The sequence below is a fragment of the Protopterus annectens genome, chromosome 2.part0 (assembly GCF_019279795.1).
Source record: "Protopterus annectens isolate FY-2018-M chromosome 2.part0, PAN1.0, whole genome shotgun sequence".
NCBI lineage: Eukaryota > Metazoa > Chordata > Ceratodontiformes > Protopteridae > Protopterus > Protopterus annectens.
The window spans coordinates 1,116,757,423-1,116,829,511 of record NC_056728.1 but is presented as its reverse complement, the minus strand read 5'-3'; positions in this window follow the sequence as shown (position 1 = coordinate 1,116,829,511).

Sequence of the window (72,089 nt, the reverse complement as noted above, 5' to 3'; positions counted from 1 at the left end):
CACTATATTTGGGAATTGTTATGAAATGAGTTATTGTGTTGTCATGTTCCAATTGCACAAATATCAGGCAGTGTATCAGGGGAGTGTACCCTTTATATCAACTGCAGCTATATGGACACAGCAGTACCTGACCTGTATATCCAGCTCCACCAAGGTAGAGTAATCCCCTTTGATGAACAGCAACAATGCACAAACCACATAACAAATTGCTACACTGGCTGTACAGGGACACATAGGTGCAGGAAACAACTTTGAAGCAAGTCCACCTATATCTGAACAAGCATGTAACTTTGCAGGTGACATCCTGTAAGGTTGACTATGACTATGAATTGGATATATCCACACCACCAAGGACAATTGCAACTGTGTCTCCACATATGTTTATGTCTCAGATGAAACAACACAATTCACCCTGTGCTGGGGGTAATGAACACCTCATGCACACATGTAGTGGATATAGGCAACCTGCATCACACATGTTAGGTGGGAACATCACCACCCTGTCTACCCCAGTTGTACATGGAGATATGCACATCAACCACACTCCTCCCCTCAGCAATGGTGAGCATATACATATTGCCTACTGATGGCAAGAACAGCATATCTCCATGGGGCATAATAACATCACTGTCTGCCTCCTACATGAACTCAGGCATGTGCTCAGAGCTCCATCACACACCACAGTCAAACACAGACCTGCCACCATACACACACCATCCGCATGGAAGATGACCACTATCAACCCTCTACACAGAAAATAATGGAGGATAGAGGATTATGCAATCAAGTGTCCAACATTGGGGGGAATAAGATAGCTCAGGGACAGGCATGTAATGCAAGCTGCTATAGCCATTATAACTTGGAGGGTTTCCGTGTAGTCTGGATTATTTGCAAGTAATATCCACTGTTGAAGTGCATTTTGACAACCGTATGAGGTCCTGTGACCTTTTCCTGTTTATGTCTTTCAGGTAACATGCAGAGTGCTTGCCTACCAGCATTCTCTGTTGGGGAAACAGACATTGTCACTAAATATGTGATTGGACATTATGCCCTGTCATGTGGATGGAGAGCAGAATATGTGCGGGAGAGGACTGCCTTGTGGAACAGTGTGGTCCACAGGGTAAATGATGCCGGCCTGCACTGTAGAACTTATGAGCATATGCAGCATCGAGTCAACAACCTCTAATGCCATGCTCATCAACGGGGTGCTGCTGTAGAGAGGCACCGGCTAGCCACAGGTGGGGGCCCAGCCATCCAGCCGCACTGAAACCCACTGAGGAGCTCCTCACCACACTTGGGCCATACGCCGAATGCACAAGCCATGAAACTGAGGGAAGCATTGTGGAGATGGGTTGCATGCACACACTGGATGAGGAGCATGCAGGTAATGGCCCAGTGGGGATTAGTACACTAATGTATCAGACATACATGTGTCTGCATTGTATCTACATGCATGTGTCGGGTCCGATTTCAGTTGTGGATGGGGTTTTCTAATGCACAGAGGTGCACATCTATGGTGAGGACAGGACAGTGTATACTATTGCGGTTAGTACTGTAGATGTGCAGACATGCTGCATCCATCCTATATCAAGGTCACGTGCATCTGCTGACAATAACTCCCTCTCACAACTACCTAGGACCCTCTGGTCTGCATATGGGACAGCAGCCTGAAGCTGGTGAATATTACATTGTTCTGTTGTTGCCTAGCAATACCCCAAGCATGTGAAGCGCATCCAGTTTACCATGCACACAACCATCAGTAATAGCTATATTACTTTATGCAAAAACTATATTGCTTGTTGTGCAAGTTCCCTTGTACTAGGGTTAATTGTATTGCATCACAGTGGTTACCGCTGGGGCCTAGCTGATGTGAATTCAAAATTCCTGTAGCATACCTCACAACTTGTCAGTGCCAAAACATCTGGACAGAGACCAGCAAATTGTGTTGGACAAATGGCCTAAGGTAAGGTCATGAGTGACACATTACTGGTATTCAGTTGATAGAAATTGTGTACACACCCCTCTTAAGATGCAAGGCGTTCCTGTTACATACTAATTAAGAGCACAATATGACAGTCCACACATCTTTCAGCCTTTAATGCAACCCATAACAGGTACAGTTCACTTGTACTGTACTCATGTATTGAACCTACAAAGCAGGTCACCTGTGAGGGCAGCAGAAGTCCTATCAGCATGATATTTCAGTCAGGTATTATGCCTCATGCTGCCATATGTGTCAGTACACTTACTGTGGCCTCTTTGGTTATAATATTACATACATGGGCATTGTTAAGGTACACAGACCACTTTCAACCATGTATAGGTTTCAAACATATGGATATTCCAGACACATCTGTAAAGAGGACTGTACAATGGTTTAACCTGCTGCATGTGAGGCAGATGCTGTTCCCATACTATATATATATATATATATATATATATATATATATATATATATATATAGTCACAAGCATGTATGGTATACACATCAAAATGGTATAAGCCACACATGATATGATCCTCTCACACACACACACACACACACACACACACACACACACACACACACACACACACACACAAACATTTGCCAGCATTAGAACTTCTAGTTATCTAGATATTCCTACTATAATGCTACACAGGTTTGAGACACGCCACAGAGCTTATACGTTACCACTTCTTTCAAAGGTACTTCTAAGGTGGATGACATCAACAGGTCTACTAAACTGGAGTGAAGGGAAGTGTAAAGGGTAGTACACAGGTCAAAACGGTATAAGGCAGACAGTACATGATTCACACACACATGCATACACACTTGCCAGTACTGGGATTAGAACTCCTGCCTATCTATGTATTTCTCCTATATCGCTATGCAGTTATCAGATGGACCATAGAGCTTATACATTTCCACTTTTTCCAAAGGTACTTCTAAGGTGGATGACATCAACAGGTCTACTAAGTTGGAGTGAAAGGAAGTGTAAAGGGTAGTTCACATGTCAAAATGGTATGATCCAGACAGTACATAATTCACACACACACTTCCCAGTGCTGGAGATTAGAACTCCTGACTATTTAGGTATTCCTATTATAGTGTTACGCAGTTACCAGATGTGCCACAGAGCTTATACATTTCCTCCTTTTCCAAGGTATTTCTAAGGTGGATAGCATCAACTGGTCTACTAAATTGGAGTGAAGGGAAGTGTAAAGGGTAGTACACAGGTCAAAATGGTCCAAGCCAGACAGTACAGAAATCACACACACACTTGCCAGTATTGGGATTAGAACTCTTGCCTATCTAGGTATTTTTATTAAAGTGCTACGCAGTTATCAGATGTGCCACAGGGTTTATACATTTCCACCTTTTCCATGGTATTTCTAAGGTGGATGACATCAAAAGTTTTACTAAATTGGAGTGAAGGGAAGTGTAAAGGGTAGTACACAGGTCAAAAATTATATTAGCTAGACAGTACATGATTCACACACACATACACACTTCTCAGTACTGGGATTTGAACACTTGACTATCTAGGTATGTCTACTATAGTGCTATGCAGTTACCACATGTGCTGCAGAGCTTACTGAGCTTTCATATGGCCAAAGTTGCTGATAACTGCACAGCTGTGGTAAAGTATTACAGGTGGCAGACAGTCTGCCTTCTGTTCCACCCATACATCATGCTAGTTCTTTCTGCCTTGCACTTCAACTAGCATTATGGCTTGGCACTTCACCAGGTTATTGCATCAAGAAGTGTGGAACACCTGTGAGCCATTAGCAGTACATCACAGATGTTATCCCAGTACTTACTAGTTATGTCTACCCCTCCTGGCATGTTTGAAAGGTGGTCCATTCTGGATACATGTCTGCTGTAATGGAGAGGTGGTTCACAGCAGCAGACAGCAGACCTGCAGTATCAGGCTATGACATTCCACAGCTGTCAGCTCCCAAACATGGACCACACCACACCTCCACAAGTGGTTTTGTCTCCATATTATTATGGATAGGAACTCCTCCAGACAAGTATCCCATCTTAATGCATCGGAGATGCTTCCAGTATAACTGCCTTGGGGTAATAGTGCAATCCAGGCCATAGCCTGGTATGGGTCCACATCTATGTCCCTAGACTTTCAATGCACATTCTTCAAAACCCTGCCATCTATGATGGTCCTACGCAACACTGTCAACTACCCCCACCATCACCTGGAGAATGTAGCCATGCACCAGTACAGTGGCCCAACACTTCTGTGATTCATCATATCCATTGACCTAGACCAGCTCATACTGACCCCTGGTAGTAGATGCAACAACCTTGACCTGTGTCAACCACTTAAATATGGGATTGTTGCTCACCCAAGACATCAATCCCTGCATGGTGAGATTCACACTTGCTGCAATCAACATGAAACTCAAAATGTCTGCCTCACCCTCCACAAAGATAACCACCTGGCAAAACCTCTCCAAAGTTGACTTTGCAGCCATGAAAACGGGTTGATGTCTTGACTGCACCCATGGCAATGGGACATAGCTGCATGACTGTGGAATCATACACATAGGCATTATACAAACAGGTACATGAATGAATGGTACTAGCCAGAGCCAACAGAGCCCAGACATTGTCCTCTAAACACTGGGAGACAATGTTATCCCCTGACATAACTGAAGTGGACATCAGAAGGAGGACATTGTTGCAGGGGGAAAGGTGGTGTCCCATGACTGTTGAACTCCCTTATTAGCCTCAAACACAACTTTGGATACCTCATGAAATCCCCAACAGACATCTATGGCAGCAGAGATGCAGCAGACACTGATGACAGTCACAAAAGCCTTTGATAGTTACATCAAAAACCTCCACAGCATTAAACGCAAATGCTGCGAGTTACTGCACAAAGCTAATACCTATCCTGAGACAACAGATATTGGCCACATTCTTGGCAACACATTCAGTGCCAGCTTTACCCCTCTCTCCCCCACAAGTGAAGTGCTGAGTGAATGTGTTCTCACATGCTGTATCCCACTTCCATTCTAGGCATCTGTGTGTCACTAGGATGTTGCCATGCAGCAAGGCCACAGGGTATGGCAGTGTGTTGACACATCTACCATGTCATAGGCAGGGTAAAACATGTGCATGGTAATCCACAGTCTGTAACACAGTGATTGCAAATGCCTCACATATTATAGGGCTGGAAGTTATACATAGGTATATGTTGATGTACAACATCTGTTGTAGAATGAAGAATGGTACATTTTCTGGTTTGGACACACCTCTGATTGCAAATAACCACAGCCACAGGGGATATTCATCAAACAAATACACTGGGATTACTATTCACACACACACACACACACACACACACACACACACACACACACACACACACACACACACACACACACACACACACACACACACACACACACACACATACACACACACACTTGCCAGTACTGAGATCTATAGGTTTATTGCTTCATAGATGTGTAGTAGGTGAATGGATTTGAAGGCTCTACAAGGCTAGCCCAAAGGAATACCCTGGCATCAGGCCACTTGACAGTAGTCCCCAGTGTGGATCAGGAGTATAGTCACTGGAGTGGTCCCCAGGGGTGGGTAATATATTCCCCATCCATTAATCCAGATTTCTATTGTGGGTGGCCAGTGATGTGCACTGATTCCCAATTATGTGATCTATATTCCATGACATGGACAGTGTCTGGTATTGCACATGCCCCACATGCATGTTCTTTGACATGTGGAAGTGTGCTTGAGGTCTCTGGGCATGTTGCGTGGGCACACTGGTATCTTCTGATGTAGCATTCCTGACCTCATTTGGTGAGACCTAGCTATGTAACTGAAGTAATGATTGCACCTACATTGACAGTATGATACGGGTATTCAGTGAAGTTAGTGGTGTCTGTCCATACAGGGCATGTGTATAAGGTATGGTATTCCCTTTGTGGGGTACTTTGCAGACTCCACAGTTGTTGCAGGTGTCCACTGGGGAACATGGCAAAAGGGCCACTGTACACATTGATTGGGCTACTGAGGGGATGGAACAGTGTGTCATGTCCTTTTACTTGTTGGATAATGCACACTCAGTCAGGAGAGGTAACACATCAAAGTGCTTTCGGATGTCAATGGCACTGCTGTGGTCAACAGGAATTTAGTCCACTGCAATCACATCATGGGTACTATCTGTGAGGTAATATGCAGGGGAACTACCAATATAGTGGTTGCTGCCTAGCCAAGTGCATTTGCGTATGATACATGGGTGGAGAGTGGTCTCTGAGTGTTAAAAGGGTTGCCTATATTGTTCACTAATCTATACTGTCACATAGTCATTGCACATGGCACTACGCATTTAGGGCTGTGGATTGTTTACACCAACCTCTATGGTGTTTGACAACTGTCGGCCTTGTAATTTGGACATTGTGACATACAATAGGTCCTCAACATAATAATTTAGCAAAACCCACCCCTCAATGGATCTTGTTATTACACAATCACACCAACCCCCAAACAGGATACTGATGACATACACCTCCACTTGCCAGTACTGAGTTTCAAACCCCTGTCTAGTTATATATTGCTACTACAGTGTATCAAATGTATCACATGTGCCATGGAGCTTATAGAGTGGATGTTGTCCCAAGTTACTTCTAAGTGAGGAACATCACCAGCCCTTGTAAATACTGGCATTGCATGATGTAGTGGGTGAGTGATTCCAAAAAATATTTTACCCTACACATGCATTTACTTTTGCTAGGCATGAGGTTCAAACCTCTGTCTAACTATCTTTTTGGACCATTACGTTAAGCATTTACCATATGCACCACTGACCTTACATGGTTTAGGGCTGCCAACAGGTACTTATAAGGTGGTTGATATCTGCAGGACTGCTAAAGTCAGGCACTGAATTGTGTACTAGGTGTAAATGGGGCTAAAATCTTTAAGGTACAGACATACATATGTACACCCACAAACACTTGACAGGGATGAGATTCAAATCCCTACATATGCAGTTATTGCTACTACATTGCTATGCATGTAACACATGTGTCATGGACCTTACATGTTGGAGAGCTATGCAAAGGTATCTTTAAAGGTGAGTGACATCAGCAGCAGTGCTAAAGGAGGTGTAAGGGATGGGTTGTAAGTGTGAATGCCCACAAAATCAAGTCTATGGAGTTATTGCTCCTACATTGCTCTGCATGTATTACACATGCCATGGAGCTTAAATGTTGAAGAGCTGTGTAAATGTATCGTTGAAGGTGAGTGACATTAGCAACATTGCTAAAGGAGGGGTAAGGGAAGTGTTGTAAGCGTGAATGCCCACAAAATCAAGTCTATGTAGTTATTGCTCCTACATTGCTTTGCATGTATCATACATGCCATAGAGCTTACATGTTGGAGACCTGTGCAAATCTATAGTTGAAGGTGAGTAACATTAGCAACAGTGATAAAGGAGGGGTAAGGGAAGTGTTGTAAGTGTGAATGCTCACAGAATCAGTTCCCTACAAGGATACGCACACTGTCTCACACAAACACTCCCATTTACACAGTTGCCAGGACCAGGATTGGAAGTCCTACATAACTAGTTTGTTACGCTATAGTATTATGCAGTTATTGCAAGTGCCATGTAGCTTAAATGCTGGAGAGTTGTCCAAAGGTATCTTTGAAGGTGAGTGACATCAGCAGCAGTGCTAAAGGTGGGGTAAAGGAAGTTTTGTAAGTGTGAATGACCACAAAATCAGGTCTTTACAAGAATACACACACTCTCTCACATAAACACTCACATTTACACAGTTTCCAGGATCAGGGCTGAACTCCTACCTAAGTAGTTTTCTGCACTATAGTATTACACAGTTATCGCAAGCACCATGGTGCTTATATGCTCGAGAGCTGTCCAAAATTATCTTTGAAGGTGAGTGACATCAGCAGCAGTGCTGAAAGAGTGGCAAGGGAAGTTTAGTGAGTGTGAATGGCCTCAACCACATTCATCTAGAAATACACACACACACACACACACACACACACACACACACACACACACACACACACACACACACACACACACACACACACACACACAAAACTTTACATTTGACAGGACTGAGATTACAACTGCTACATTGATACCTATTTGTACTGTAGTGTTACACAGCTATCACAAGCACCACTGACACTATAAGGCTGAGGGCTAACCAAAGGTATTTCTACAGTGAACGACATCAGCACATCATGTGATATAGGGCAATGGGATGTGTAGTGGGTGGGACAGGCCTCCTAATGGGATTCTCTCTGTCGCTGAAGTATCAATGGTGTACAATTTGGTGTGTGTGCACAAAGCGCTGTGAATAACTGATATCTGTAGTCCACTGTGTTGTGAGACATGGGCTTCATTTCTCTAAGTGTAGGAGCATGCCCAGTATGACCTTCTATACTGAGTGTGTGCATCCATTCCAGGGAGGGTTGGACTCCAGTTAAGGGTTTTGTGTGCTACAGCTACACCTAGCAAACTGTTTCTGCAGGATATCTGTAGATGGAGATGTAACTATTGCTGTCTGTGCTGCTTGTGTAACATGTTTGATTGTAGCATAGATATTCTGACATATGTACTGTTTTACACTGTGAAATGTCATGTCATCAACTACTGACAGTTATCATTCTTTGCTCACAGTTATTTACTTTGAAATATAAGATGAATGAAGCTGAGACCAGTATTCTGAGGCATATAGACTACACATTCTGGCATACACCTGCCATTGTGGAGGGGTAGCTATAGACAATAGACTGCTGGTTCTGTGTAAATGGTGCAGCACCTTGTTAGTATGCTGGCTGGGGTTCCCCTCCTTGTGCTTTCCTCAACTTCATGGAATGGCCATATCCAGCTGGGACCATACCTCTCAGCTGTACAGATACACGCAGGTTATCCAGAGGCAGACTCATATATCTGATCAGTTTCCCTTCACATTGTGGTTTACACGCAGTTTTGTGGCTATTCATTCACGGGTTTACAGTTGGGAGTAGTATGGGTGAACATTAGAATTTCAGACTTCACACACTCCATGACATCCATGTTTCTACACCCCCTCTGTTTTTCTCTCTTCCACCTAACATTATGTAAGCAATATCTCAGAGGTATCCCTATAGTTGGGTTTTTATCCCAGTAGTATTTATGGTCTGACCCACAGTCCTTACTTTAGGACATGTGGAGGCATGCTACTGGCATTTGTCAACTTGGCTTTGCATTGCTTTTCTGTTTACTGTATTAGGTTGTTAGTTGGGACCCCCTGACATTCTGTACATTGGGACTATGGGTGAGGTATGGGTCTTTGCCAGAGGACTGTAGGCCATTTGAGAGTGCTGCAGGCCATCTGGTACTGCATTTCTACATGGGATTGTGGGGGGGGGACACACCTGCAGACTTTAACATTTGAAATGACTTTACTGGTATTTCAGTTACTCTGTTGGATTCCATTTCATATTGTATTGTGACCTATCATGCAGACAAGAGGCATATCAGTAGAGTACACATGTTAGATCTCAATGGCACATATTTCAGTTTTAGAATTCTTTACCCTTCAGAACTCAACAGCCAGACCTGTTGTGGTATGTCTGTGTAGGTCTGATGGGGGGCTGTTCACCATTGCTATCATTTGGGGGCCTTAGCCTAGCCTTTCGTCATAGTCATCTACACCTATTCTGCTGGGTGTGGCTGGTGGTGGATATGTGACCCTCATTGACATCCATGTGTGTGATCTATCATCACCCACAGTTCTTTGGGCCATCACATGTACTGCAGTCGGGCTTGTCACCTTGTGTAGTGCCGCTTAGTATGTTGACACCAGTATTTGTTATAAATTTCCTGCTGTCGCATACAGCTGTCTGCTGCTATCCCATTCAGCCAACCAATTCCCTTGCATGCTTGCATCCATATCATACATACAACTATGTGAACATACTACTCCATTCAGTAATTGATAGGAAGACTGACTTACCTTGTTGCTGGGCCAGTATTGAGGACAGTGCTGGAGGGCTGACTATGTTGGATGCACATAGTCCACTCCCTGTACATGGTAAAGCTCAGGTAGTATCATGTTTGGCATCCCTTTTTCTGTACGTGCGAGTCAGAGAGAAGTATTAGTCCTTGGGTCTCTACAGTGTCAGTGTGTGTGCTATGCGTTGCCTCTTTGCCAAGGCCTGTGCATACTGTGTATGCCTCCTTCTGCCTACAGGGGCAGGCTCAGGATGTTCCTCCTCTGAGTCCCTCTGTGCTGGCCTTGGCAATAGTGGGGGGCTGTGTGGTCCTGCCCCGTGCTGTTCCTGCTACAGCTGTTTCCCCAGGATCAGATTGTGTAGCATGGCACATACTATGAACATTTGTGTACCTGTAGCTGGAGAGTACTGCTAGGCTCCACTGGATATGTTAAGGCAGTGGAACTGTGACTTGAGCATCCCAAACACTTGCTCTGCAATTATCCTGGTTTGTGAGTGTGCCTCATTATGGTGTTGTCTTTCAGGTGTATGTGCATTTCTGATGGGTGTCATCAGCCACGGCTCCAGTGCCTAGCCAGCATCCCCCACTAGATGGCCATATGGGATGTCCCTCCTGGCAAACACCTGATACAGCTGTGAGCAATGCCAGATGTGAGAGTCATGATAGCTTCCAGGGCTGTCAGCACACACATTCAATATAATGCCCTTAGAATCGTACAGGAACTGGCAGTTGATGGAGGGGAAGCCCTTGCGGTTTATGTAGACCTTGGCCCGCTCACCGAGTGGTGCTTTGATGTGGATGTGCATGCAGTCTATACCCCCAACTACCTTAGGGTATTCTGCTATACAGTGGAAGAGATGTATACATGTGGTCAGTGCCTCACGGGCGGTGGGGAAATATATGTGCTCATTGGCATGTTGTGTCATGGCATCCAGGAACTGATGGAATCCCCTGGATGCTGATGCCTGTGAGACCCCTATGATATCCCAGTTGGTCTTTGGAATGTACCTGTGGCTAGTATTCTTAAACCTAGACATACCTTGGTATCCACTGAGATGGGTTCCCCTCTATTAGTTCTGTGTGTAAGGTGTGGCCGGCACAGCTCAATGATTTGCTGTAGAATGTCCCTGTCCACCCGATAGCACTCTAATATCTCCAGCTCATGTAGGCCCTGGTAGGTTACCCTGGGTCTGTGCACTCTTCTTCTCCTCCTCACTGTGGGTCAGTTGTCAGCATTCTCCTCCTCACCACCCTCAGTCTCTAGCACTTATTGATGGAGTAAAGCAGCAGCAGCCTCTAACATTTTTAGCTAGTTTTGCCAGTTAATAATCTCCCATCTGTGTACACCATTGGTGTAGAGTTAGTGGGGAAAAACAGTTTGTAGGGTGTTTGCATAGTTTATATTAGTGTGCTGGGCTGCTGCATGTGTAATTGGCTGATTCTGATACATTCCACCTGCCAGCTATGCTAGTTCTCCTTGAGTGCCTTCCTAGTGCTGTTTCCCCTTCCTAGTTCCTCCCTATATAAGCCCCGAGGCATGCTGCGCATACCCAGTGCTCAAATGTAAACAGTGCTGCCATTTCCTCTTTTTTTTCTTTTTTTTTTTAAATCAATTTATTTATTTATTTGTGTTTAAATCCCTGTGTACAGCTCAGACACCCATTTAGTCTATATACACAGTGCTCAGGCACATCTGACACACACCCTTCCTTAGCTGTGCTTAGCTAAGGGCAAACATGGGCCACAGAGCTCCAATGCGCTTACAGCAAGCATGGTACATACCCTTATGAAGTCATTAAGCTCTTACACTTGCACTTGCACTTTTGTATTGCTGCACCTACACGGTTAGGTACAAGCTGATACTTTGAGGGCATCTGTGATATGAGTTCTTCTGTGTCATCATCACTTGTACAGGTGTAAAGAGTGTGACTTCCACAGTCAGATGCTCACATTTATTTTATTATTTATTTTATTTTACAATTTGTTTACCAGGATAATCCATTGGGCTGAGAAGAGCTCATTTTCAATGGAGTCCTGGGGAGAAAAGCTCCATAAAAGACACTATACAATGTAAACAAATCATAGGCAATTGAGCGATACATACAGCTGAAGAACATAGTAGTACAATTTCAATATAAAATAGGAATTTTAAAAGAAAAGAAAAAAAAATTAAGAAAAACCTTGGTCAGTATTTACAAATATTTATAAATAAATTTGTTCATGCAAAGGAGATTTAACAGTAAAAGCTTTGGCAATTCATATAGGTATCATATGAGAGTAATATAAGGATATGTGGGGCAGGAGGAGTTTAATGCAGAAGTAGGAAAAGAGGACATAATAGAAGAAGTAGAATAAAGAGTTGGGGGCTGGAGAGAAAGGTTATTTAGTTGTCTTATTAGGTTACAGTGAGGTATGAGAGGAGGCAGAGTGTAATGCTGAGGGAGTTATATGGGGTGAGAGCAGGAAAATTCCCAGAGGGAATAAGTTGAGAGTGAAGCAAGGTCTAAAAAGGTAGCGTGATTATGGGTGGTAGGGAGTTCTGGAGGCACGCTAGAAAAAAGATAATAGATGTTTGCTTGACAGAAGTGAGTTATATGGGGTGAGAGCAGGAACATTCCCAGAGGGAATAAGATGAGAGTGAAGCAAGGTCTTAAAGGTAGAGTGGTTATAGGTGGTAGGAATAAGAGGTGATAGGGAGTTCTGGAGGCATGCTAGATAATAGATATTTGCCTGACGGATGGGAGTTATGTGGGGTGAGAGCAGGAACATTCCCAGAAGGATATAAGATGAGAGTGAAGCAAGGTCTTAAAAGGTAGAGTGGTTATAGGTGGTAGGAATAAGAGGTGGTAGGGAGTTCTGGAGGCATGCTAGAAAAAAGTTAATAGATGTTTGCCTAACGGATGTGAGTTATGTGGGGTGAGAGCAGGAACATTCCCAGAGGGATATAAGATGAGAGTGAAGCAAGGTCTTAACGGCAGCGTGGTGATGGGTGGTACGAATAAGAGGTGGTAGGGAGTTCCACAGACGTGCTACAGAAAAACATAGTAGATGTTTGCCTGGTGGATGGGCAGGCTTGTGCAGTTCAATCAGATTCTAGGTAATGGATCTAAGAGGTCTATCAGGCACATGCATTTTGAGGGAGGAGGTGAGGGAGGGACAGAGAGAGGGATTGAAGATAAGTTTGTAGGCGTGAGTGAGTTGAATGTAGGAAAGGTTATTGGGCAGTTCTAGCCAATTTAGTTTGTGAAGGGCATGACAGTGATGGGTGGAAGATTTGCAGCCTGTAACAAACTTGGCAATTTTGTTATAACAGGAAGAGAGTTTTGTCTTTAGAGAAGAATTTGGGTTTGTAAGAACTGGGGCGCCATATAGGAGGAAGGGAATGAGGTATGCGGTAGAGAGAGCAAACTTTGTAGGGGGAGTATGGTAGTGATTGTAGCGGTAAAGCATACCATGTTTCTGGTGGGTTTTTGTGATGTTTGTTTGAAGATGGGTATCAAACTAAAGCTGTTCATCAATGAGCACACCTAGAAGTTTGGCATGTGATACTAGCTTGAGAGGGGTATTATTATGGTTAGTAATGGAGAAAGAGTTTTTACCTATGGTGATGTTTTTGGAAGGAGTAAATACCATAAGTTAAGTTTTTGATGCATTGACACGCTGAAGCAGTCTGAGTGTATATAAAATAGATCTTGGTAACATGTTTCAATGGCTTACTCACCGGATGTGATGTAATGTATTTTACAGTTTTTGACAGATGGCAGATTCTGATCGCTTAACTACTGTACTTCCTTGTAGTTTAAGAATAGCCCTTTTATATCATCTATTGCAACACTGCTAGCACAAAGCATCATTGCTGGTCAATGGCAGGCAATAGTAATTCTCATTTCTCATCTTCTGGAAAAACCTGTTAAGAATTTACCTTCAGCTGTATACTTCTGCTAACTCATGAAATGGAGTAACAACTGATGAGTGGAGGACAACAACTCTGACATAGTACAGGGTGCAAATTTATTCTGTCAACATTTGCAGCTTTCTTAGTTTACTGCATGACTGATGTGCTGTTCCAAATATCTGTGAGGTGTGTTGAGTATTGTGATCCAGCAACTACTGTTGTCTGTTATACAATGCTGAAGTCACTCGTCAGTTCACAGTAATCTTCTCATACACCACATTATTTTATTGCAAGCGTACAAACTGTTGTGTGGCAGCATTAGGAAAAACAAATGTCATGCAACTGTGACTTAGGCAGTCAGCCTTTCTAATCCCATTGGATATACATGGATGCACTGTGTGTAAGACTTGTTTCTAGACAATGATGATTTAATGCAAAGATGTCGTGATATATTCTTCATCAACATCACCCTTTCATAGGGTTGTCACTTTTAAACATGGCCATATGCAGTTGCATACATACTTGCTAAGAAACTTCCTCAGTTTGAGTGATTAGTGACAAGGGCTCCATTACACTAAGGTTTATTGATGTCCCACATCTCTCATGCACATATACAGATCCCTACTGAAATGTTGCCACTTGTAATGCTGAGTGCCAACAGAGTGAAAAAAAGACTGAAAATACAGGAGAAGAGTGAATCTTTAACATTGATCTCCTCGTTTAAACTTCTTGTTTGAAGGGATCAAACTCTTCTGCACACACAATGTGGGGGACAAGCATTTCTACCCCCTGAATTGATGTAGACCAACTCTGAGATCACCATACCTCAAACAAAAATGCAATACTCCAGGAAATGGCTATCTTGAACTTAGTGCATGTGGAGTTACTCAGTAGAGGGGTGATTGGGAAACACAGACTATCAGGTATTAATAAAAACATATCAATTAGTTGTTTATTAATAGGGAAAAGGCCAGATTTTTGATGATGGTGGTGAGATGAATTAGGTTTAAATATTATGCAGTATGTATGTACATGTTAGCAATATTATTCTAAATAATTTCTATTTTTTAGTTGCTCAAGTAAGTAATATATTTATTAATTAGAGTTTAACAGTTATTAAAGGAAAACAATGCTCTTATATTAGAATTAGTTCAACCTTCTCTAGACCTTTGACCCTATGTATTGATTGTATGGGTAAAAATTAACAATGTAGCAAACACTTGAAGTAATTCCCACTGTTTTCATCTCCTGATAACTGTTTCTAGCAGGGTCTATATTAGAACATTGAAATTTCAAAACTTCGATTGTTCTAATATCGACCCCTATTCAGCGAAAGCTGAAAACATTGAATATACAGAACAGTGAAATTTTTCCTAGGGAAAAAATTTGCTGTTCCAAAACACATACACACAACACAAGCACACCAAACAAACAGGAATCCACACACATACACCTAAAATCTTAAACCTAACCCTGCACTAAACTATACACACACCACTAACTATCCACTTACCTTAACCCAAACCCTAACCCTAAGGACCATCACTATCGCACACTCACCTCACCCGTGCCCTAACCATAACTCACCTACCCCACTCTAACCCTCATGTCCACACAATCACACACTTACCTGACCCACGCCCTAACCCTAACTCACCTACCCCACTCTAACCCTCACATCCACACAATCGCACACTTACCTGACCCGCGCCCTAACCCAAACTCACCTAACCTGACCTAACCCTCACATCCACACAATCGCACACATACCTAACCCACACCCTAACCCTAACTAACTTAACCCCCACTCAATTGCACACTTACCTGAACCCGACCTATAAGTTTCCACCACAGAGCTGAAAATACAGAAGCAACAGAAACTGACAACCAAATTCTTTCCCTAGGAAAAAATTCAATTTTCTGTTGCTTCGATATTTTCAGCTTTCGCTGAATAGGGGTCGATATTAGAACATTCGAAGTTTTGAAACTTTGATGTTCTAATATAGACCCTTCTAGCATATGGCAAAGGCTTCCCCTCAGCTGAAGCATTCTCGTAGTCATTAAAAAGTAACATTTGTCCTCAAAAAGTTCACATCACAACAGCTACTAAGACAGAGTAGTTCTGAACACTGTACCCACCCACAAAGTGACATCAGTGAGCCTATGCTTTCCAAAACAAGCAGGGAGCATCCCATTAGTTGATGTTAGCAGTTCACTGTTAGCCCCTTAGTAAAACACATCCAGTTCTTGCATTAACTCTCTCAAAGTGCAGATGCCTCTCCTGTTCGGATCCTGTTTTTCTTCCTTCTGGAAAATTGCTTAGTGATATGTTTTGTCCCCCTGAGAACCTTCTGTTGTCATTGAATTTGTTTGTGGGATTATAGCTCTTTGTCATTACCCTCCATGGTATGTATGTGTATGTATCTTTGTAATGCCTGTTTTATGTCCTTTGGGGGATGGGTAGTGTGATTTATGTCTAACCTTCTGTTAGGTGAAGTATCTCTGTAAATACCCTTAAATAGTAATCTGTGAAGCTGCAGAAAAAGTGTGCATATCATTTGTAGGTAAATGCTCACAAATTTTCCTTCTATATGCAATCTGAAGTTCTTCAAAAAGGGCGTGAATGTATGCGGACCCTCAAATTTATTTTCCCTCATTTCTTCTTCTTACTAATGGGTGAGGAGCTCCACTAAAGTTCTGCTTCTTTAAATGTTCTGTTTTCTGTCTTCTCAGTGGTCCAGAATTTTATAGAAGGTCTGCGAAGCATGTGAGCTGAAAGGTATGCAGACATATATAGATACATAGTGTCACACCCTAACTGCTTTTTAGATGTCCATGCTTGTTGGCCTAAATGTAATGTAAGCTATAAAGGAAGAAATAAAGATCGGCAAATGCATTAACTAGGTCATTTACCTAAAATGCATGGAAATATTGACACACTGAACATTTTTAAATAGGTTTAGCTCAGTTAATGCTAATGACAAATTTTCCTGTTCTGTTGAGTTGCCAATTGTTTTGCTTCCAGCAAACACTGGCAAAGGAACATACAATGTGTGCTTTTGGAGGAGAGGGTGGGGTTTGCTCTCCAGGAATGCTTTTAGTTCTAGCTGCAAATATATTATGACAGTTTTATGCTGTGCAGATATTTTTATTTTCAGCAAATCATACAAATGTACTGTAAAATTTTACCCATTACCATGCATCTCAATTGTCAATAAATTTGCAAAATGTAGTGAATTTTGCCTCATATTTTCACTTCTTTACAGACTGGGGTAGGGGGCCTTGTCCAGTAAAGCTCTTTGTCCCAGTCACAGATGTATTATTACAGTCTTATGCTATACTGTCTTTTTTAACTGAAAGTGCATATGTTCTTTAATGTAGCACCTGCTACCAAGTCCCTCAACTGTCCTTATATTTGCAGAATGTACTGATTTTTGCCTCATAACTGCGCTGGTGGTGCTGCAGTAGCGTTGTCGCCTCACAGCAAGACGTTGTGCCGTTCGATTCTCAGCTAAAGCGTCTTCTGTATGGAGACATACGTGAATGTGTGTACCTTCGTTGAAGGTTGTGCGTCAGGGCTGGCAAACTCAGCACGTAAAAAATCTACTGCCAATCATTAGAGGACCGGAGTTCCGCTGTGGTGACCCCTAACCGGGAAAAGCCGAAAGACAAGAGATACTGATTTTTGCCTCATATTTTGGTCTGCTCCTTATAACATTTGTTGTTTGCCAGTGCATCTTTGCAGACCAAAGTCATTACATAATGACAGACATTTGAGTTTCAGACTTCATACACCTCCGGAAATATCGGTTAATGTGAAACCTATTCTAGTTACTTTCTTAGTTTAGCCCAAGAATTTAAAATACGTCCATGAGGTTTGCTGATTTGTTCTCTAATTACTTTTGGCTTTGTCCAGAATTCTTAAGCTTATGAGATTGAGAGATGTGCCATTTACAGTTCTATACTCTTTATAGCTATCTTTGAGATGCTCATTGTTCCAATCGGGACCAAACTGTCCTACAAGTGATAGTGTCAACCATGTAGTGCTGCTTTTACCGACAAACATACTTCTTAGTTCCCTCCTGTTTTCACAGATGTCCCTGAGTTTGGCTCAGAATATTTCTCTGACTCTCATAACTGGGAATTTTGGGGAGAAAGGTAATGGATTATGCTGTAGATATAATGACAGTATTTAGAGGGTCCCTATCAGCATTTTGAATGTTGAAACTGCCAAATTTAATTTCATCGAACTGAAATGTTCGAAATCTCAGAAGAGCGAACTGACGGAACATCGATTTCTTTCCCAGGGAAAGAAATTGGTGGGCCATCATCAGAGTTTGCTATTTCCTCCACTGTGGTGCGGTCTCAGAGTTGGTATATTTAACTAGGGAGTGTGGGGGGCACAGACCCCCATGTTGTGGGGTGTGGGGGCAAAGCCCCCCCATTTCTGTCAGTGTTTAAAGTATTCAAATGTTTTTTTTTTTTTGCACGGAACACCGATTTCTTTCCCTGGGAAAGAAATCGATGTTCAGTCAGTTTGCTGTTTTGAGATTTCGAACATTTCAGTTCAATGAAATTGCATTCACCATTTTCCACATTCGATATGCTGATATAGACCCTATTTAGAGTTTGTAGAAGGGTTATGCACTGCTTAAAGGAATGACTATATATTTTATTGTGTGTGTTTTGTTAGGAAAAAAAAATAAAAAAAAACTTAGGTATATTTACTGCCAGACGAACATGACACAAATGTAATTGGGATGCTCCTTTCAATTATTTTGGATTTGAAACTAACACCAGTGCAGCCAGGGATATTGTGTACTAAGGTGATGCAAGATGGTGTATATATGTTTCAGTCTTTGTTATTTTTTGTTTTATTACATTTAAGACTGGTAATAAGCAAAACAGTGTGAGAGGAATCGATGACATTAGGTTAACAAAAGTTTATTTTGTACTGTTTTATGAATAATGGAAAAAAAAGAAAGTAAATAGATGACCAAAGTACTTTTTGAGCATAGTACAAACTTCATATTGTGAAAGGAATTTGTTTAACAAGATACACGAGAAAGGAACATTATGTGAGGGTAACTTACAATGGTTAAATTATATAATACCTTGTTGTGAAAAATCAGATTCAAGTATATCTCAGAGTACTTATAATCAGTGGGATAGATAGAATCCTGAGTCAAAGAAGTGGTATGGCATGCAGAGATCATGTGTACTTTACCTGGGATTCTTTTGTGAAATAAAGTATTAATGGAAGAAAAGGGAGTCCTTTTACAGTGCTAAAGTCAAAGTCAAAGTAAACTTTATTGTCATACAGATTAACACAGAGGAAAAAGTGTATATCACTGCACAAAATTCTGATACTCAGGCCCATACCATATGAATGACAGTTTACAGAAAGATGTTAGATTAAATTAATAAAACATTTTAATTAAATTAAATTAAAATAATAAGATACAAAAAAGTAAATTAAAGCAAAACAAATTTGAAAGCTCTATTTACATCAGAAACACAATAAATACAACAGCAGGAATAGACTCAGTAGAAATATAAGGATATGCAAAAAGCAGTACTATAATAAATAAGAGACGCACATATGTAAACTTATTTATGGGCAGGACCTGTTATCCACTTCAAGAGATTACCGGGTTTTTGAGTTTAAGTTCACGTAGAAGTGAGGTACAGGATTTGGAAATATTAAATAATGGTACTCTGATTTGTGGTTGCTATTGACAGTCTGTAAAATGGTAAAATAAAGAGAGCCTGGCTTGTCCATGTAATACTAGTGAGTGTAGCTGGCTTGTCCATGTAATACTAGTGAGTGTAGCATTGTATCAGCTCAAAGACAGTAAGATGATACTGAACATTAGTTATCATGTGGACAGTTTTATCAGTCCCTAAGCTGTGAGATGTTACTGTAAAAGTACATGGCTATGATTTCACTGACCTACCTGGCACTACTTTCTGTACTGTTTGTGGGGTAGATGTTCCACACCTTGCTCCAACAGGATGTACATTGGAATGTTTTTGGTTTGAACTGTTTGAGCCACTGTGCCTTTGACAATGCAATTGTTTTCACTTAATTTAAAATGACTGTATCGGTTTAGCTGATGAATTCTTCCTAAACCTTGCTCATCATAGCATATACAATGTCAGACTTTCCCTGGTAAACAAAATAATTAAATAAATAAATATACTTGTTGTTTATTCAAATTCAACTCTTTGTAACTTCTTGGATTTTAGCATGCCATGCCTATGGTTTAGGAGCTCCTTCTTTACATTATTGACAGTTCATATTCATTACTTCAGTCATGCCTGCTTTGCCTCCCTCCTCTTTGTTTGCTTTTGATATTTCCTAGCACCAACTGTTGCCACTTTGCACAATTCACTGCCACTCTTCCACCTTTTTTAACAGTCATGCTTAACTATCACAGGTCTTTTCTTATGCAGTTCACACATCTCTAGAAAGGATTTTCTCATTTCCCTCTACCTGTCTCTCCAAAATCATCTTCATCACATTGTTTTCTGCTTTCTTGTACATGTTGGCTGAACCACTGGAATCTCTTCACCTTAACCTTCTGTGCAGCTGGGTATACTCTGGCTTCTACTTAGATGTCCTCATTTGTTTGTGTGCATCCTACCACCTATTGCAAACACTTTATGTCCATCACCTACTTTTCTCTGGGCTGCAGAAGCACCATTCACACCACTGTCTTGTACATCTTAATATTCAGCTTATTTGGCATTCTTCTGTCACACAGTATCACTGACAGTCAGAAAACACCTGCTCCCCCGATACTTGAAGATGCCAAACTGTTCTACTGTTTTGCATTCCATCTCATATTACAACTTCTTCTGATTTCCTCTTTGTTGCCATGGCAATTGTCTGTAATCTCCCTCATCCCAACGTACCATCAGTTTTGCATTCTAGTTCCCTATCATTTGCTGAACTTACTGTTTAGAATTTACTTGCAGTGCTACTTTATCTACATACAGCAACTTTCTTGATCTGTCTTCTCCTTTTGTTCAGTAATCTATCACCAACATGAGCAGCAGTGGGCTCAGAGATGCACCCTGATATGCACCCACTCCCGCAGTAAGCCCCTCTGTGATTCTGAACACTGTTTGTACATGTTTCGCTGGGTTCTTTTACAAAGCTTCTGTCAATTCCATTAATACTTCCTTGACTTTGATCCATTGCAGATTTGCGTATAGCAAATTTCTTGCTACCTAGTCATATGTTTTTTCCAAGTCTAGGAATGTCCAGTTGTACTCTTTCCTCATCTCCAGGTTTCTCTCCACTATTTGTTTCATTCCATAATTGAGTCATATGTGCTGCATCATATCTGAATCCAAAATGGTCATCATGTCATACCTCATTTTCTGCCATTCTGTGCATTTTTTATCAGTTGCATTCTACAGAACCTTCATGTAGTGTAACAGGATTTGTAGACCTTTGTACACGTCCCCGATGTTTTTCTACTTTGAGGCCCAATGGTTATGCTGCAAACATCTGTGATATGCCTTTTTATCCATACCATGATGAGTACCAGAATGAGCCATTTTTCTCCTGCCTCACTAAACTTCTTGGTCACATCTGCTTATGGCTTCCATTTGCCTTTTTTGCATTGACTTTTGTCCCATAAGAAGTTTAGATATCTTTTTAGTTTGTGACTGTGATATTTGAGATATATAAAGACTGACGATTTGTACTTACTGGGACTGTGTGTGGTGAGTTTCATTACAGGTTTTCTGGAGGGTTGGCATTAGGAAACATCAATACATTTCCTTCTCTAATCCTTCAACAGACAAAAAAAAATCAAATAAAAATGATGAATGTTGTATGCGTTTGGTGTTGTTACGCAGGCAGTATGGCATCTTCTCAGGGCCCATACAAGATTCATTTTTTTCATGTTTTGAGTCTTTTAACAAGTGTTCTTGTCATGATGGGGTTATGACAGCCTGAGGTAAATGTGAGTTTTGTATTTATTCTCTGGAATGAAATTTGCTCTGTATTAGTTTACTAATATACTTGCAATAATATTCTCTGGATCAGACAAAGTAGGGTCATTATGAAGAAGTTTGGAATGATGCGGTGTTATTTCCTAATTTCCTGACATAAGTAATGATGGTTTTGTACTTATCCTTTCTTTCTTTCTTTCTGATGTCAGCCTAATAGCTCATAGGAAACCTTTGTTTTGATTTGTGGGTTTTCAATCCTGCTATATATTAAAATAAGGGTTTCCCTTCAATAGTATTGTCTTTCGATGTATATGGGCTATCATGTTGGTTTGTTCGTAACATTTCAGTAAGGACTGACACATTTAAACAGTTTTCTAGATAATTATATCACATATTTGCATAATCATTAGCCATGTCAATATTGTAGAGTTAACATTTATACTTGAACTTTGAGACTTCATCATAGTAAAGTATGAAGTTTTTGTATGTTTGAAGTTTTTTAAATGCTGTGGTATTTACATATGCTGGTTTAGGGGTTTGAACTGAACTGTAAACTAATTTCCTCTGTCAGTAATGAACAGTATCTACCTGAAATTTCAGTATCTGTTTCTAAATGAAAATTCAATACTGTGCTATATCTACAGTTACGTTACTGCCAATGTCTATGTACATTTCTATGAAAATAGTTATATATTATTTTGTGTGTTTATTTGTATTATCTTGCCTCATTGACCTGTGTGATAAGTAAAAAGGGTCTTTGGACCAGTTCACCTACCTGGTAAAGAAAAGTTATCAGTTGCTAGTCAATTTTACCAGGGAAGAGTATACCATTGTGACAGTATATTATATGCAAGGACCAAGTCAATATGACTTTGTCCTGTAGTTGGCTCTTTAACTGTTTGATCTGAGAAATTTCTGTTTTGGGCACAGCCTTCATTTGAGGTATTGGTTTCCTATTTTATTAGTGGGTATTTAAAGTATCCCACAGTGATGGAGTTTTTCTGTATTTGAGTTTATGCAGAGTATTTAACAAATTGACATAGATGGTTTTACTTGGAGTGAGTTGAACTTCAGTAGGTATTTTTAGGTCTGTGTGAATCTGCCATAAGGTAATGAGTTCTTTAGCAAATATGGATACTCCAGTACAGGTCCCAATTGGGTCTAAAGTTGTGGTAGATGCAAAACCCTGCTAAATAGGGGGTCCTTTCACATTTTTGAACCAGGTGATTTTGCTATAAAGGCAGCAATCTAAATGCCTTCTGCTTAGGATTATACCACTTCCTGTGTGTTCAAAATCCAGAGCCAGCTATGTAGTGATTAATTAGAACCATGTTCAGTAAGCCAGGTATCTAGGTGCACTCTGTGATGAACCAATACTAGACCAGTAATCAAGGAGCCTCAATACTTACCACTGGCACCTGTGGGAAAGCTCACTGGGAGGATAGCAGATATATGCACAGTATTTCCAGATGCAGCTGTCTGAATCAAGTGCAATTTCCCTTAAGAACACACAGAGACCACAGTCAGCCTAGGACTGGCTTCTCCCTCTTTCTCCAGATGCCGAATAAGACAACCTACTGGCACAGATATAGAGTTTAGTCCTTAGTCAGGGTTCCAAGCCAAGTCCTCCAACACTCTATCTGTCCAACCAGTGCTTTGTGTCCCTGCTCAAGTAGCTGACACACACACTCTTGGAGATTTGTTTTACACACACACACACACACACGCACACACACATACACATACACACACACACACACATGGGAAAGGCTGGCACAAGTTTACTAGGTATGCCCCGTTCTGCCCAGACTATAAGGTAGTTATCACTGTCACCAGAACCCCTCACCAGCTACTTTAAAGCCCTTACAAGGGTACCCAATATACTGAATGAAATTAATATTAATACAAATGGTAGTCTGACCAAGAGCAAGGCTGTTAGGAGTGGCCCACACAGTGCCACTAAATAAATATGCAAGTACTCTCAAAACTTAAATAGCTCTACAAAGATTGGCCACAATGAACGGTTTAAATATATTTAATAATAATAAAAAAACAAGACAATACTAAATATCTATTCACAGTGACATCAAAGTCCAAAATCACAGGAAATATTTAAAATAACATTGAAGGGCAGGCACAGACAAATAAAGAAAAACAATATCTAAACTAAGCTTTACTATATTCCTGACTGTATCTAAGAGAGTTACTATACCCTAATAACTTATGTAATATAGAAAGGCAGACGATGTGGTGAGTGGTCCTTCTTGTTGTTGTTAGGACCAAGACAGAATGTTCAGTCTCACTAAGAGACTTCTCAAAATAATATCTAAAATATTACTTCTAGGATAGATTGCAGAATTACATCACTTCTTGTCATCTGACTTGTAGTTCCATACAAAACCCCTATTGCTGGAAGCTGGTAGGACTTAGCACCTACCTGTAAAAATACACACATAAGGGCTTTAGCTCAGATCTTTGGCAGGTGCTGGAAGTCATAAAACAATTGCATTCCTCCACACTTCAAAACTAGCAATTAGTTCACCCCAAAGACAGTGCAGAGAGTTCCTAGTACAGATTTTGTGTCTCTGGATGATTTGAAACCTGCAATATAGCATATTTATGGCCTAGCCTATAAAGTGATTTAATTGCAGATATTTTTCTAAAGTTTGCTGGATTGAGGTTAACGATCCAGTTTCCTCTATCAAACCATATACATTCAAAAAGTTACAATAGTGCAAGTCCATTTCTGTTCTGTCCAGTAAGGCACATGCATACATTTCAAATGCAAGCACTTTACAAATACCTTTACAGTTTGATATACACATGACATACAGTTCTAATTCATCTGTAACACCAGCATCTTGTATGAATCATTTTGATTTTCACAAATGACATACAATTATTCACACTCCCCATTTGAAGACTCAAGCTAGTTTTTCAAGTACCCCTTGAGAAATGTTGCTTTAGAGGGATGAGCCTATCTCCGAATACATTACCTCATACCCTGTCTTGAGACCCCATCTGCATTAGCACTGCTAACCCCACTGTGATGCTGCACTGTCATATCATATATCTGCAACCCTAGGTTTCACTTTAGTAGCTTGGCATGGCATTTTGCTGGCTGGCTCAATGTAGCCATATTAAGGGATTGTGGTCTGTAACTTCAGTGAATCTCTGCAGTGCCCATACTATAGCTAGACATTCCTTTTCTACAGCTGCATAGTATTCCTCCCTGAGTTGGAGCCTATGGCTGAGATATACCACTGGCTTCTCTTCTCTCTCTCTGAGGAAACCTGTCTGAGTACAGACACCACCACATGGTTTGAAGCATCCACCTGCACAACAAATTATTTGCTGTAATCTGGACTGGCTAGCACAGAGGGTCCTCCCAAAGCTCCTTTAAGGTTAAGGAATGCTGGCTCACATGCTGGGGTCCACACTACCATATCTGGCCTGTTTTTACTTGTCAGGTCTATGAGGGGAGCAGCTAGGGTACTATAATTGGGGACAAATTTGTGTAGTATCCCACTGTCCCTAAGAATGCCCTTGTCTGCTGTTTGGTAACATGGGTAGGCCATGCCTAAATGGCTTCCACTTTGGCAGGTTCTGGTTCAGTCCTACCACCCCCCAATCTATGTCCCAGGTAGGAGACATTTGCCATACCCACCTTATACTTACTGTGCTTAATGGTCAACCCTGCCCTCTGTAGTCTGCCCAGCATCTCCCTGACATGCTGAAGGTGCTTTTGTCAGGTATGGCTGTAGATGGCAATATCATCTAGGTAAGCAAGGGAAAAATTTCCTGGTCCTGTTAGGATATTATCTACCAGCCTCTGAAAAGTCACTGGGGCATTTTTCATCCCAAAGGTTATCTTTGTGAACTCATACAAGCCAAAAGATGTCACAAAGACTGACCTCTCTCTAGCACTGGGAGTCAAGGGCTCCTGCCAGTAACCCTTGGTAAGATCAATAGTGGTCTGATACTTAGCTCCACCCAGCTGCTCTAGGGCTTCATCTGTCCTAGACATGGGGTAAGCATCTGACTCTGTGTGACTATTTAGTTTCCTGTAGTCCATACAGAACCTGGTGCTGCCATTATTCTTTGGTATCAGCACCACTGGGGAGGCCTAGGCACTGCTAGACTCCTGTATTACCCCCATTCCAACATTTCCTGTATCTCCTCCCTTAGAGTTGGTTTGACTCTCTTAGGCACCCTATAAGGGGTCTGCTTAATATGCCTTTGGGGTCCTGTATCCACATGATGCTGCACCAGGTGGGACAGTGAACATGCCCCCAAACTCCTGTAACAATGCTTAGATTTCTTCAACCTGGGTAGAGGATATCTGCTGGGACATTGCTACTCCTTCCACTGAGGTGCCACTCCAAGCCTTACTGAAGAGATCAGTCACCAGATCCTCCTCAGACTCCTCCTGCCTTCTACTGCAAATACTCAGTACAAAAGCCTCCCTGTCATAGTATGGTTTCATCATGTTAACATGGTACAGTTCGTGCCCCTGCCTCCTGTGTAGCAGTTCTACCAGGTAGTTACCATTACTGACCTTCCTTACCACTTTGAAAGGTCCCTCCAAGCTGCCGACAGTGTACTTTGTCTGACAGGGATGAGAACCATAACCTGCTGCCCCACAGCATACTTTCTGGATTGAGCATTTCTGTCATACCAGACCTTTTTCTGCTGTTGTGCTTCTGCTAGATTCTCCTGGGCTAAGCCTATGAGTTCCCTGGGCCTTTTCTTGAGGTTTAGGACATACGTCATAACAGACTCCTTGTGGGATTCACACTTACCCTCCCACTCTTTGCAAATCATATCTAGAGGTCTCCTCACCCTATGCCCATACAGTAACTCAAAAGGTGAGAAACCTGTGGATTCCTGGGAACTTCTCTGTAAGCAAACAGCAAATGGGGAAAACACCTGTCCCACTCCCTCTTAAAATGGTTGGCAAATGCCCGTACCCTGGTCTTTAGTGTAGAGTTTTACCTCTCTACCAGACCATTAGTCTGGTGGTGGTAGAGGGTGGTCTTTAGGTGCTTCACTCCACAGTGTTTCCACAGACAAGTCAGCAGGTCTAGCATGAAATTGGCACCTCTGTCAGTCAGAATTTCTTTTGGGAAACCTACCCTGCTGAAAATCTCTAACAAAGCATGTGCCACCTTTTCTGCCTCAGTGGAGGCCAGGGCCACTGCTTCAGGGTATCTAGTAGCATAATCTACTACCACTAGGATATACTTCTTCCCTTTCGACCTTGGGGTACACAGAGGCCCCACAATATCCATAGCTACCCCCTGAAATGGCTCCTCAATCACAGACAAAGGCATCAAAGGAGCTTTGACCTTGTTTCCTGTCTTGCCTACTGTTTGGCATTGCTCACAGGTCCTGTAGCACCCTGTTACATCCTTTGCAGTCCCAGGCCAATAAAAGTTTTGCATAGTACATCTCTTGGTATGCTTTATGCCCATATGACCTGCAAAAAGAATGTCATGGGCTATGGCTAAAAGTGCCAGATGGTAGGATCTGGGCGCTACCAACTATTGTATTCTCTCCCGTTCTAGCACTCCCTCATGGATCCATTCTCTATACAGTAACCCTTTGTTCCAGTATACAGAAACCCTTTTTCGTTGAGAATCAGGCACCTCTATAGCTACCTCCCTCAGGCCTTGTAATGTAGAGTCTGAGAGCTGAGCCTGTTGCAAGTGTCTCTTTGTAACCCTTTCCAGCTCCCCTTCCACAGGAAATCTTGTGTCCTCTGACAGTGGTACCTCACTGTCAGCCTGGGTACTACTACTGACCTCTGCCCTTCAGTCACTTTGTCACAGGGAACATCAGTACCCGCCAACAGCTGTGGCTCAACTTCAGTCTCACTGCTACAGGGTAGCTCCCTCCCTGAAGTAGCCAACTCACCTCTCCTGGCTTCAAGTGTGTGGTCTGTCTGGGTCCCCGCAGGCTACTAGACCCACATGCCTATCTCCAAGCTTGATTGCAGGTAACTGCATGCACACAAGGTACTGCATTATCAAAATCATTCCCTATTAGGACAGCTGAAGGGATATCCTCAAACATGCCTACTTGCTTGCTTTTCTATGCTTCCAGTCAAGGTGAACCCTAGCCAAAGGTATTTAGAATAGGGTCTCCCCTAAAGCTCTGACTGGAGCAGACTGCCCAAGCAAGTAGTGGTCCTCTTTAACTATTACAGGCTTCACAATGGGTTCCCTTATACCCATGTGTAGCACTGCGTATCCCTTTCCTGTGCAATGATACCCTGCTTGCTAGGTATAGGTCTCCTTTTTTCCCAAACTCATCTGCAGAGTTACATTCCCTATCTGTCAACCAGGTTTTCATGTCTGCAGGCAAAGTGCTAAGAGCTTGTTCCTTCACCAAAAGGTCTGGCAGCACTTAAAAAGTGGTGACCTGATACCCACTCACCCACCTATGAAAATGAGTGCTTAACTCAGCAATATAATCATACACACTTTCATCTGCCTTGTGTCTATGCTCACAAAACTTTTTTCTATAAACTTAAGGTGTTAACTTAAAGCATTCCAATAAACAATTTTAACTGTATTATAATGTAGGCAATCAGTATTAGACAATTTAGAAACAGCAGTTGCAGCTTTACCATGGAGTAAGAGGCCCAGGAACCATACCCAGAGCCCTTGGTCAACATTATACTGTTTGCAAACCCTTTCAAACATATGAATAAAACTATCAAAATGATTACTCTCTTAAAATTATGGAAGAAATTGACTCACCCTTATTGCTTCTGGGGTTCAGTTACTCCCTTCCCCATTACCTCCATGACCCTGGTGAAGAGTCAGCATTTCCTCTTTCTGTTGCCTTTTCCTCTCATTTTCTTTGACATCCAGACATCTCAGTTTCTCTGATGATTATAATTCCATCTGTTTCTCATTTTCTTCAGCCTCCAATAACCACAGTCTTTCTGCTGATTCTAGTTCCAAATGTTTGCCCTCCAGTTCAAGTCTTTTTAACTCAAGACAGATTTTTAACTCCTCTGAGGAAAAGTTGAACTGACCATTTTCTAAGAGTTTTACATCTCCAAGGCCAGTCTGGTTGTCCTCCTAGTTGCTGGTCAGTGATGCAGCTGTGACTAAGTCTGCAATAATTTCCCTTTTAGTCAAGTTGGCATGCAACAGTCCTCTGGCTTGGCACATCTCAGCCAACTGGTTCCTTGTCAGCTTACCATAATCATCTGCTGACATTCTTGCTTGCTCTCCCTGACTAACTAAGCTAACAAAAATAAATAAAAGTATTGTGATATGTAACTCTGAATGTTCACTGTGTGGCTGCTTGAGAGTACAAACACCTTCTTTAGTGAGCACTGTTTACAAGCTACAGGAGTTCAATATCCATGCCAGTGTTAGCAATATGTGATGTGGATATCCCAACACTGTTACCAATACGTGATGTGGATACCCCACCATTGTTACCAATATGTGATGTGGATATCCCACCACAGTTACCAATATGTGATGTGGATATCCCACCACTGTTACCAATATGTGATGTGGATATCCCACCACTGTTACCAATATGTGATGTGGATATCCACTACTGCCAACCAATATGTGATGAGGATATTGGTACTGCCAGGACACACTCCATTAGTGTGTTATCATACTCAGCTTTTATTGTTATGTTTATTTTTTATTTTATTTAATCCTTGATCACTTGCTAACTGCACAAGTCTGCGGAAGCTTTTTAGCCTTGTCCTGGATCAAACTGGCAAACATGAGAGACAGTCAAAATTCATACACTACATTCCATTACATTAGGTCAGTAGATTGACATGACTATGAATAAGCAAATTCCTGCAAGTATATATGCATATACATGTAAAGTACAGCAGCATCAGGGATCTGAATCCCCTGTGTAACTAATTGTACTACATTGTAAACTCTATCCCATAATAAATATTCCAAGAGCACATACTGCACCTATACTGAAATTAACCATGATCAATTATTTTGTTTGTGAATGGTCTGGTGTACTGGAATTGATACCATTTGTCTTACTGTGGCTCTTTCTTAAAGGCTACATGTTCCATGCTGTTATGCTTGGTTTTGGTTTTTGGTGAGACTTAATCCTTATAGGCATAGGAGGCTTAGGTAAGGATTTCCTTATAGTGTTATTATATGACATTATGTGTCAGGGTTTGGTGTATACCATGCAGTTTGTTAGTGCATGAAGGCACCATTCTTAGTGAAGGTTGGCTTCTGCTCAAGGCCAGATGCTTGTTTGAAGCTAACACAGGTAGAATGAAACCCAGCACTTGTCAGCATGAGGCTTAGTCTTGAGAGGTACTATTCATGCACACCCACGTGGACAACTAGTAAGTTACATTTACATTTTTCTCACAGGGGGGCCCCTTTTACCTTCTGGATACTGGGCGATACTCATTTCCTGCTCTTGTTTAGGATCACAGTCATTCTGTCTGTGTGCCTGACAATGTAGTTGCCATGCATTAAACAATTATCAGCATTTCTACTCATATTATATCAAATATATATATATATATATATATATATATATATATATATATATATATAGATGTACTAAGTCAATTTATTTAGTATATTTGCTATACTGTATACAACGTCTAATTTCATTTCTGGTTATGTGTCCGCTGAGAGTTTTCCATATGTAACTGGGTTGTCTATATATAATATATACAATGTAAAATTTCAGTTCTGGGTATAAATCAACTTAAAATTTTCCTTACAGAAAAGTTTGTGGATTGGGGAGTGGGTAAACATATTACCCAGTATCACTGTATCACTAGTAGGCTATTTCACTTTTGAGATGATCTGGCAGGAAAAATCTGAATCTTTGGAGAGTGTTTTTTTTATCTCTCTTGGTAGATTATTACATAGGGAAGGGCCCAGTGTGGAGAATGCATATTCTCCTGTAGTTGTTTTGAATGAGGGTCTGTTTAGTGAAATAACATTTTCTTGGCAGTTTCTTAACGCGCATAACTACTCACTGAAAGGGAGTATTCTTCTTAAGTGTGGGCAGTACCCCTCATGCTGGAGTTTGTATATTAATGTATTTAGAAGATATATGGTTCTATCTATTATAGGTAGCCAACTGACTTAACTGAGTAGCTTGCAATATTGGGTAAATATGTCTGCCATCAGATATTGTTTTCAGCCTTCTCAACCCTGTGAGTATTATAGGTGGAATGAGAGACAATTAGTAGAAGTCCATGTTCAAGCTTTTGGAAAATAAATATTTTTTGGAATGAGAAATACAAGCAGCTTGAGACAGGATGCTGTTTATTTATAGCACAGTTTTAGCTGCATTAGTGCTTTAATAACTATATTGTAGATATGAATGCTGCAGGTAAGAGAAGGGTCAAAATTAATGCCTAAGTATTTGTATTGTCAGACAATGGCAATACTAGTATTGTTAGCTGGTATAGTGCAGTGAGTCAGTTCTTGCACTTTACTAATTTTCCTAAGATGTTTAGTTATCCTTGCCATAGCTCTATTTAAAAACGTAGTCCAGATAAAATCACTTCAGAACAAGAAGACTCATACATCTATCTACATAACTGAATTAACTACTTAAATCTTCAATAATGCATCTTTATTCCTCCCACAGGGAGGGTATTAGAGTTAGCGAGAGAGAATCTCCTAGATTTGCTAGCTAAAGTTATTTTATCTGGACTAATCTTTTGTACTCTCTTTCTTGTTAGTCCTGTCACCTACTGGGTAACAGTTGGGAAAAAAGACCTAACTTGAGCTTTTTGGATTTTATATTTAATCGTTTCTCATTTGTAGCAGATTATTTTGTTTGGGCCTCACTTTCAATGTATATTAAAGGTTCCTAATACAAGGTAAGGCATTTAAGTACTGCCTCTTCTCATTAAGAGCAAAGGGTTGGTTCTGACGTAATTTTCTTATTTCCCAATCACTGTGTACAAATGTAGATTTAAGTGACACTGATGTACATGGCAAAATTTCTAATACTGTCTTAGTATTTTTCTATTATAATAAAGTGGTGTCTTAGGGTATAAAAAAAATTATCCAAGATTTATGCTTAGGAACTGCAGCAAACACAGTATATTGTACCCTCCAAATATCTAACAGAATATAAGAAGAAAGCCTATTTATTTAATTAATTAATTTATTTATTTATTCTTTTTTTTTTTTTTTTTTTTGTGCAGTGATTCTTTTCCTAAGGCAAAAAAAAACAATACTGTCAAACGATTCTTTTCTTGCAATCACAGAATGATAAACTGTTAGCTTACTTGCATTTCTGGCTAATGGTGTTAAGTGGGCAATTATCGAATATCAGCTAATCCTTTGCTAATTTGTTAATGTATTCACATGTTTATGCTGTGCTTGTATACCCCCATTATTACTTTCACGTCTCATTGTTTGCTGTTTCATGCTATGGAGTCTGTTGTAACTTAATTTATATAACCATTGAGCTGCTGGTGGAAAAGGGAGGAGGGTTGCTATTAGTGCCAGCACAAAGTAGCATTTGTTAAATATTTTGTTGGGGATTTCTTAATTTATATTTATACTTATGCAGTAATATAAGAACATGTTTATTTGTGCATACAGGTTTATGGTCATGAGTGTGCTATGCCATTCTGCCATGGGTACGTAGTTGGGTATTAATGGTATAGAACTATGGGAGTGTGAGCATGCACCCCGCTGAGGAGTTCTTCAATTAATCTTGGAGGGAGTTGATGGCTGCACAAATCTGAGACCAGTCACAGCAAGGTGTGGTGACTCTGTGGCCATTACTGACAGTGATGTTCTCTCAAGAACAGCCTGTGCCATCTGGAGATGCTTGGCCTGTGACCAGCCATCTCACATCTGGTATCTTCCATCACCATGGAGTGCAGAGACAGACTGGGAAATAGTTTTTATCTCACTCATGGATGCCCTGTTAGTCACTGCTGACCTAAATAGCACTATCCATTCATTGCCTTTACATTCCATGCCACTGTGCAGGCACTTGATGTCATCATGCAGGGCACTCTGCACACACACCTTCTCCACAATGTCATGTGTAGTAGTTGTCTCTAACAGGATCACTGACTCACAAGTGCACTAATTAATGCCAAGCAAAGCACACTGATCAGGTTGGCTAGCCACTGCACAACATACAACTTTATATTCAGATTTATAAGTCTGTCACTAACATCTACATGGAGAATTGTCTCAGAGGTCTTGACTAGATTTAGATATGATGTATGTATTGTGTAACTGATATCGGCTGCACTTATGATATCATCAAATAAATTAATGAGGTTAAAACACATCAGCTCACTTTTACAAAGCTGAACTTATGAATTTCCACAGTAAGTAAATATTATTTCTTCTACAGCTGTTGCACTGCATTTTTTCCACTGCAGTGAATGGAGTGTTGTCTTAGTCAGTTAAGGCAAAGCTAGGAGTAAGTAGGTATAAGCAACTGCCATGAATTTGCACATTCCCTCACAAAGCTGTTTTTTTTTTTTTTTTTTTTTTTTGAGAAAAAGGTGAATTACTCAAGAAATACTGGATCATTACATTTAGTATTATTTTACCTCAGCACTACATGCCAGATAGGTAAATGCCTTTATTCCATGATTTTTCTGTTGCCAAAGAAATTGAATGCCTGTACTACATCTGTTTGCTCTACATGTGTTTGTCAGGGTCCCAAAATTGAAAATATTCTCCAGTACCTGTTGCCTCTACTGCCTTTACAGGAATGCATGTTAAAGGCAGACATAAAACATGCATATCATCATATTCCCTTTGACAAACAGCTCAGACTTTTCAGATTTTCTGTATCTGGTTTACAGTATCATTACTGTCTGAGTCATTGGACTCCCTACAGATTCAAAAGTATTCACAAAGTGTCTGGCTCCAGTAATTGCTTATTATAGACTTCAAAGCATTCACATATTTCCATATTTGAATGATTTCTTATATTTGTTGAGTCTTTATAGCAAGTGTTCAAAACCTTCTACTCATTCTGGGCTTTCAAAAGTACTTACTAAAATCTTCTATCTTCCTTTCTCATTTTTTCCCTGGGATTTCTAATTCTGTCCTGGGAAGATCTTCCCTTCCTTCAAAGTAGAGATGCTGCAAAGATTCTTCCTGAGATTTTTCATTCAAAGGTATGTATATTCAGGGAATTTATCATGATTCTAGATTACATGGTGTGACAACCCTGTCCTGGCCCAGCAATCAAGAAGCCTCAATCCTCACCACTAACAACAGGGAGGTCGTCTCACAGAAGAGAGGAAAGGATAACTACTACACACAGTAAAGTACAATTTTCCTTAAGTGCATGCAGAGACCACAGTCAGTCTGGGGCTGGTTGCTCCCTTGCTCAACAGGTCTGCAATAAGACTCCCTACTGGCCCAGCTATAGGGTCCAAGTCTTAGCCTAGTTGGGCAAGCTATAACCTCCAGTACCCTCCCTGTCCAACCAGTGCTTCTTGTCCCTAGCAAGTAGCTGACACAGCACACACACACTTTGAGATAAGTATTTATTCAACTTCACAGACACTCCTGGGAAAGGCTGACACAGATTTTCCAGCTGTGCCACTGTACCCATACCATATGGTAGTAATCCCTGCCACCACCCAACTAATAATATCAGCTACTAAAAGGCCCTTAAAAGGGTGTCCAATTAATGCTGTGAAATATTATTATCCAATGTTAATGTGACTAACAGTCAAGGCTTACTTTAGAGTGGCCTATTACAATAACCTCTATACATATGCAATGTACTCTAGAGCTTATCTCTACACAAACCAGTCACAGGTAGAAGGTTTTAAAAATGTTTAATAAATAAATAATTAAAGCACAAGACAAAACTACTACACCACAGAGATATCTAAGAGTTCAGAAATCACACAGAAACTTAAAATAATACAGTAGGATAGGTCTGATTTCAAGAAAAAATACCTAATTAATTTGTACTAGCTTTAACTATTCCTACAATAAATCACAGTGCTAGAAACTTACATGTGAGCTTAGGCAGAGTGCTGAGTTAGATATCCAAGATCAAAATGCTCTCTGTCTCTTGTGAGAAATAGTATTTAAACATTACTAACAAACATGTCTCTAAAGCCCTCCCAAATTGCATCATTTTTGACACTTAGTTTTTCCCAGTATTCATATTGCATCATCTTAACACCTGGTCTGAGTTCTCAGGCCACAAACTGCATTATTTAGCAATCTAGCACCTGCTCAGAAATTTACAACAATACAAGGCATTTCACATATGCACTCTAGCAGAAACTAGAGCAATAAAGCACCTTCCATATGTAAATTCTTTTCATAACCTTCAGCCTTAAAACAATGGGCATGAAACCTTCATCCAGATGCACTGGAGCTGAATTCTAATATGAAAGGGTCACAACATGCTTCACTGGGCCAGTAGAGTGCAATGTTGTCACATATTTTGCAGTTCCACATTTCACAAAATTCTTTTACATTCAAGAAAACATGCCTGTATTTTACATTTATTTACAAATGCCAAATTTATATATCAAATTCTCTTTGACTAGGCTGGCAGCCTTCACCCATCTCTCCCCAATTGTCACATCTCTTCCCTCCCGGGGAACTCAAGCAAATTTTTCAAGTGCCCCTTGAGAAACATTGCTTGAGATTGTCAGGTCTATCTGGGTGTACCTCACCCCATTCCCTGTCTTGACAGCCCATCTGCATTGGCATTGCTACTCCCACTGTGGTGCTGTATTGACATCTCATATGCTTGCAACCCCAGGCTCCATCTTAGAAACTTGGCTATTTGCTGACTAGCTCAGTTTAACCATGTTAGAGGGTTGTGATTTGTCATCACAGTGAATTTTCTTCCATACAGATAAGGCTGAAGTTTTTGTAGTGCCCAGACTATGGCTAGACATTCCTTTTATACCGCTGCATAGCATTCCTCCCTGGGTAGAGCCTATGACTTAGATAATCCACTGGGTGCTCCTCTTTCTCTGAAGAAATCTGGCTAAGTACAGCCCCCACCCCATAGTTTGGAGCATCCACCTGCACAACAAAGTCTTTGCTGTAGTCTGGACTGGCTAACTCAGGGGGCCCTCCCAAAGCTTCCTTAAGCTTCTGAAATGCCTGCTCACATGCTAATGTCCAGACTACCATATTTGGCCTGTTCTTCCTTATCAGGTCTGTGAGGGGAGCAGCTATGGTACTATAATTGGGAACAAACTTTCTGTAGTACCCTGCTGTCCCCAAGAATGCCCTCATCTGCTTTTTGGTAACATGTGCAGGCCATGCCTGAATAGCTTCCACTTTGGCAGGTTCTGGCCTTATCTTACCACTCCCCACTCTATGTCCTAGGTAGAAGACCTCTGCTATACCCACCTGACATTTGCTCGGCATAATGGTAAACCCTGCCCTCTGTAGTCTGCCCAGCACCTCCCTAACATGCTGAAGGTGCTCTTGCCAGGAATGGCTGTAGATAGCAATATCATCGGTGTAAGCAAAGGCAAACCCTCCTTCTCCTGCTAAGATATGATCTACCAGCATCTGGAAAGTTGCTGGGGAATTCTTCACCCAAAGGACATCTTTGTGAACTCATACAAGCCAAAAGGAGTCACAAAGGCTGACTTCTGCCTAGCACTGGGAGTCAAGGGCACCTGCCAGTAACCCTTGGTAAGATCAATGATTGTAAGATACTTAGCTCCACCGAGCTGCTCTAGGGCCTCATTTGTCCTAGGCATGGGGTAAGCATCTGCCTCTGTGTGACTATTTAATTTCCTGTAATCCACACAGAACCTGGTGCTGCCATCCTCCTTTGGCACCAGTACCACTGGGGAGGCACAGGGACTGTTGGACCCTTGAATCACACCTTGTTCCAACATCTCCTGTACCTCCTCCCTCAGAGTCTGTTTGACTCTCTCAGCCACCCTATAAGGGGCCTGCCTGATAGGCCTTTGGGGTCCTGTATCCACCTGGTGCTGCACCAGGTGGGTGCTCCCAGGTTTCCTGGTGAACATGCCCCAAACTCCTGCAACACTGCTCGGATTTCTCGAACCTGGGTAGCAGATAGCTGTGGGGATATTGCTATCCCTTCCAACGAGGTGTCAGCCTGAGCCTCAGACTCCTCCTGCAATCCACTGCAAATGCTTAGCACAAGGGCCTCTGTATCATGGTAAGGTTTTATCATCTTAACATGGTACAATTTTTGCCCCTGCCATCTGCTAGCACTTCCACCATGTAATTAACATCACTTACTTTTCTTACCACCTTGTAGTATCCCTCCTAAGCTGCCTGCAACTTGTTGTGTCTGACAGGAATGAGAACCATCACCTGCTGCCCTACAGCATACTCTCTAGCTTGAGCATTCCTGTCATGCCACACCTTTTTCTGTTGTTGGGCTTCTGCCAGGCTCTCTAGGGCCAGGCCCATGAGTTCCCTGAGCCTTGTCCTGAGGTTCAGGACATATGCCACAACAGACTCCTTGTGAGACTCACACTGACCTTCCCACTCATCTCAAATTAAATCTAGAGGTCCCCTCACGCTTTGCCCATACAGCAACTCAAAGGGTGTGAAATGTTTGGATTCCTGGGAAGCGTCTTTGTAAGCAAACAACAGATGGGGAAAATATGTGTCCCACTCCCTCTTAAACTGATCTGCAAATGCTTGTAGCATGGACTTGATTGTAGAGCTTAACCCCTCAACAAGTCCATTAGTCTGGGGATGGTAGGGGATGGTCTTCATGTGCTTCACCCCACAGGACTTTCACAGACATGCCAGCAGATCTGACATAAAACTGACACCTCTGTCAGATAGTATTTCCTTTGGGAAACCTACCCTGCTGAAAATCTCTAGCAAAGCATTTGCCACCTTCTCGGCCTCAATGGAGGACAAAGCCACTGCCTCAGGGTATCATGTATCATAATCTACAATCACTAGAATATACTTTTTCCCTGTGGAACTTGGGGTACTCAGAGGACCCACAATATCCATAGCTAGCCTCTGAAATGGCTCCTCAATCACAGGCAAAGGCATCAAAGGAGCTCTCACCTTGTCTCCTGCCTTGCCTACCTTTTTGGCACTGCTCACAGGTCCAGCAGTACCCTGTTACATCTCTGAAAATTCCAGGCCAATAGAAGTTTTTCATAATATGCCTATTTGTACATTTTATGCCCATATGACCTGCAAAGGGAATATCATGGGCTATGGCTAGAAGCACCAGATGGTAAGCTCTAGGGACTACCAACTGCTGTACTCCCTCACCTTCTAGCCCTCCCTCAGGGGTCCACTCTCAGTACAGTAACCCTTTGTCCCAGTATACAGATTCCCCTTTCCCTTGAAAATCAGGTGCCTCCCTAGCTGCCTGCCTCAGGCCTTGCAATGTAGGGTCTGAGAGCTGAGCCTGTCTCAAGTCTCTCCTTGTAACCCTTCCTAGCTCCCATTCCAAAGGAAGTCTGGCATCATCTGACAACAGTGCCTCACTGTCAGCCTGGGTACTATTACTCACCTTTACCTTTGCATTTACCCTGTCTAAGGGAACATCAGTACCCACAAGCAACTGTGGCTCACATTAAGTCTCATTGCTACAGCATAGCACACTCCCTGAAGTAACCACCTCAGCAGTCCTGGCTGCAAGTATGCAGTCTGTCTGGGTCTCCACCAGGCTACCAGACCCATGTGCTTGTCTCCTAGCCTCACTGCATGTAACTGCATATGTACATAGTACTGCCTCATCCAAATCCTTCCCTCTCAGGACATCTGCAGGATGGTAGTTCCATATTCCTGTAGTCTCAAGACAACCCTCTGTGTATTTTATCTTTCCCACTTACTGGCTCTCTCACCTTTTGTTCCCCACCTTGCCTCCATGCACCTGTATGCCACATGGCCCCACTGGTTGCATTCAAAACATTTCACCATTGGTCCTGGATGTGTACCTGGAGTAGTGGCTTCCCCTGCTACTGGCAATTCTGTTGGGGTAGTCTATGCTGTCCACTATGGGTTCCATTAGGCCCATGAGCAGTACTGGGGATCCCTTTCCTGTGCAGGGCTGCCCTGCTTGCTAGGTATAGGTCTCCCTTCTTCCCCAACTCCTCTGAAGTAGCACACTGTCTGTCAGCTAACTAGATCCTCATGTCCTCAGGCAAAGTGCTAAGGGCTTGTTCCCTTACCAAAAGGTCTGCCAGCCCTTCAAAAGTGGTGACCTGACATCCACTCACCCAGCTATGAAAATACAATCTCAGTTCAGCAACATATGCACATAGATTTACATCTGCCTTACATCTATGCTCACAAAACTTTTTCCTATACATTTCAGGTGTTAGCTTAAAACATTCTAATAAATGTCTTTTTACAGCAGTATAAACAAAACAGTCAGTGTCATGCATTTTTGCTAAAGAATTTACAGCTTTATCATGGAGTAAGGGTGTCAGGAACTGTACCCAGAGCCCTTGGTCAACTTCATACTATTTACATACCCGCTCAATATGAATGAATCTATCAATATTATCCCCCTCTTTAAACAGTGTAAGAAATTTACTGACCTTTTGTGCTTCTTGGGTCCAGTTACTCCCGTCCGCATTACCTCCATGACTCTGGCGAAGAGTCAGCATTTCCCTCTCATGCCTCCTCTGCTGTTCATTTTCCTCAGCTTGTAGACTCCTCATTTCCTTGGCTGCTTCTAGTTCCATACGTCTGGCCTCCAACTCAAGTCTCTTTAGCTCCAGCTGGATTTTTAAGTCCACTGCAGAAAGGTTGAGCTTTCCATTCTCCAAGGATATTGTATCTCCACTCTCAGTCTGATTGTCCTCCAGGCTGCTGTTTTCTGATGCAGCTGTAACCAAGGCTGCAATCAGGTCTGCTTTAGTCAGGTTTCCATGCACTAGTCCCCTAGCCTGGCACATCTCTGCCAGCTGGCTCCTTGTCAGCTTTTCATACTCTTTTGCTGGCATGCTGCCTACTCACCCTGACTAACACTAAGCTAACAAAAGAAATAAAACAATTGTGATCTGAACTCTGAGTATACACTGCATGGCTGCTTTAGAGTACAAAACACTTTTAGAGATTACTGTATATAAGCTACAGGAATTCGCTTTACCACACCACTACAAGCCAATTAGTATGTGAAGTAGATCCCACCACTGCCAAACACTTGTGACGACAGTGCCCTGGTCCAGCAATCAAGGAGCCTCAATACTCAACACTAACACCAGGGAGGTCATCTCATAGAAGAAAGGAAAGGGTAACTAATACACACAGTAAAGTACAATTTCCTTTAAGTGGACACAGAGATCACAGTCAGTCTGGGGCTGGTTGCACCCTTGCTCACCGGGTTTGCAATAAGATTCTCCACTGGCCCAGCTATAGGGTCCAGGTCTCAGCCTAGCTGGGCAAGCTAGAACCTCCAGTGCCCTTTCTGTCCAACCAGTGCTTCGTGTCCCTGCCAAGTAGCTGACACAGCACATACACACTTTGAGATAAGTATTTATACAACTTCACAGACACTCCTGGGAAAGACTGACACAGATTCTCCAGCTGTGCCCCTTTACCAATACCATATGGTAGTAATCCTTGCCACCATCCAGCTAATAATATCAGCTACTAAAAGGCCCTTAAAAGGGTGTACAATTAATACTGTGCAATATTATTATCCAATGGTAATGTGACTAACAGTCAAGGCTTACTTTAGAGTGGCTTATTACAATAACCTCTATAAATATGCAATGTACTCTAGTGCTTATCTCTACACAAACCAGCCACATGTAGAAGGCTTTAAAAATATTTAATAATAAATAATTAAAACACAAGACAAAACAATTACACCACAGAGATATGTAAGAGTTCAGATATCACACAGAAACTTAAAATAATACAGTAGGACAACTCTGATTTCAAGGAAAAATACCTAATTAGTCTTTACTAGCTTTAACTTTTTCTACAAGAAATCACAGAGCTAGAAACTTACACGTGAGCTTAGGCAGAGTGCTGAGTTAGATATCTAAGATCAAAATGCTCTGTCTCTTGTGAGAAATAGTATTTAAACATTACTAACAAACATGTCTCTAAGGCCCTCCCAAATTACATCATTTTTGACATTTAGGTTTTCCCAGTATTCATATTGCATCATCTTAACACCTGGTCTGAGTTCTCAGGCCACAAACTGCATTATTTAGCAATCTAACACCTGCTCAGAAACTTACAACAATACAAGACATTTCACATATACACTCTAGCAAAAACTAGAGCAATAAAGCACCTTCCACATGTAAATCCTGATCATAAACTTTAGCCTTAAAACAATGGGCATGAAACCTTCGTCCAGATGCACTGGAGCCAAATTCTAATATGAAAAGGTCACAACTTGCTTCACTGGGCCAGTGGAGTGCAACTTTGTCACATATTTTGCAGTTCCACATTTCACAATATTCCTTTACATTCAAGAAAAACATGCCTGTATTTTACATTTATTTACAAATGCCAGAATTATAAATCAAAGTCTATTTGACTAGACTGGCAGCCTTCACCCATCTCTCCCCAATCTTCACACATGGCAACTAGGATTCTCATGCAAACCTAAACAGACTGCACATTAAATAAATCCAGTGTGATCTCTGGTCACTCTGAACTCAAAATGTTCACCCTTTTTCTTTTCAGATGCCCCCTTTTGTGGATCTTAAGGAGGGAGGTTATATAGTTTATTTATTTATTAAATTAATTTAAATAACTAAATAAATAAATAGTAGGAGCTCAGCATGTTGAAGTATTAACATTTCCTATAGTACTGAGGGTTGCATATCTGTTAAGTACAAAACATTTCTGGGTGCTTCATGCAGTTGGTAGGCTGTTATCCCATACCCCAGTATGTGCTGTTGTGCTAGCATCAGCAATACAAAGTATAAGAAATTAAAGTACTAGGTGCTTTTATGTAAAAAGGAAAAAAAAACAGTACCTTCTATGAAGTTGCCAGATATACACACACATACACACACACACACACACACATATATATATATATATATATATATATATATATATATATATATATATACATGGCATATACATCCTGAAAGCAGCATTTGTTACAAGCTTTGTATTTACTGATTTAACTCTTACATTAACTTTCCATAATGATATAAGGACATTATATACAATGTCAATATGTGCACACCATATGACAAATGACTGGTGGCAAAACCATGGTCTGGAAATAAATTCTAAAAATGTGTAATCATACCCTTTCATAAATCAGATATCCCTGCACATTATAATATTGTAATATTGATAGCATACCCCTAAAAGTAGACCCAGACCTAGGAACGCAGATAGATAGAAACTTAAACTTTGACCACCAGGTAGCTACAATTGTGAAGAAATCCTTCTGTGTGGCTCATCTTGTAAGTAAAGTCATGGTATCAAGATCAAAGGAAGTCATAGTGCCATTGTACTCAGTCCTCATCATCCCCATAATCAAGTACAATGCTCCCATCTGCATGTACCTAACCAGGCACTTACAGGAACTGTAAAGGCCCCAGAGGTGTCTCACTAAAAAAAAATGCAAAGCATAAGACACATGACTTATGCTGACCGACTAAAGGTCCTATCGCTATACTCCATTCATATCATTTATTGAGCGGGGACATATGCCTGACCTACAAGGCATTCTCTGATCCAGCCCTGATTAAAATGTTACATATTTTCAAGAAAAAATATACTTATTATACAAGTGTTATGCACTCCATGGACCTGAACCTTATTTGTGACTCTAACAGAACTTGCTGGCGAGACAGATTTGTATCCCATGGGCTGCATCATCTATGTAATAAACTTCCCAACTTCACAAAATAAAGCCTGTCACTGTTTTCAAATAGAATTTGAATAAATGGATTGGGAATCATAAATTCACTCCCAGGATATTGGCCCATGTCCTTATGGACAGATGCAGCCTCTAAAATGGCTCGGGGCTCCAACATCCAAAGATCCACTACCTTGATACTATCCAATTCCATATCTGGGGAATTAAGTTATAATATTGTCATATCCTGGGTAATATTGGCTAGGCATGTAAAAGCTCTTGTGCCATTAGCCTAGTAATCTCCTATTAACCTATGAACTAAGCATAGCTGTATGTTTGTGGATAAAGGCATATAGGCATGTTAGAGCTATAATAGAGCCAATGCAGTTAGCAGTAGTGGGCATTTGTGAATTCAGTATCTAACACTGCTATTTAACATAAGTAGGGACTATCTCCATGCTGGAGGCAGTGAAGGGAGATAAGTAATGCATACCGTCCAAGAAAGCCAGTATTTGCTTAGTCAGTCCATGTAATTTCATCTGTTGCCTGATTCAGGGATATGAACATGGATGTCCTTGTAATAAACAGCCTTACATTCATTGTAATAAGTGACATGAGAGCTTTAAGAATGCATACACACATCAGTGCCTTGGAAATGAAAAGGGAAAGGAATAGAACACTCATATTTAGATCACTACAATGAATAGTTATATGCGGGGTGGATTCATAAAGAGGAATGTACATGATGTGCATAACTCTTTGAAAAACTGAAGTAACTGGAATCAAAAACAAAATAGTGAATGGGGTCTTGAATAATGACTTAAAATGTGTAAAGAATAAGTATGAGCGGATGCATTAACAATGATTTACTGATATAAAAAAATACCATGAGCATACAACACCACAGTAAGAGGTAAATGACCCAAGATAATATATCTCATATATACTTCATTCTGCAGGCTGCTCCTGTTTTCTAATCATCCTTTGAACCTGTCCCTAATAACCTTTATTAGGTAAAGTAATGGTGGTCACTGTAAATCAATAATGTGAACATTAGTCTTGAATTACTATTCAGAAAATACATGCTGATACAAAAATGGTTACATTTTGAAGTGTATCACAGTCTGATTTTCAGGAATTTGCCTGATTTTGATTCAAAATTTAGCTCTATCCCTCTTAATTCCTCCAAAAAACAGTGACTTTTGAAGACAAAGTGCTAAATTATGCTTAATCCATCCATCCATCCACCCATCAATCCTTAACCCCTTTTTCCCACTTTTGCACATGGGGTTATGGTGTCATTTCAACAGTGACAATCATCTCAATCAAGGTTTACACCACCGGGTGGTTAGCCCTGCAGTGGTAGTTCATCCATACCACTCACTTGCACACACAAACACTCACACCTAGGGCCACTTTAGAGTATCCAGTTCACCTGCTGCATGTCTTTGGAATGTGGGAGAAAACTGGAGCACCCAGAGGAAACACATGTGACTGCCGGGGGGACATGCAGACTCTGCATAGAAGGCAGCCCAGCCGAGAATCAAATGAGAGAACCTCTTGCTGTGAGGTGACAATACTAACCAGTTATATACATTCTGAAAAAGTTCTATTAATTGTATAGGAACAAAAGTGCTTAATGTTTGTATTAAAGGTTTCTTGTGTCTTTTTTTTTTACTAAATTACCATAACAGTAGATGTCCGAGTGATCACGTCAGCAGTAGCTACTCTTTCTGCCCTTACCTTCCTCTTTCCCCCTTGTTTATTGGTGTTTTGTTTATGCCAGCATGTGAATTCTTATTTTTTGTTGTTTCTATTTTTGCCCTTTCAGGTCTCAGCCTCCCTCCCTCTGTTGGTATGAGAACTCTTGAAGGTACCCAAACGTTTTTAGTTAGCTCAGCTCAGTTCAAGCTAACTGGTAGTTTTGGTATGCGTAAAGTACCCTAAAGCTTTGGACGCTCACTAGCTGTTATGTCCTTGGCAGGATATAACCCATATAGCTAAGGTTACTGCAGAACTGATTATTTGAACATCTACCATTAAGGCAGTGTCACTTATAAAACTGTACATTCAGATAGCAGCAAAGAAGTAACTATAGAATTACTGTAGATAGGTGTTAATATTGTCTTCACAGAGAAAAGAGGCATTTATGAAACACAATCCGTAAAATAAAGTAATGTAAAATATGTCATCTATGAAAAGAGCTAACCATGAGGTTATAGACAAAGTAAGATTTGTCTGGTAGTAAAAGATTAGGCAAGATGAACTGAAAATAGAGACAGTGAGAGAAACAGTATGTTTGGGAGAAAGGGAGAGGAAAGTAACAGATAATAAACACGTAATAAGGAAAGGGAATTGTGACATCTAAAGCCTAGAGCGAGGAAAATACATAAAGAAAAAAATGAAAGCTCTTAGGAATGGAAGCTTGAACTGACAAGCTGTCACGTGATTATATTTTAGAGAAGCCAGCAACCAATGTGGTAGTCTAAAATGTTTCTGTTGTAAACATTCGAACAAAGCTAAGGAGATATTCAGTAAGTTATTTAGAAAATTTCAGTTTATACTGGCATGATTGTCAGCCTTTCTACAAGTTAGGTAATTTGCTGACTTAGTTTATTTTTGATAGTCTTTTTCCAGTACCTAGTTAAAATCTTGGTATGCAGAAAAGATGGTCTGAACATTGCATTAGAGAAAGAGCTAAAATCACTTTAAGGAAACCAAATTCGAGGAAATGTGGGCAGGAGGCTATGGTGAGATTATAGGAGTATGGGGTGAAGAAAATGTTTCTTGGTTCTTTCTTACTGAATGAGAACTTAGAGACAGATAACTAAATAAAAATAGTTTCTAATGAGGGATAGGGCTGCTTCCATTCTCATAATTCATAAGCCAGTACTTAATAACTATTAAACAAAAAAGTGATCAAAAATTAGCTCTAGTGCAATTATCTAGAAATTCTAAAATCAATAAGAAGAAACATTTTCATCCCTTACTACTTTCTTCAATACATCATTGCAAAATGGGTTGCACCTGATGATTGCATAAAGGCAGGTGTGATCTATTTCTCAAAACTGCAGTAAGGGAAAGACAAAAAATGTTTAACGAGTTAGCTTAACTTCTTAATTTCAGTGAGGCACATCTTCCAAGGAAACAGTTTTCCTTTCAATGCAGGATAGCATGTCAGCAGAAGTAAAATGTTTATTTGAATAGATATCCAATTTTTTGATATACAATGGAGATACTAGAGAAATGGTTTACCATTATTTAAAGGAGGCATTTCGCAATACCCAAACATTAAAAAAATGCAAACTTAGCTGATTTGTAGTCTCGCAGAGAGCTAATACAGGGTATCCTGAATTGCCAGATGAGTGGAAGAGACACAAAAAGTAGTGGTACATGCAATTCAAGCTGAAGAAAATAATGTTTCAAGTGAAGTGCTGCAAAATTCAGGTGTGGAATGAATCTTTTGATTATCTTTATAAACAAAATTATGGCTGGAATCATTTTTGCTTAACATATATGACAACTAATATGACACAAAAAGCAACTTTCATAGTACAAAAAAGTGCATCAGAAGGATATAGGAAGAAGATATAGGAAGAATTTAAATGCATGAGCATGTGTCAGGTTTAAATCAGAACAAAGCAGGGCAAGGTATTGCAGCTGTTTAAAACAAAGGAAAATACTAAATGGTAGGTACCAGGTGGGAGGAATATAAAGGGTCTACTACCTTGGTAAAATCATATTGCATGATAAAAAATGTGAACCCAAATGTAGAAACAGTATGTCAGAGCTGTAGATACCATTTTTCCAAAGACATTAATGTATCAGTGAAGTGAAGAGAAAAAGTGTCATAATTATACAGAAAAGCACAAATAAATAAATAGTAAATGAATTTACAAAGTCTGGAAGGGTAGCATCATCAAAGTAGGATTATCAACAACAATTGAGGAGCACATGAGCACTGACAGACTATGTTGGGATTTATCTCATACATCATAATAATGGAGATGCCAAGATTAACTTCTTAGAGGATGCAGCAGAATTAAAACCAGCAATGTTTAGAAATTCATTACATTACAAGACAGTAGTTTTAATTAATCCAAGAATAAATATATCTCTTAACAATCAATTACAGCATAAATGAAAATATATAAAATGCGTAGTCTATAATAGTCAACTGGTTCTTAAATTCCAATTAATTTTATGTAAAAATTCTTGAAAGAAAATGATGATTCAAAATGTTTAGAAATTATTTTGATGAAATAACTCCAGGCAGTCAAGTTGATTTGAATGTCTAATTTCTGTTTAAATGTTACTATGTGCCCAGAAAGTCTTAGATGGGAGTGGTTTAGTTTGGTGATCATTATTATAGTCACACTATCTTTATCTGAAATTGACAGCCAGTTGTCTCCTCATTTCTCTTGTTTTTCATTTATTTGGTATAAAATACATATGTGAGAAACACCAATGAGTCACCCCAACAAAAAGTGCATAGGCAGTTGTGACTGTACATTTGTGACAATCACATTTGGTTGAATTTATATTTTATATAGTGTATGTTTGCAGGAGTAGACAGGAAAGGGAATGGTTGATTGAAAAGGTAGTGGTTTTGAAATATATGAGTAAGGAGAGTAGGAGACAGAAGGCTGATGCATATAACATCAATGTATCTTGAAAAATAGCATTTTTCGGAACAATGAGTAGACCCAGAAAGTAGGATGCCTATAAGATGGATAATATAAACAGCAGCTGTTCAACAGGAGCATTCATATGGTGGCAAGCAATTTAATTTTGAGTTCTTGTTTGTTGAAGTATTTGCATAAATATGATAATTTGCTTCTGTATGTTTAATTAACATTGTAAGTAAAATGCAATATCTCTTTTTAGCTGTACAAATGGTGGTGTAGATGTCGGAGACAGTTTTCTTTAGTGATATCTAAGGTTTCAGCTGTCATCATGTATACATTTATAAGTTACTTTGTTTTGCATTATTCATGAAAGTATGGAAATAATCCATACAGCACAATGACTAGCAACCTTTTAACAATATCTTCAACATACTGCTTTATACATTGGTTATGGTAGTGTATTTTTTTTCTTTGCCATCTATCTCAACATTTTACCTTCATGAGCAGTATGTAGAAACCCAGTTTAATGTCAATATGAAAATAAGCATAATAAATAAAACAATGGCTACTATTGCCACTGCAGTATACCATGACAGATAATCGATAAACTTAGTATTATTTTGTTCCTTATAATCTGCCATTTGACATAATGGTTGACATTAATTGGTAAGTCACTTGATTAATGAAGATATCTCTAGAAAAATGTCAGGAGATCATACTGAGTTGTGGTTAGCAAGTGGAAATAACTACAGAAGGCACTATAGGTGTGAATGACAAATGGGAATCTAGATTGGTTGTTAATGAAAATAGTTGAGAAAATAACTACATTTTCTTCTTATGATATTTAGCATTTTATTTTTAACAAAAAAGGTGCACAGAGTATGCAAAGTATCTGTATGTGTTTCTAATTTTTTATTGATACTTCTGTTTCATAAAATCACTATAAATTCTAACACACACAAAGTTTATGTTATTTTCATATGAGTGCATGTTCATTACCTAGTTTTGTCTTGCATAATAATATGTCCTTTTCTTAACATTGCTATCATTTCATACCACTGTCCAGATGAGTCTCAGTTTTTACTTTACTGGATGATGTTCGTACATCCTTCTATTTTATCTTATAAAAGCTGGATATTCTGTATTTTGCAAGCTTCCTTATATTATCACAGTGCTGTAATTTTCTGTTTAGAGTTCTCTGACCTATGTTAGAAAATATACAAAGGCTTCTCTAATATTAATAATAACATGCCAAGGTACACACAGATTATTTCTCCTCTGTTAGTAGCTTTAGCTCTGATTGCTGGTATTATTCCTTTCTTATTATCATGACTGGTATTGCTATTCTCATGTACCTTGATTTTGGCTAGGAAAGTTCACCTAGATTTTAACACTTCCTTCTGCATTTCATGACTCTAGAGTTACATGTACTGTGTTCATAGCGAATCATGCAATTTGCTCTTCAGTTGTTCCCATGTGGTTACAGACATGAAAATTCTGCAATGTTTCCACTTCTGAGTGTTGCACTAAAATTATTAATCCCTGAATGAAGTCTAACAATAAGTTCCTGAGGCATGCCTCTGAGCAACATCAGGAAGACTATGCTGTGAACAGTTGATGTAGAAAAGGTTCTTCACTTATCATGTATAAATTTAGCTTGTCTTTTAAGGAACCTCTTATAATTTTCTTTTTTTGTTTCTCTAGCAAATAAAGTTCTTTTTCTTTTATACAACACTGATTTCCTTTCATCAAATAACATAGCAAGCAGTACCTCTTCATATTCTCATGTTTCGGACTGTTTTTCTACTATAATGTTAGAAAATATCCATTCTTTCTGTCTTACAGTCATACTTTTACCTAGAGACAGTATACCCTACTCCACACATGGTTTTCTGTACACTCTATCTGTATGGCTGACACTCTGTAGATGCTCTTCTTCCTACAAAACTGCACACAATACACTTAAATTATTCATTATGATAATCTTTGTCTTCTACCATAAATAATCATTAGTTTACAGCATTCCCTGTTGTTATCCTTCATAAGACATATCCTTGTGTAGCTATATATTGCTACTTTTTTTCTTGTGCCTACTTTATTATCTATTTGCAGGCTCTTTTACAGGTAGTCGAGATAAGACAAAAAAGTGAGGCAATTATTCAGAATAGCACATTATTTTTAAAGTACTGAAAGTAATAACAGAACATTGTACTGCACTCTTATTTGTGAGTCCCTAGATGGTAAGTTAGAAATACTAAAGTGGGCACATAATCTAGCAAGGTACAGGTTATATATAATCAAGAAATCCTAGTTGAATGAAATCTGACATGTACTAAGATTATTTTTAGCATAGCAAGTGACATATTTAACAGTATGTACTTCATAGTAAATAAATAAACAGCAAAATGACTGAAAATATATATTTTTTAAATCTTATTGCTTTCTCATCATTCTGCAAGAAGTGTTTATTTTGTGTTTTAATAAACTTCTTTTCTGGTGATTTTTGTCATTTATTATATAAATAATTTTATAAAGTTATTTATTTGTTTAATAAAAATCTTATTTTGTTTCTTTACATGTGATTTCTGAAGCAGATCCTATGACATTTTCTCACCGTGTAAGCACAGCTTCTTTTACCCGTCCTCACTTCATTCTTGTAGAAACAGGTTAGTTCTGTCTTTTCTATGAAAATGTAACTCTCCTCTGCTGCAATTGCATATTAGTGTGTGCATTAATAACCACCTATTTGATTTGTAGTTTTATTTTGCATAGCTTGCTTATTTTTAGGTTACTTTCTGTGACCATCCATAGCATTTAAACCAGCTGGCACAGATATCGCATGCCCATATCTGCATCTATTATTAACTTATTCTTCTCTTGAGCATAGTTCATTTTGGGGACTTTAGCTTGACAAACATTAATTAGCATTATATGAAAGACAATTTCATTTGCCATACTCTATAAACGTATTTTTGGCCTTTCATTAGTCATCCTGTACTTTCTACCTTGCCTAATGTATGAAATCTTTTCTAAATGTTAATATAAACAATATTAGAGAGGATGCACATTTCTGCTAAGATTATTCCTTCTTATAGTTTCAAAACACTGTGTTCTGCTTCAAGGATTCACTGTCTATTTCTTAAGACTTCTCTTAATAAAATTTCCATTTCATTTTCCTCATCAGAAGCATGGTGTTCAACTATGACTTCACAGATAGGTGTCAACTGATCTTTCAATGTACAAAACACATATGTCAGAAAGGTAACTCAAACTGCAAAAAAAAAAAAAAGAATGTATAAAAAAGAAATTAAGAAGTAATTAGGGTAAAATCTCAGAACCACAGGTTATCAGTCATCACATTTTAGAACTTTAGCTGTCGATTGTCCTAGTGATAACAAAATAAGCTTAAAATAAAACAGGAAAATTATTTCTGAAACTAGACAACAGAGAAAAATATATAAGGTAGCATCAAAATTAACATAAGGTGGGATTCAGAAAGGCTTATTATGTGGGATTACTTAATGTGGCCAATTTCACCCTTATGGTAACACTTTCTAGTTCTTAGACCATCATACCATTGAGGTTTCCCACTAGCAGGGACCTTAGTGCACAGGGTGGGCCCACTGGCAGGGTTGCATACCAATGTGGCAATCCTGGAAACTAACTAATGTTAATTATCACCTGGGGCTAGACTTGCACACTCAGACAGACTCACTCAATCCCTCACTCACTTATGTATGTCTACCATCTCTTCCTTTACTACTTATGTCCTTACATTTATTTAATTTAACGATATATATTCAGTGAAAGTCACAATAACTGGCTCATTTACTTTACCCTGTGATCTTCCTCACCTTTTTCCTTTCTATCCTGCTACATCTATTTTATTTTTAATTATTTGTACCTTTTAAAAGAATTTTCCCTAAACAACCTGCTTACTTTTAATACTCCCATGCTAAGATCTGAAGAAGCCAGGTAAGGTGAAAGTATCCTTTCTCGGATCCATTTTTACAATGCCCAACTATGGAGGTTGCATTCATCTTCAAATGTTTGATACTCACCAATGAATTAAACTAAGTAAAAGACTATTAATCTCTTTGCAGTGTCAAATGATCAACAGTTTGTGGCACTTGGTCGCAAAATACAAAGGTAGTGTCGATGAAAAAAAACTTACAGTGTTATGCACACTCCTCTCATACAGCTCCAGAAATCTGAGTGCCTGAACATAACTTCCAGAAATCGAAGTGCATCAACATAAGCTCCAGAAATCTGAGTGCATCATGCACACGTGGATTGTTGTTTAACCCAATGGATCCGCTATGATATTCAGCACACACACACACACACACACACACACACATATATATATATATATATATATATATATAGTTATATATATATATTTTTTTTTTCATTTTGCTAGTATGTGTAACTGTGACTGGAACTGCTACTAAATAACTTCTTTATAAAATGCAAAAAGGCCATGACTGGTAATAACAAACTATGTAGACCTTGTATCTATTAATGACATACCATCCATCTTTCAAAAGTGAATGCTACACGCAACCCAAAATGCTACTCCCTCTTTTCCTGGACCCATTCAGAAGACACTTATTTTTTTTTTTTAAATCCCAGAAGCACTCAGTATGTGACCCAGACTTTCATTTTTCTTCACACACCCTAGCACATGAATGTTACATTTACCAGAGGTCTTTAGCCAATCCTTACTGAATACCCTTTGCTCCAATCAGATCACATATGCAAATAATAAGCTTATATCTACACCAGCTACAAATAAGAAATTAGCATATCGCCTTGGGTGAACAGAATTTAAGTGTAAATTTAGAAAATATCTGTACTGTTTTAGATCTGATCAATCCCTTTGGATATAAGTGCTCATCGAATGTTGCTTTTAAATAAAGAATCATATTGTATGATAACTGGGAATGCATCTGAATGAAATTATTTATTTTTGTTACTTTATTTAATTAACTTTTTAAAGTTTTATGGAAAAAGTGTGGGTACAGAAGTCAAGAATGTACAGAGACTCAAGGAGATCTCTTTTTTCTCAGACTGCAGCCAAATCCTAAAAGACAGATTATTGAGGATAATCCCACTAATATATTCTATAGTTTCACTTTTTATTCCTTAAAATTAGAACATGGTACATAAATAAATATTGAAAGTGCAATGAGTCTTTTTTAACATTGCCTATTTCTTATCCAAATAATCAGATTGAAGGTAATCAGGAAATATTCATACATAAAGAAAAAACTTATTCTGAAAAAAGTATGGCACTTTAAATCATTATCTTCTGGAGACTAATTTCACATAGGGGCTATACATTTTCTTCAGAATCATGAAACAATGAAAACATTAATGGACAATCTTTATTATGTTAAAATTTGAAGTAATACATTCCATCATAGTCTGCCTTTCTTTGTCCCTAACCCCTTCAAATAACTCACACCACATCAAATGGTATTTGATGATCTTTATTAAAACATATTAAATCACAACTTTATTGAACAATGTTCTTAGATTTATTAATCACAGCATGAACATCCATGTAACAATTCACCAGGGCAGCATATCCTGCTCAGCCTGCCCCAAAATAAGTAACTTTCCTCAGCCACTCACTTACTCTCACTTATCAAAGCAGCATACCACCACTCACTTCCATCCCCAACTAACCCCCTTGAATCCAATGCCCAACACCAGAGGAAGAACAGAAGAGGGACAAGCCTACCCCTCTTCTCCACCCAACAGTCTGTAACAGGCTGTTCTCTCTCACTTACTGCAGCACTTTCACCAAACCTTCCAAAAACAAAACCAGATGTACATTAAATAAATCCAATCCAAACTCACTCAGGTGCTCTTGATTTTCTGTAAAGCAAACTGGGTCCCTGTCATCAAAGTCCCAATGCTGTAGAATATGAATACCCAAATTCATTAAATGCCTTGACAACTTAAAACGAACAAACCGACGACCCCACTCTATTCCCATAAAACTGCGCCCAAAACAAATGTGGTACTATTTCAGACCACACAATACTCTTTTCTGGAAATGCCCAATTTAGAGTAGCTAAATCCTCCAATATCCTATACACCAAGTGTCATTTTGGAATTACCCCAAATCATTACCTCCCAAATGAACCACTAAAACTCACAGAATTCCAGTCCATGATCTTATGTCTGCAAACTCCTCCATGAGTTGATGCCATCTAGGGCCTCTGATACCATGCATAGGACTCTCCACCTGAACCAATATAAACCCAGCTTGTTGCCATCCAGCCTAATTGCAGCTAACTTCACCACCCATTGAGTATAAGAATGACCCAGAATTACAATCTCTTTTCCTAACAAAAAAAAAAATATTAAAACCAGATTGATCAATTATCTAACATAAAGCAAAAATGTCATTTGAAGACCAGTAACATACCTTCTTAATAACCTCAACTGACCTACCTTCTCTTGCCACATCAGAAGCCCTTGTAATGCAAAATGAGTGAGCTGAAACCTCTCTCCTGCAAAACCAAGAGACCAAAAAATCCTTCTCATCCAGCACACAAACTGATTTTCCATTATCACCTTAACACTTTTCAACTGAAAAAAAAATCCTATGGACTCCCAGCATGAGACCGCCATAACTTTCTAGCCCACCCCACCAGGCACAACAACTCATTTCTATCCTTCGCCAGAACAATCTGCCCACCTCTCCTCATCTGGTCCATCTTAGATCTATGCAACCATATTTCTGCTGACAGAAATTACAGTCACACCATGCCATAGCAGCAATCCTAACAACTCTGACACCCTAAATGCTCCATGATACATCCATAGTGACAATGCTACCAACAAATTATAATCTCCTGAGTCACCATTCACTAACACTAACTCTAAACCTTGCAACAAAACCTTAAGCACCTGTCTTGTCATGGGCCATCACCTGTCCACCTTACCACCGGCAACTCTACCCCAGCCCTTCAACATATAAGCTGTTGTCCAAGACTTCATCAAATCCTGCAACCCCGCCAACCACACAGATATACTAACAGGAGACAAATCCACCTTAACCAACTGGACAGCCTTAATGTGTGCCCAAGTCCGAGCCAAATATTGCAATAACAATTTCTCTGACCAAAATCCTCTTCCTCAGGCAGCTGCAAAACAAACTTATCAAAATCATGTAAAGGGCCACGAATGAACCAAACCAGGCTCAATAACTACATTTATGTAAAGCCTACTATACCATTCCTTGTAGAAACTGCCCAGGACTGCTTCACCAACCATCTCATTACTTCAGTCCAATCTTCTACACCTCATCCGGTAACCTGACTGGTTCACCCACTGCTTCTAGGGCTAACTGTTGAAACCTGCAAAACTGAAAATAAGACAAATTGTCAGCAATCCCATTCCTAGCACCTGCCAAATGCACACCTGTTAAAGAAAAGTTTAGCAACAAACTCTGCAAAACTAATTTCTATAATACTAACAAAAACAATCTAGATTTTGCTGTCATTGACTGTAAAACCCGCATCACTGCAATATTGCCCAAAGTAAATATTAACATCTTACCACTCAACTGTTTCTGCTACACCACAGATACTGCCCAAATTGGCATCAATTCCAAAAAGCCACATCTTTCTTCCATTCATCCTTCCAATCATCCAGTCAATGAACTGCAAATCATTCACCACTAAAAAACACTCCCATCCCAATTACCCTCTGTCACATCTGTAAAAACTGGAACTCACCTTGACCAAACTAGTCTGACTGCCAAAATGAAACACCATTACACTGATCCAAAAAATACAACCACAACATTAAATCAGCATGAACAAGCCTGCCAATCCTCATCCAATGATGTTTGCTTCTATCCCCTTTCAATAAGAGAGCCACAGAAATACAAAATGTATGCCCCTGATGAATTGCTTGGCAAGCAAAATTCATTGGCCCTAGGAGCTCCATAACATCTGAAATTCAAACCTTATGATTGACCTTCACCAAAGCAATCTTTTCCTTCAAGTGCTCTATCTTCTCGAGCAGAAAATAAAAACAAGCCTCATCCTGCATCCACTAAAAATAAAAAAAAACAGAATGCTTTGGCAGGGCCTTCTAGCTTTTGCATAGCCAATGCATAGCCTTCAGCTACCAATAAGAAATTGTCAAACTAATGCACTGCCTTCTGAGTACCCACCTGTTGCTGCCAGAACAAATGGACTGCTTTGCTAAACTTCTCAAAAGTGGCACAGGCAATAGAACACCCAATTGGCATGGCCTTCTCAAAGTAAAACTTGTTCTCAGCCAGCATTCCCAACCATAGCCACTCTTCCTCCCATACTGGTAGTAACCAAAAAGCAGATTAAATACCCAACTTTACCAACCACTGATCTGTAAACCCCCGAATGACATGCACCATGTCGTCCAACAAAGCATACCTAAGTTTTGCATCTTCTACATAAGTGAAATCATTAAATGAGTTCCCTTCAGGATAGGGAAAATGGTGAATCAACCAAAATTCACCGGACAACATCATAGGGCTAGACCCAATGTTGACACCCTAAAACTATCAAAGGGACGACAATCAAACAGGCGCATTAACCTGCCTGCTTCCCCCTCCTTCTCTACCAAATCCTTGAAAATCTCAACCCTCCCCCACACTGAATGCATATTATTACAGATTTAGCCCTCCGCCTTAACCCCTAACTTAATAGAAAGTCCTATGGAAAATCCTTTAATTAATTCTTTCACCACTGCTAAATCAGGAAATTGCCTAAGCATGTGCTGCAATGCCTGCACCTTAATGGGTGAACGCATCACTTGGTCTTCCCCTCTGTCCCAGAAAAGCCACTTCTCCACTCTGCCCTCAGAAATTACCTTGCTGTCCAAAAGACTTGAAATCCCTGGAGCAAAGGAGATAATGTTCCCACTTCAGTTGGAAATTAGCCCATATTGAAAAAAATCCCTTCCTGATGGTCACATTGAACAGCTGGATGAATCCCACACACTTTAAACAAGTGTTCAAGAACCTGCATGCCACCCATGAGCAATGCCCTGCATTAAAGGCACAGCATACTTCAACCCCCTCCTCTCTTAGTAGCCCCAATGTTATCCATCATGGTGGTTAACCAAATGTCAGGGTGCTTATCTTCCCAAAGCAGTGATCAATCCACCACTTTTTGCCTACAGAACTGCTAATCCTGCCACAATCAGGTGTTCCCCACCTGCAGACATTGTACTTAACAAATTGCGAGAAAATAAGCCAAAAGTGGTAATGCCATGGAGTTATCCTTTTCTAACCTAATATCCAATTGTCCCACATTCTTGCATGCAGTTTACCCACTCTTGTTCACCCCAGTGGCACTAATGCTACTAAAAGATCGTTGCTATTCGCTTCTCCAGTTCGAACAAGTGTTGCACCCCATCAGCATTAATTAACTCAAAGATATCCACATCATAACTTTCAACGTCTTAGAGCAAAAAATTTGGACAAAGCCATAAATAATGAGGAGACAAAAGACCAAAAATAGGGACACTTTTTAAATATTGCTCTTACAAACTTAGAAAGTTGATAGAATAACAGGTTTTGCATTAACATGAATTTTCTGAAGGGTATGAAGTCTGAAACTCAAATGTCTGTCATTATTTTCTCACTTCAACCCTCAATAATTTACCAATGATTTGCCAGAAAACCACAATTTTATGAGAAACAGACCAAAAATGTGAGGCAGAAATCTGGACATTCTGCAAAAATCTGTACAGTTGATAGGCATGATCCATGTACTTGCCTTCCCAGATCTTTTCTTTAACCAAAGTCAATATGTGAGGGATCAAAAAGACCCCTCTTCTGTCTGACCCAAGGCCTGTGTAGTTAACTAATCCCCCAGTTTTATCCCATATCCAAAATCACCTATTGCTGTTGTGACCCAACCCCCCTAAACAAGACCCTAAACACCCTAATGATGACCTTAAGCTACCCTCCCCACTCACTGCATCCCTCTGGACCTGCCCCCCCCCCCCAATCTCCTACTGTGTTAACAATTTCTCCAGGCTGCAGAAAGCTGCAAAGCACTATACAACAATCACCAATGAACTAAGTTATTAGAAAATTGACCTAAATGACCACAACCCTGAATAATAACCTCAGGTAACCATGACTCATTACCACCAATGGTTGAACCAGAAAGGCAAACATCTCAATACCATCACTAGCTAAGTACAAAACTGCCTAAAAGAACAAGGAGAGAAACACTACTATTAAGACTTAAGTAGCAAAACTGTGAGAGCTGTAAACAACAAAATGGACTATCAGTCCACATAAACCCAGTCAACAAGATGACCAGGAACTGTCATCAAATGCAGCAAGAATCCACATCCAACTACTTATAACAAATCCATCCCCACAAAGCCTAAAGCCCCTCAGCCATACCACTTTGCAAGAAAAATAATATTATACAACCATTACCCACTTCCTCTGTGCAATCTACCCTTAACCCAAGCCCTACCTTTCCACTGAAGTGCCTGCTGGTTGTCCCAGACGTAAGCCTGCAATACAGCAAGATCATCCTAAATCTGACCTCCCAACTCAGCTGCACTCACAAAAAACCCACTTAGCCCCTCCTTACACTTATCTTACTTCCTCCACAGCACTCATCCATCCAGACTTAACTTTTCCTTACCAAGTACTCTACTTAAACTCTTTCCACTTCCCACTCAGCCCTAGAATCCCCCCAAAATATCCTATAGACCTCCTTTTCACATCTTTCCTCGAACCACTAACTGCTTAAAGTGTCTTTGGGCAAATTGGTTGTTCCCAAACCTGATATATTTATTCTCCTCTAGGAACCCAAAAGAAATGCTTGACACCATATATTTTCAAGATATCCCTATTAACATTGATAAAATGCAATGTGAAGTTTGAAAGGTGAAAAAAAAAAACAACATGGCTCAAACATCTCCCCCATCAAAATCTGCAGACAAGATAATTCACCCAGGCGTGGCCATACTTGTGTTGTTTTCCTATGCAGATGATATGTTGTTAGGGCTAACACAGACTCCTCACAAAGTAGGTGCCATGTCTTGCTCACCCAAATTCCTTTTAAGATGTCCTTATAATGATCATCAATCCTTTTTTCCTGTGAAATGAGCTTACAATTATATGAGCCTCCTTTGCACTCATATGTACTGTTTTACACTTCTGTAATATTTGCCCCTGACTGTAAATGTAAGGTTTTATGACTAGGTGTCAGGTTTTGGTGCAAGTGATGAGCAGGATACTGGAAGATAGGGGTAGCTGGCAGATTAAATATCATATGACTTGTAGTATAAATAAATTGGAACTTGTTGTTTATGTTCTCTTGACTGGACCTTTGGTTTGGGGATGAGTCACATTGTATAGATAGCAACATTAATTTCTGATCTGATCAAACCTGAACTCATGGTGGTCCTTTAATTTTACTGGGATTGGTATTGAAGTGGGATACCACATTGCAGGTGACTGTATAAGAAGACTGATAGCTATGTACCCTTCCTGTGCCTGATAACCTAGGAAGGTGTAGCTACGTACCCTTCCCATGCCTGGTAACCTAGGAAGGTGCAGCTACGTACCCTTCCCATGCCTGATAACCTGGAAAAAAGCAGCTAAGTACCTTTCCCATGCCTGATATCCCAGGAAGTTGCAGCTACATACCCTTACCATGCCTCATAACCTAGGAAGGTTATGCTACTTACCCTTCCCATACCTGATAACCTAGGAATGTGCAGCTACGTACTCTTCCCATGCATGATAACCTAGGAAAGTTCAGCTACATACCCTTTCCATGTCTGATAACCTACTAAGGTGCAGTTATTTACCCTTACCATACCTGATAACCTAGCAAGGTTCAGCTACATACCCTTCCCATGCCTTATAACCAAGGAAAGTTATGCTACGTTACTTTCCCATGCCTGATAGCCTAGAACGGTTATGTTACATACCCTTCCCATGCCTGATAACCTAGGAAGCTGCAGCTATGTACCCTTCCCATGCCTGATAACCTAGGAAGGTGCAGCTACATACCCTTCCCATGCCTGATAACCTAGGAAGGTGCAGCTAAGTACCCTTCTCATGTCGTAACCTAGGATGGTGCATCTGCATACCCTTCCCATGCCTGATAACCTAGGAAGGTTAGGCTAGGTACCCGTCCCATACTTGATCACCTAGGAAGGTGCAGCTATGTACCCTTCACATGCTTGATAACCTAGGAAGGTGCATCTGCATACCCTTCCCATGTCTGATAACCCAGGAAGGTGCTGCCAGTCTACTGACAGCTACTGCTGTTTTAAGTAAGCACTTAGGCAGAAATGTTGTTCATTGAAACTTGAAATAGTTTATATGTGGCAACCCAAAGTAACTGCATTAGTTTGCTAACACTATCTTACAAATAACCACTCTATACAGTTTTGTCATTCTTTGTCATAGGCACAGAATTTTTGACCAGGAAAGGAAGGTGTTGTGCCTTGTCTGTCGCAGGAAATATCAACAGCAACAGCTGAGAGATTTAAACTTAATCATTGTTATGTGGTCATGACCATCCCATGTGACTTTAGCTTATGTTGTAATGCCACTATGACAAATATAGTTTAATAAGTACAGTCATATTCACTTGGCAAATTTTGTTATGTTGACTGCTATTGCAGTCCCTTTGTTTTTTGCATTGGCCTGATCCTCTACAGATTCCCTGCCCATTTGTGGACACATCTAGCTGAATTTCTACATTTGTAAAACACTTGTGCTATTCACATAGTTACTATACCTGTTACCAGTCTCCCCAAAAACGTCTTCTGCAGTCACATTACTCAGGCCATCTGTCTCAAGGAGTTTTTCTTGGGAATAGAATGGAAAAAGGATAACTAAGTTTTCTTCACCAAAAGAAGTCTTAAGTTGATGTCAGACTTTAGTAGTTTGGCTAGTTGGTTTGCAATTTAGCACACTAAAACAGTGTTTTTTTCAGCTCAGTCTTTCTAGACAGACTGATTTTTATGCCAAATTTTAGGACCAAACTTTTACAGGAAAGTGTGGTAATTGCATATCAGTGGTGGCTTGGACAATTTTAAAATCAGTTATATTTTGTGATCTTAATTCTACTCACCAGATAGCTTACCATATCTAACAAAGAATGCAGATATGCATTATTTATATTAAGAGTAGGCAACTTTTCTGATAATTTTTCAATGCTTGAAGAGAAGAATAACTGTGGCTCACCTCATAGCTGAAGTGAGTTTTACAATTCATATTGCTGTATTTGTTTTTTTCAGTTTAGCTTACATGATTCTATTATTTTAAAATTATGCAACACTCTTATCAGGTCATTTCTGTAATAGAAGAAAGTTCTAGCTTCTTCTCCTTTTCCCAGTTTATAATAATAAGCTTGCAAATTGTTTAACTTAAATTTAATAAGCCTATTCTCAGCATTAATCATTAGAAATATCAGAGTTTGGAAAAGCTTAACCTATTTATTCAATACAGGTATGTTTGAGACCTATTTATATTGGTGCACAGGATTTATAATCCTGAAGCACTGAAGACTGATTTTGATCTGCAATTATATATTCTATGACACATAGACATAGAAACTTAACCTTCACAGTAAACATACATAATACATGTAGATGCCATTGTTGTTTACTAAAGGTGTTCTACATCTCTGTGACAAACTACCTTGTAGTGTATGGAGTGCACTGATTACGCTCCAATATCTGGAAAAAAGACAAACCTGTTAAGTGCCAGACTGGCAAGTGTCCCAACCTTAACGATATTTAAACATCCCATGCTAAAGTTTTTAAAGCCAGATATAGTGCCAGGCTGTAAAATCTGCTAGTACTATACAGCAAATGACAGTGGCAGAACAAAAGATTTGTTTCTGCCTGCTGTCCATAACTGTAATGTCTCCAATATCCTCAAACACACTTAGTTGCTACAATAAGAAGATGCGTTTGCATCCATTTTCTTAAGGATATGAACTCAGAAACTCAAATGTATGCCATTATTTAGGCACTACTGTCTTCATTGGTTTATCTGAAAACCACAGATTTTATAAGGAACAGACAAAAAAAGGAGTAATTTATTTAACATTTGTTTAACAGGAAAGTCCAACTTGGAATGAGCCAATTTTCAGCAGTGGCCTAGAGAGAAACACTTCAGACACATATTTGTATTGCACACATTTGTTTTTGGTTATATATTTCACATATGCATTCGCTGTTCATTTTTTATTCTTTATTTTTTTTCACTAGGATTTTTAGTGTTGTATGCACTCATTAATTGTGATTTTTCTAATATGTATTTTTGTAGTGCAACTACGAATAGGTTTATTTTATTGTGGAAGGAAATAATTTTATAAGGCAAGGGAGTCTATTTCTTTAAATATTTATGAGTGTCCTATTGACTGATTGATTGGTGAAGTAATTGTTTGATGTATATAAAAGATGCTCATTCAGACTGTCAGGTATTCTGAAGAAGTCAATTGTAATATTTGGCGAAAGCGCTAAATACATTTTCTTTTTGTTTGGTATCCTGTTCATTCTACCATGCTTTTTGTTACTTAATGTGGGAGGAAACCAGAGCACCTGAAGGAAACCCACACAAATGAAGGGAGGACATGCAGACTCGTCACAGAAGGCACCCTAGCCAAGAATCAAACCAGAGAACCTCTTGCTGTGATGTGACAATGCAAATCCCTGCAGCACTGTGCCGTCCAAATAATAATCATCTGTATAAGTAAAAATAAGTAAAATTGTAAGTAATAACGAGTATTGGATGTCCTGCAAAAAATGTAGATAGTTGAGAGGTATGAAAGGTAAGAGTAAACATAACGGACTGTGTTATACTACCTCTATTAACAATGCTTGCTAAGTGTTTATGGCTTTGAAAGTTGGGAAAACACTTAGTGATTTTTGTTCCCATGTATCTATAACTACCTGGAGCAGATAAAGTTCCGTGCAGTACAAAGAATTATGAGTAGGTCACCAATCATAACCTTCAATTATTTGCTCACAACAAGGGTGCTTCACTCTTGAAGTGAATTTCTTGGCATCCTTGCCTCAAACACATAATAAGCAGGTTTTGATCAGTGACGAGAACTTAATCATCTGTATTTTATAACATCATCTGAGGACATAACACAATATAAAAATCTATTAGACAGAAGGTTGGTTGACATGTTTAAAACATTAATCAGTGGGAATCAGTATTCCTCGATAACTCAATGGTCTGAGCACTGGATCACTGTACTATGAAACTATAAACTTTAGTGTTATGCATTTGTTGAAAAACGTTTATGTATATGGTTATTGTGATTGTTCTGTACTGTAGACCCTTCCCATGCTTCCGGCCTTTTATAATATGCTAGAAATCATTTTATACTGAGAAGGTCTAGGCCTAGGTCTGAGGAAGAGTCAGCATAAGGCTGTGCATTTGAGAAGGTGCAATCTGAATAACATTCAGGTTACACAAAACATGGTTGATGACAATACTCTGCCATTGTAGCTAGACAGAGATCACTGGCATAAGCATCCCTTCCCTTCTCTATGCATCACCCATATTAACCAGCATTCAAGCCACCCTAATAAATAAAGTAGAGGCATGTTTTAACAAAAGAGCCAGATCTGCAGTTAATGCATATTACTGTATGCACCACTAAAGAAGCTCAACAGGCTAGAACTACATAATCACCTTTCATTCACTTAGTTTCAAATTCCCCACAAAATAATACAAAAACCACATACACATGACCTCCTATACAAAATATCCTCAAACACTACTTCCCACCACATTGTCTTTGCTCAGGCATAGAGCCTACTAATAACTTCCAAATCTTGTAATACAGCTGGAGATTCATAATACTCATTCTATGTCACCAGACAGTGGAATTCCCTGCCTATCTCACTAAAACAATACAGCTCTGCATCTAGCTTTAAGTACAACCTAAAACAACACCTTAAACTCCCCCCTGGCTCTCTTCTTATTCATACCCTGAGTAAATTTCTCATTTCTCAGATCTCTAGACTGTCACCAGTTTCTAACTGTCCAGCTCTCCTACCTTATCCTGTAAATAATGTAAATAAATCCTATATACATTTATAACTCTGTACTGCTTTTCATCTCTCCTGTGTGAATTGAATTTGCAATTTGTTGTAGATGTAAATGCAACCTGTTTGTTATTCTATAAAACTCCTACAGAAATCAAATTGCATTAACCTCTGTCTTCATTGTGTTACCCCCTACTGTTAAGGAAATTCAATTATTTTTTTCTCTGCAAATTTTTTTGTAATTTTTGTAAGTTTCCTTTTTTTTTTCTCCCTGGGCCTCCATTGAAAATGGGCCCGAGTGCCCTGTTGGACCATCCCAGTAAAGAAAGGCAATATGTAAATAAATAAATAAATATAGTCTTTCTGAAAATTAATAGGTCATATGGCCCAATAAAGACTTTTTGCTGCAATCAGCCTTTTCAGATCTGTTTTTACTGCACATGATCTTTTCCATGGGAACATAAATGTTTATGAAGTTTTACAGTTGAATGTTAGACTCTCCCTTTCATCTTTCAAATAAAAAAAATATACAGGTATTCTAAACATGGTAATGCCCACCTTCATTATGATTGCACACAGGTGACACCTTAATAATATATAGCCACTACCGGTATCTATCTCAGGCCAGGTATGAAAGTACTGAAAATGAGAAACAGAATAAAAGCACAGCTGGGATTCCCAAAACTTCAGCTGTTTCTATGAGACTTTAACTGTGTGTTCTGTGGATAAGACTGCAGTGATAATGCCTAGAATCTAAGGCTTCACAATTTATCTTCCTAACTGGATAAAAATATCTTTTAGACTTAAGAGTACATCTAATCCTGGGATAGTCTCATGATATGCAATATTCCTATAAATATTAATACATTTAATACTATAAGCAAGCTTCTGGTCACAAGTCATCGAGTAGGGGGTTCCTCTCCAAGAGATACCCTTATCACTTTCAGACCATCACTCGGTGGTATTGGACAAGGTACACCCCTCCCATCATGAAGACAGAAATTTGAGACAGCTTTCCTTTAGCAAGCATAGCTTGTGGAGAGTTGTAAGCACCCCTGGTTCTTGAATATAAGATAGAATCTTTGTGTGTCCTTTGTACACTTTGGAATTTATTCTCATGCTACCTACAAGATAATATGCAAGCTATGCCTGCAATGAAGAGACAAATCTTAACCAAAGCAGTACAAATAACAAAGGACTTCATTAGGAAAGTTCCAAAGATCTTAATTATTGTTCTTTTGTGAGTATTTGATTCTGAAATTCCAACTTCAGTTATACTCTTTGTTTCCTGGAACTCATAGCTACTTGGCCAAATATTTCAAAAGATAACAAACATTGCACAGGTTCCCCAGCCTTATTAACTTGATGTCTAGCTAGATTTGATAACAGTACATGGAGCAAGTGTCAGACATCATGGCCTTTTATCACAATATACAATCACATAAAACCTTTGTTAAACTACCACAGATCCAGATCTTCCCTACTCTGTCTATCATTAAACCCCTTTCAGGAAACCAAATCCAACTTGAGGAGCAATGCACCTCTAATTGGAAGGGTTATGAAGCACTCCTAGAAGGTCAAAAAATCTCCTGAGCCTAATGGTTTACCATGTGAGTTATACTCATAGATTTCACTGTAGGCTAGTTATTCCTTCATGGTGACATTCATGTGTATCTCCTATACTGAATGCACCCTATATCATTTCTCATTCACTTATGAGAGTCCAGCCACAGAGAATGCAACTTAGATGTACATTTTGTATGTGTAAAGATCAATAGGGCAATGCCAGCTCATTAAAAATCAGTCTGGATTTGATATGTTAAAAATGCCTTGATAAATGTATACTTGTTACAACTCTATTATGCTGCTGCTATCACAGAAACATTAGATACATAAAAAAGTATTCAATAAATTGTACTAGGCATACATATTCAACATACTGAAGTTCTTTAAACTCCAAGGCAAATTTAATACAGATGATAATGGAACCTATAAAGGATTTATCACTATGATAAATGTAAGTTAGCATCTATGTGAAACCATTACATTTTTAGACAGACAAGACACAGTTGTTCATTAACCCTCTCATTGTTCATGATAGCCATTGACCCTTGGGGTGCTATATGAGGGCCCTTACTAAATCATTTTCATTTACTATTGAGAGTCTGTAACTCATAAAAATTGGCCTGTGTTTAGTTTGGTGTCCAAGGACATGCTGGCAATCCTCTTTATGCATCCTGTACATTAATCGAGTATTGGAAAACCTTGACCTACTTTCAACTGCTGAGTGGATGTAAAATTCATTTAACCAAATCCATTATGTTTCATAATGGGACCAATATACAAAAGCTACAAGAATATTTACCAGTAAAGATGGAGGTTGTCATTCCTTTTCCCCATATTTAGCAACTGTGTTATATTATTCCTTACATGGCACATACTAATCTAACATTAAGACTGTAAAAAACAGCATCTTATAAAGCACTGACAACTGGAAGAATATTTGTTTCCCATTTTGGCATAGACCGCTCGTTCTTCGTATAGCCTTCTACACTAAGCTTTACATTGCATACAGACTATTATTAATATCTTATTTATTTTATTTATCTTTTATTGGTGGGTAAGTCCCACTAGGCTTGTGGCCTCTTTACAGGAGATACCCAAGGTAGAGTTTCTACTGTTTGGGGATCTTTTACATCCAGCTGAGCTACCACAAACTCAAAAGGTTAAAAGTCTCTTCTGATGAATTAGACAACTCATTCAAAAATAGTTTGGAAATACTTATAGCCTCATATGGCTGTAGAAATATAATTTACAAATAAGACTCTGAGATTGTCTTTTCTAGTTTAGAAGTTGCAGCATTTTTTTGCTTGTGGTTGATATGGGTGAAGTTTTCCATTGCCCACAATGGTAAGATACATTGGTAGTTATTTAATACAGCAGAAGGTTATCGAAATTGCCCCAGGCTTTAGCTTATATCCCTGCATTTACTATAACGTGTCATTACTGTAAACTGCTATAAAAGAGGATTTTCTCTTTTCTTGTCAGTACACTAGCTGTGGCATTTCTGTGTAATGCATATGAACCACTACATTCCTAAGTCATTCTTATATTTCCCCATCAACATACAACAGGCTTCAGTTATTCATACTTTCTGATGCCAAGAACATGTTTTCTTCTGCTGACCATATATGTAGTGGTGAATATGCCTATTTTTTTCTGAGTCTTCTGGTTTGTACAAACTGAATGTCAACACAATACAAGAAGCTGCCCTGAATAGTTTTCCTGCCTTGTGGAGAAAGCTAAAATTCTGCCTAATAGTCCACCTCTGACCTTAGCCTCCAATATACCTACTGCTCAGCATTGCTGAGACATGTTAGACTTATAATGCCAGGCTGAAATGAGAAAGAATTTATCAAATCCAGCTAAAGTAGAAAGCAACATTAGGATGCTCTGAATTTTAAAATCAGATGATCAGTTACGTAGATCATGGTAAGTCAGCTGAGCCTAACCTCAAGAGAACTTCTTTAGAACATTTAAGTTTTACTCAGGTTTGCTGAAGGTATTTCAAAGGCTCACTCTAGCTTCAGCTCTCCTTCCCCTTGTTTTGTTTGTTTGTTATTAACTGTGAAGATTCCTTAATTTACTGGTAGACACTTTAACATAATATTATTCTCTATACATTTAATGTAGTTACTATTATCTCTTTCCAGTAGATTTTAATAAGGAAAAGAAACTATTAAGTATAATTTCGAAAGCATATTTTATCTTTCATTTTTGATTGCTAGGACTTTTTGATAAGTTTGATTTAGAAGACAAAGTTGGCAGCTGTCATAATGAATGGCATTATGTAACTTAGGCAATGTGCTACCTTTTTTTTCATTGTTTCTTTTTTTGCTGAATAACAAAGTTCTTTCTAAAGGTTGTTACTGTTTTATACAAAGGTCATTCTAGGTGTACTGGTGTTTGTCAGATGAATAATGTTAATAACTATATTAAAACAAATGAAAAAAGGAATAGTGCTACTGAATCCTCTGCTACAGTTTCAGCTGCTTGGTCTAGTGCTGTCTGACATAGCAGCACTCCACATTACATATTCTTGGTATCTGTACTTTGGCATATGGAAATGCTTTACAGCAGTGTTAAAATATATCCTATAAAGCAGACTACAAGTTTTAGCTGCTGTTGCTTCACTTCAAAATATTAGGTTTTGTGCTATAACTTTATTTTTTATCTCAAATATACATAAGAGGAAAAGCAGAGCACCAAGCTGGCTTGACAGATGAACCTGTGACTTCTTCTACTTGCTTGGCCAAAAGTAAGGTGATAGAGTTGCGTGATGCAAGGCTGATGTGTATAGGAAAACACTGTCTATCCTAATGGGCATCCATTGGAATGTAGAACACTATGACCATATATAGACTAACTTGTGGAATCATCACATTAGTTTATGAATGAGCTGAGCTATGTGGCGCAGTGCAGCCCATGATATGTTCACATAGTTGTTTTACTATATGGTCTGACTTGTATTGCTAAATATGTCAGTGTCAGGAACTTAACTGCCATAACTACATATTGGGTAATTGTATTCTTCTTCACTGATCTGAGCATGATTCCTCTATTTTAGATGACATAGTGCTGAAATTTGGAACGTGTCCTGACTGTGCCTTTTGTTTTATGTGTGTATGAACCATATTTTGCCTTTTACTTTTGATTAATAGGAGTATACATTTTATATATATATATATATATATATATATATATATATGATAGATATAGATATCATTTTTTGAGGGGGAGTACTTTTGTTTGTGTATATGTAGCTGTGTATGACTGTTAGAGATGTGGTAGGCTGCTGTATTGGATTGCATTTTGGTAAATGGACAACTTATTTTTTATTGGCTTATACTCAATACAACTGTTCTTAAGTGGTTTAATGATAGTTAAGCTTGTTTCACTTTAAATGTTGCAACACAATTGCTAACTGTACATTGGTTTATCATATTGCATGCTGGTTTGACAGATATTGTTAGTGATAGGCTTTGTAATTTTCACTGGTACTTTCTGCGTGCATATGTACGTGTGTGTGTGTGTGTGTACAGGACCATTGTGTGTTTATGATGTGTATGAGTTTTTTTTATGTGGCGGTACATGTGTTTCATAAAATGTTGACATTTCAAATTTTTGTTATGGTGTTTTGTTTTGCTGTGCTGCTTGTCACTTTAGAACCGCTGGGTATTTGCACTTTGTTTTACATATCTGTTTTGACACGGATTACTGGACTGTTGAAATAGTCATATTTGAGTATGTTTCTTTTATTCTTGAAGATACAAATTCCTTGCCTATACTTCTACACATTGGTAGCTGTGTTTACTTATGTTATTATGTATCTACAGTTATAGGTGTGCCATGTATAATTATAATAAGTACTATTTTCTTATCCTGTACCTGCCATCACTTATTGTATAGGTTTTTCCTAATTCTAGTATGATGGGGCAGGTCACATTACAGTTAATCATGGCTATATAGATTGTCACATAGTATTTTTCACAGCATTGTCCTCTGCCTTGCTTTCCAGGGCAATCATCATAGTTCAGTATCTCTGAATTGCACTTATATATTTCTTAGTCTTAATTTTTCTCATATTTTTTAATTTATGCTGCATTGCACAGCTTTATCCACTTCTACAAGAGTAACAAAGTGTCACATCTTTATCTTTAAAGTTTTGTCATGGTATATATATATTTATATATATATATATATATATATATATATATATATATATATATATATATATATATATATCTTGTGCACAACTTGCAACTTTTTTCCTCAAGAATAAGAGACAGAGCCAAAATAATTTAGAAGGGATGGACAAAGGAACAAAATTAGTGTCAATTACTCTATTTCACCTATACAGTTAATAAAATGACAAATGTTGCTTTAATATACTTTTTTATTATGATAAAATATATGAAACTTTAAAGTCTTGCATTAATGGCTAGATATAATCCTCAGTGATTTAACACAAATTGAAAAATTTTATAAGTAACAGAGTAAAAATATAAGGGAAAAGCTGGGATGTTCTAAAAAATCTAGGAGAGTTGACAGCTAAGGCAGTCTGCAAAAAATGTCATTTGACTTGTGATGACATGAATTATAACTTATTTTTTTCATCACTTAGTAGAAGCAATTTTACTTCTGTAGAAAAACTTTGAAGAGTGGTGACATGATAACTGCTGCTGTAGTATAAATCTGTTTGCCTACACAGCTATTAACTTTTCAGCAAGAGCTGTTTTTAGAGTTAATTTGCCACTTTGCTTGATTTGCTCTAAACTTGCTTACAGTTTCCATTTAGGTTAATTACCTGCCATTATGTTGAGGAAAAGATCACTTTAGTTTCAAGGGATACACAAGAGTGGTGTGTATAAAAAATTATGTTGCTGTACCTGTGTTAGAATTCCTTGAAACACCCGTTTACAATTGGAATAACAAAGATGATTTCACTGATAGCAATAACTTAACATCCGTACACCAAAGTTGCAGAATCTCGAATGTTACATCTGCCAGCATATGCATCACAATTTCACTAATAACTGTTTTTTTTTTCAATCTGAAGTATAATGTACACAAAACTACCACATACCAATGTGTCAGAAATCACACCGTGGATATTCTAGATAAATGTACAGAACTGATTCTCTGTATGCAAGTCTCACTGACTCAAGTAATCCATTCCTCTACTCCTGAATGAATGGAAGACCATTTGCTCCACTCCTGCAATCCTGAATGTACAACAAGCTAATATAATCTTTCCCTATGAGGAACGTACATCTGCTTTATGACTTGATTGCCATCAGACATGACAACATTGCAGATGGAGACATCAGCACATCAAACAATGAAGTAATGCACTATTACCAAATATTGCATGTACAGGATATATGCTATTAGTAGATACAATTGTGACAAATTTCCACCACTAAACTCCTTGGTGTGAATTTATCACATCTGCCCAAAAGTTTTAGAAATATGGTCACCTTGTTAAATAGTTGTTGTCTCTTAGGAGAAGAAGATATTCTGAATTGGGGATGTTTCCTAACATCCTCAACATGATTTTGTTCAAGCTGCATTTCCTTAAACATCTCAGGTAGTCTCAGAATCGTCCTTCCCATGAGACTATGTAATCCACAGTGTAATCCTTCTAGTGAATTCTGGCTACAGGTATAACCACAATATAATGTATCCTTATGATTCCAGAATTATATGCTAAATAGTGGTGGAATATGAGCTGAGGTTTCCTTCCTGGTACTATAATGCTTGCAGCATTCATTAATATGGTTAATATCACACAAATTATGCAGGGATTTACTTTAAACTGGCATGTCAGATGCTGCCAAATGTGTCCCTCACATCTTTGGGACCTGATAAATGCTTACACTGGCAGCAGTTTCACCAGTAATGAAAAGCTTGTTTTGTTGCCAAAGTAACTTGAAAGTCTAAACTTTTTCACCTTCTGCCACAGGGTTTTACACAACTGAAACCATAATCCTTTCAGAATACTGTCAGGGAAGTACCCCTCCCTTTTCAAAATCTGTCAAAATCAAGTGAAGAATGAGGCTCATATCATTTATGTATTTGTCTTTGTTTACCAGGATAAGCTAAGCCAACTGGGTAATATCTATTTTCAGTGGAGGCCCAGGGAGAAAAGCTCCATTTGCATTACACTAAGTGCCACTTTAAAACAGAGTAGTTAAATTTCTTTTTATATTTATACACATGAAATAGTTAAAGCTATACATTCTAAGATTTTGCAGAGGTAGAAGATAGTAAAGAGAAAGCCCATGTGCAACTTAGTGGATTGTACAGGCAGCAGTTATATGTAAAAATTGTTTGGTCATTTAAGTGAGAGGCTGAAGGTATTCTGTTTAAGGAGAATATTTGATGAGTATTGTACAATGAGTACAAAGTCTTAAACCTGGCAATGAGCATGTGCAAGACCAGGATTGGTTAAGATGTTGTTTCAGTACTGGTTTAAAACTATCGAGTTTGTCTGAGAGTTTTAGTTGTGTGGGGATACTATTCCAGAGTTCATGCTCACCACCCAGTTCAATGTCCAATGCCCAAAATGTGCTGTAACATTGCTTAAGATTGCATGTAAGAATTCCTTACAACATAACTATGAATGGTATAAAGCTGTCTAAACTCATGTTTACTTATTAGACAGGTCACATTAAGTGATATGAGTGGTGTATATATCAAACTACCCAAATTACTTGTGGTCATAGTAACTACTACAGGGCCATTATTAATGCTGTCCTCATTACACCTAATAATGACTATGTTATATTGGGTGAGAGTCATTTTAGGTGTTAGCTGACACAGATCTTGAAGATCCTTCTCTGAAACAATATCTAGTTTGTGACTGCTATGCTGCACACTCTGTTTTAGAGCCTTTCTATAAGGCATGTGTTGTACTGTGTCCTGTGATGCTGCTGCTAATACATCTGCCACAATCTGATGAGGATCAACAGCAGAATGGCTGTCACATTTCCTAATCCTATCCTTTGCACCAAATTGTCAATGTGGTCACGATGATGGCCTCTACTTTTAACAAGTAACTCATCCTCCTCCTGCAATACAGTGACACACATGCCTTTACATTTGTCTCCACTTTTTTAACACAGCACAGTACCTTGCAGGCTTCATTCTTCTTTTCAAGATGGCAAATATATCTGTCATCTTAAAGGAGATTTTTTT